At 46.6% G+C, this 72,089-nt stretch overlaps 1 protein-coding gene and 3 pseudogenes across 2 annotated transcripts; 3 read left to right on the top strand and 1 right to left on the bottom strand.

Annotated features, from left to right (window-relative positions):
• The first annotated feature begins 20,292 nt into the window (after window positions 1-20,292).
• LOC144114098 (man(5)GlcNAc(2)-PP-dolichol translocation protein RFT1 pseudogene) lies at window positions 20,293-21,384 on the top strand (annotated as a pseudogene).
• Window positions 21,385-37,307: 15,923 nt separating this feature from the next.
• LOC144136755 (uncharacterized) lies at window positions 37,308-38,603 on the bottom strand. Of its 2 annotated transcripts, XM_077669358.1 has the most exons (3): window positions 38,451-38,603; window positions 38,141-38,383; window positions 37,308-38,026 (listed from the first exon to the last, which is right to left on the bottom strand). In XM_077669358.1, exons 2-3 carry the CDS (start codon window positions 38,231-38,233, stop codon window positions 37,697-37,699), a joined length of 423 nt encoding a protein of 140 aa, XP_077525484.1. In that variant the 5' UTR covers window positions 38,234-38,383; window positions 38,451-38,603; the 3' UTR covers window positions 37,308-37,696. The 2 variants fall into 2 exon arrangements, with proteins under 2 accessions (XP_077525484.1, XP_077525475.1); XM_077669349.1 differs by lacking the exon at window positions 38,451-38,603 and having other exon boundaries at window positions 38,141-38,444.
• Window positions 38,604-55,670: 17,067 nt separating this feature from the next.
• On the top strand, window positions 55,671-58,013 carry LOC144114634 (man(5)GlcNAc(2)-PP-dolichol translocation protein RFT1 pseudogene; annotated as a pseudogene).
• Window positions 58,014-58,794: 781 nt separating this feature from the next.
• Window positions 58,795-61,831, top strand: LOC144114640 (man(5)GlcNAc(2)-PP-dolichol translocation protein RFT1 pseudogene; annotated as a pseudogene).
• The last annotated feature ends 10,258 nt before the right edge of the window (window positions 61,832-72,089 follow it).

The following is a 72,089-nucleotide window of genomic DNA, read 5'->3' on the forward strand; positions in this document are numbered from 1 at the left end:
TGACAGAGCTTGAAGGAATATATCTCTATATGGAGTCTGGGGGCTGAGCGCGACCCTGTAAAAGAAAGAGACCGAGGAGCTTATTTCTGACATGCCGCAGCGAAGATCGCGCATGTGCCAACTCACATGGAGCGGATGCTGTTCAGTGGCTGATCTCCGCCCTGGTCGACAACACTGGTGAGCATTCCTGCACGCCCATGGTTAAAGGGTCGTACTGGCTCACGCATCCGTGCAGGCACGAGGCTTGTCCTGAATCTTCAGTTACGCCCAGGCTAATATTCGAATCTCGATGCAGTGCGCGCACACCTCAGGTAAAAAGTACTTCCCGCTTAAAGTTGATTTCACCAGAAATTTTTGTGCCGTCTTGTTTTGTTTTCAGTTATTTTCTTTTTTTCTAAGCCAGAGTAGCACAAATGGCTGAATTTCTGAGGGAAACTCAGAAACGCGCTTATGGACTCGGAAGATGTAAAACTTGTGCTTGGCAATTCACGTCTTGTGATCAATGCAAAGCTTGAGCGGCGAAATTGCTTAAAAGGAAAAAAAAACGATTTGCGCATCAAGATGCTCGTTCATGGTTTTTGGGCTTCACCGTCCTAGAACGATTAAGGCTATGAGGGACGCCGTAGTGAAAGGCTCTGGATAATTTCGAACCCCTGGTGTTCTTTAACGTGCACTGACATCGCGCACAGCACACGGGTCTAACATTTCGCCTCCATCGATAAGCGACCGCCGAGGTTGGATCAATTCCGAGGACTGATTCACTTACGGGGGGAAAAATCATGAAGATGATTCGTTAAAATGTAGCCTGACATTTCATGAAGCAACAGAAGGTATCAACTTTTCAAAAAAATTGTCATATTCTGATCAAAATTTTGGGAAATCGTCCCGCAGCGCACAACGCAAAATTTCTATCACACCTATTGTAAGAGTATCAGAAACAAATGCGACTGGAAATGAGTCAAAACAGCGTCTGGAACCTTATACAAAAGAGCGTTAATTCAAAATGGCAGAAAAGGTCTAGGAAGCTAACCAGTAAGAATGCAGGACACAAGGACGGAGAAACAATAAGCTTTAAATGATAGGTGAAAAGCATGTTTAGCGGTTTCCCAGCGCGAAAATATGCACTTATCAACAAACCTGTCCTCAGAAACAAAACTGAAATTGGTTGTTGGGGAAAGGGAATGGCGCAGTATCTGTCACACATCTCGGCAATTTATTATAATTGGTTTTAGGGGAAAGGAAATGGCGCAGTATCTGTCTCATATATCGTTGGACACCTGAACCGCGCCGTAAGGGAAGGGTAAGGGAGGGAGTGAAAGAAGAAAGGAAGAGAGAGGTGGCGTAGTGGAGGGCTCGGGAATAATTTCGACCACCTGCGGATCTTTAACGTGCACTGACATCGCACAACACACGGGTGCCTTTGCGTTTCGCCTCCATTGAAACGCGGCCGCCGCGGTCGGGTTCGAACCCTGGTACTCCGGATCAGTAGCCGAGCGCCCTAACCACTTAGCTACCGCAGCGGGTCCTCACAAACAGCAGCTATTAAAAAGATTGCATCTCCGGAATATGAAGGTCGTGCCCTTGAACCTGAATTTTGCCAATAAAACCAGCACTAAACTCATGAAACCTGTTCACAGTTTACACAAGCGCATGCACTTCCAGTTTCATACGTCCAACCGCGCGTGCACAGGGTCGTGAAATTATACCCTCTCTCCAAGAAAAGTAGTGTCGTCGAAGCGGAAGGCGAACAGGCACCACCGTATCCCCAAACCTGCTCGTGCTCTGGCTATATTACATACAGCCTCCATATCGCGACTGTCGCGGTCTCCGTCAGCGAGCAAGCCTCGAACAGTTTCTCCGTGCGGGCAGCTCTGAGAATCCGGAACGCTTTGCTGATGCCAGCCCAGTTCAGTGTCTGCAAATTTGTGAGATAAAATATGCGCTGGTTCCCCATCCAGTTGAGCGGCCTCGCTGGTTAAAGCGGCTTATAGGTTTGTGGAGGCGGCTGCTAAACAAGGGACGAATCCTCATCGCTGTTCGCACGTTAAACACTTCGCGCCAGGATGGCAACAGCGATCTTGACAGCACAGCATGCCAGGAACCAAGGCGCCGGCTGATAGCACACCGTTTTAATGCACCGGCAGGATTTAGCATTGGGCGGCTTCCAAATCGCTGATGTCGGCCGTGACTTCAACAACGCTACATTTGAGGCGCACAATAACGCAAACACGGTGAGATTAAGCGGGCGGCGACCACGAGGCTTATAACCGAGACGGGCAAGCAGTGATCAGGTTTGGATTAGCATAGATGCACTTGGTGTAAATTTTAATTTTCACGGCGTCAAGACACCGAGCAACCGCTAGGGTGCGCCCAACTCTCGCCACATCTCCAACTTGAATGCTTGTTACAGAAAACAGTGTTCTGAGAGGAAACGATAAAAACAGGGGGAGGAAAGCGCGAGCTTCTTCCGTCCCGCGGCGAATTGAGAAACCTCCGCTGAAGCCGTAACGCCGTACACACCTCGTTGTGAACGTGAAGGAAGTAGGAATTGGCGCTACCGCTTGTAGTAAAGAACAAGATCTAACCTCAAGATTCTGAAAGGAAAAAATCTCTCGATCTCTCTCTCTCTCTCTCTCTCTCTCACACTCTGCATTCCTTTTGAATCTGACCCGCGCGGCCGTTGCAACCGCCACGCATCCTTTGGGTGTTTCGCGAACTCCGCCAGTCGCGTTATCTCGGGCGCTGTCCCCTTCTTTGAGGAGCCGGTCACAGACACTTTGGCGTCGTGTTATTTATTATTTCGGTGGTGCGACAATTACTGTAGTGTCTGGTTTTGTGCTCGTGAACTTCGAAACGTCGAAGAGTGGAGCGAGACTCGCACGGATACGACGAGAACCGATACCTCTGCTCGCTTTTTCGGTTGTTGTTGTTGTTAGTGGTTGTTTATTAATAAAATAACAGGGGAAGGAAAAGATGTTGCTAGCCGCGCCATCTGCCATCGAAACCTGAAGCTCCTGAGCTGCGACTAGCGGGAATAAAAGGACAGGGAGAGGGAAAGTACGCGGGGGGGAAAGATAGTGAGAAAGGATAGGAGTAGGGGCTGATATACACTATACATACAAGTACAGGATAGGAAATAAATGTGGGGTGCTGCGCCGCGCATGATAGGACTACTCGGTGCACGGGCGTGCAAACTGCTTGCTGGGGGGAACGGCCGGTCGCGGACCACGCGATGTCTTCCACGCCGGCACAGATTGGTTGCCCGCGACAGGCAGAACATCGCGCGCGACCATTGTCTGCGCGTGGGGGAATCGACGCTCGCAAACTCTTTCCCTTGTCCGTCGCGCGCCGGCCTTGGTATACCCCGCTCTTACCGTGTCCTACCACTAGAGAGAAAAAAGGAAAACATGGCAGAAACACACGCTCGCGGATCACAAGCAAACTTCAATTTCTCCTCACTGTCCCTTTAACTGCCACCTGCCAGGGTGGCAGGGTGAGCGCGCTGCATATGCGGAATGCACTCAACGTTACCCCCAGGCCGCGTCTACTTGCCCGATACACCACAGCTTCCTAACCAGTTTCAGCAGTATACTTAAACTGCAGCTAAATTTTATTTTTTACCCGCTGCGGTGGATCAATGGTTAAGGTGCTCGTCTACTGAGCCGGAGTACCTGGGTTCGAACCCGACCGCGGCGGCCACGTTTCGATGGAGGCGAAACGCAAATGCGCCCGTGTGCTGTGCGTTGTCAGTGCAATTTCGGAGACCACTACGGCGCCTCTTCTTTAACTCCCACTTTCCTCTGTTCTCTTACGGCGCGGTTCCGGTATCCACAGCAAGTATCAATCTACATGCCTGAACTATCGAACTCGAAGTTCGAAACTTCAGACAAAATTTGCAGACAAAATTTGAACCTCCGCGTCTTCGCGCCTTTCCCTCTCTCGCACGCCAAAACGGCGGCGCCACGGTGTAAGAATACCACCGTGGGCGGCGCTCCTCCGCCGGTCCCACTCATTCGGCCTCTCCCCTACCTGCGCCGGCTGCGTCGCGCGCGGAGTGGCCTCGGCCGCGGTTGCGCGCGACGACGTCTGCAAGAATTTGGCGCTGTGAACCAATGATAACCCCCGGCTGTTGACGTCATTAGCAAGACGTGACGTCATCTGCCAGGTTTTCGTGCGTAAGCCCGGCTCCGCGCGTCGTCGCGATGTGCGAAAGCGGGTATTTTTATAAATGTATTGTAAATTTTCCGTTCGCTTTTGAGGTCTCGTACGCGGCATGGACGCTGGGTGGCCTGTACTCTACATAGTGCAAGCATTTTAAAACCAAGCTCAAACACCCCTTTCTGTGGCCCTTTAAGGAAAAGACATTACGCATGTCTCACATATTTCGGTGGACACACGAACCGCGCCGTAAGGGAAGGAAAATGAAATTAAAATTGGTTTTAAGGAAAGGAAATGACCCATGTCTCGCATATCTCGGTGGACACCCGAACCACGCCGTAAGGGAATATTTCAGACGCGCGGAGCCGACAACTGCTACTGCTACAACACCGACGGCAATTCGACCGAACGAGCTGTATACGCTGTCGCGTAATAACTACAGAGGCTTAAAAGATGAGAAAAATGAATTTTAATTGAGCGCGTAGGCAAGAAAAAGGTTTTTAAGTCGCTCTTCATGTGTCCGAGTCGACAAAATCTCTCCTTCACAGTAACTTTTTCACACATGGTTACAATCTGAAGCTTAAATTTTTCCCGCAACTGTCGTGCTGCTTCCGAGTGCTGACACAGGCCGCATCGAGAACATAAAGACGCACATCAACTTGCTGTTCTTTCGAAAAACACTCCGGCAGTGAAGCATGTGTATCAAGGTTCCTCCATGCGCGCCAGCCACCTGGAAACCTTTTCGTGACTTGTTTCTACACGCTCTGGCAACTGCGGTCCTCTGGTTCCAGGACGCTCCTCACCACCGCCGATGGCTCTGTGGCTGCTCGGAGGCCGCCCTCTTGCTCTGCGCTGCCTCTTCGCTACGCGCTTGGCGACGCCACTGCTTGACGACGAACTGCTTCGTAAGAGGCGTCTCCTGTAAGCACTGCTCTCACTGCTTCGGTTGCTGCTTGTCCAACCGCTTCGCAAACGACGCTGTTTCGCAGCGGTATTGCAGCTTCCGCTGCCACCGCAACTGCTCTCTAACCAGCGTTGGTTCTCGGAGGCAGGTACGCCGGTGTCGTCCGACGAACCACTCGTCGACATTCGGACTGGCCTTCTTTTCTTTCCGCTGGAGGAAGGAACGTTGTGGTCATCGTGAAGCAGCGTCGTTGTCCTCGCGACGGACGACTTTTTCGCTGTGGCTTTCGACGGCAATGTACGCTTCAAAGGCCTACCTCTACCCTTCGGAGCCTGCTCCGGCCGACCACGACAAGAAGTCTTCCCCGAGGAGCACAAACGCTTTTTTTCCACTGTCGCCGCCTTACGTTTCCTTCTCAGTGTATTAGTGGCTGTCGCTGAGGCTTTACCTTCGGTTACGACTGGCTTGGGAGGTTCTGCCTTCACTCCAGGCCGGCGTCCAGGCGCGTCCGTTGCCGCCTGGAGATTGGATATCTTGCTGGCGAGCCTGGCGGACCTCCTCCGGGTCACGGGCGGTCCAGGCGACGTGTCGGCGACTTCACTACGTCGACGCTTCGCAGGAGGAGACGCTCCCGGCGTTTTCTTCGGTCTCATTTTTCAGTCTCACTCAGTCCGAACGAGGCCAACACGGTCACCGATACGTTGCGCTGCAGCCGGCATTAACAAGCTTCTATCGCAGCCACATTGCCGGCTGCTGATTTGGATTTGGATTTGCATACGTGGCTTTTCCTTTGTGTCGGGTGCCGAGTGGTGGCACTGATGTCGTTGTTGTCGCGACTGGCCAAGCAGAGAAGCGCACCTTTGCTTCCTTCTCTCTTCTCTTTTTCGACTAGCCAGCTAACTTCCGTCCATGAAAAGATTTATCTGAAAAACTCTCTGTGCCCCCCAATCCTTGGCCAATCCCCCGAGTGGGCAAGTGCCATTGTGTGAAAGTAACAACAACAACAGCAGCCTCGCTTCAGCGCCTCCGTGTTCGTCTCACGGTACCACTTTACTGTGCCTTTCATTTCCTTAATAATAACTGGTTTTTGGGGAAAGGAAATGGCGCAGTATCTGTCTCATATATCGTTGGGCAGGAACCGCGCCGTAAGGAAAGGGATAAGGAGGGAATGAAAGAAAGGAAGATAGATGTGCCGTAGTGAAGGGCTCCGGAATAATTTTGACCACCTAGGGATCTTTTACGTGCACTGACATCGCACAGCACGCGGGCGCCTTAGCGGATTTTCTCCATAAAAACGCAGCCGCCGCGGTCGCAAAAACCAATTTTTTTGGCTGTGGTTTCGCTCAGCTAATCCAGGATATACAAAGCGAAAGCTGTCGGCAATCATTGTGTTTGTTGGCGTTGACAACGTTCTAGACTCCGATTTTGAGGAAAGGAAGTTCGTGTAACTGGCTTCCTTGGTCAGCGGACACCTCAATCGCGCTTTGAGGTAAGGACGTACATGGCGGTGGTGAAAAAGATATGTGGGCTGCACGCATTAGCGCTGACAACGTTGTGGCCGACACGCATTACTGCAGCTATAGTGCCCAATAGAGCGCAGCGTTCATTGGGTGAGCAACCTTTCGCGATGAGCTATTAATTTAACTCCCACCTGCCGTACTACGATGGGCTCGCTGCCTATCCAGTGTGAGGAACGTACTCAACGTTACAGGTGCCAAGCCGTGTCTACTTACCCGATACACCACAGCTTTCGCTATGTAACCTGGTTCAGCAGTAGTTAAACCGCAGCTAATTTTACGCGACAGCGTATACAGCTCGTTCTGTCGAAAAGCCGTGGGCGTCGTATTAGCTCTGAACCTCTGGAAACTCTGCACCTGTATAGAATATGGGAAATGCAAACCAGTAAAGAATTGTCTTATGATAATTCAAGAGGCAGCGCCCTGACGATTGAACACACATGAACACGGATGACACCGGCATTCTTCGTAGACTTCATAACATAATCGGAAAAAAAGAACGCCTAAAATTAATATTCCCAGATCCACCCGGGGTAGTCTATACAGACTATAAAAAAATTTGCGTGACTTCTAAATTCCTCAAGAATTTCTAATCGTCTGTGAGAAGAAGGCGGCCGCCCTTGTTATAAGCCGAGATACAAAATCTGCTCACATGTGACTGCCTCAGTTCTGATTATCAAGTCAAAATTAAAGGCACTTCCTGCGGTGACACTTCAAACGTAATTTATTTGCTGGAGTGTTCTGTGTCCAATAACGATACAGAGGAAAACCGAAACCCCTTTTCGATTACGCTTCGACAACCACAAAGCTCACTGCGCTCCTCTCCACAACCTACCGCTATTTAAACACATCAGGATTCCCGGTCGCTCATTCGATAAATAAGACTCATTATTTTACGCTTATCTTATATACAAATTTGATGCTGTTTCTGCTGACTTAAACGACCGTCCCGGAGTTCTGTATTGTCTGCTACGGTAACAGTTATGCTTCCCACATGTGTGCTTTCGTCTAGGAATTCGCAATTTTTAATGTATCTTTCAGTGACATATACACGATTACCCGCGAGACTGATATCGCATCCAGTGCATGCTCTGTCTTGGTCTTGAGCCTATGAAAAAGTGGCATGTAAAGTGTAAATTGGCCAACATCTGCTCATTCGGCATCATTGCTTCGCCAGAAATTTGAGGAACAAGATGCTTGCCTACCTGAAGGATCCATTGTTGTCTACGTAGACGCAAGCATACAAGACTGCAAAGCAACAACATCTATCTACTGCCCGTGCAGACCTGCCCTGAATCAAACCTCTTGGTTTCAGCCTACGGAACCGCCTTCGTCCTTTTTTGCTGAGGTCGTTGCAGTTCAAGAAGCACTATGCTCTGTGGCCGACTTAACTATGCTCCCTGCGGCCCGCATTGTCATCCGCACTGACGCCCTTCAAGTTGTCCGGTTGCTACGACGTGTTAGCCGCTGTCCCACGATATGTCAGGACATCCACCGGCTCGCGGCACGCATCCCGCAGCCAGTACGTATTGAGTGGGTCCCACAGGATCTGCTGGCCTATCAAAGGCAGGCAGATTTAGCGACCCGCCTTGCGAATCCAAACTCACCACCGCCTCGGCTCCTTCATTTGGACAATTTTGCCCTCCTTTCATCAAGAAAGGAACTCCTCCGGCGCCGCACACGTGCTCTCATCCCTCCGTGTGTGGCAACCCTCCCCCGCGGTCTTACCCGTGCAGAGGAGGTTGCGCTTAGGAGTATCCGTGTCGGGGTTGCCCTCACACAAGACATCACTCGGAAGTGGCCTCAGTACCGAGAATTGTTTCCTCGGCCAGCGTGTCCGGTATGTAAACACGAGGAAATTGAGGCCGACATTCATCACTTACTGTGGGACTGCCCAGCTCTCAAGCCTACAAGGATCCGTCACCTGATGGTAGCAGGTCTTTCACCAAGCAACCCTTCTTCATACATTGCCTGGACGCAGGGACCGTACCATCGTTCTCTGCTGGACTTCATCAAATCAGCTAACCTTTTTCATTCATTTAGATCATTCATCACACCTTCACCCATCATTGATGCCCTGTGGCAATAAATTTCGCTTAAAAAAAGACGCCAAATATTGAAGCGCTCGAGTTCACTGCCTACGAGCACCGTGTCCTGAAGGACACCGCTAACCTTACGGTTTATTTATTTATTCTATTTACAAATGACTGCTGGCTTTATTGAGAAGACTTAAGGAGTGGTCCTCACTGTAACTTCGTTTTCCAGGATATGAACAAAATCAACGCAGTATACGTTACAAAAAACAACATTACACAGTGCGAGGACACCTCGCGTGAGAATTTCACGAAATAAGCACTAGAAATAAGTCGCCGCGGTGGCTCAGTGGTTAGGACGCTCGGCTACTGGTTCGGAGTTCCCGGGTTCGAACCCGACCGCGGCGGCTGCGTTTCCATGGAGGCGAAACGCTAAGGTGCCCGTGTACTGTGCGATGTCAGTGCACGTTAAAGATCCCCAGCTAGGTGGTCGAAATTATTTCGGAGCCTTCCACTACAGCACCTCTTTCTTCCTTTCTTCTTTCACTCCCTCCTTTATCCCTCCCCTTGCGGCGCAGTTCAGGTGTCCGCCGATATGTGAGGCTACGCCATTTCCTTTCCCCCCAAAATAATAATAATTAGTTTTTGGGGAACGGAGATGGCGCAGTATCTGTCTCATATACATATATCGTTGGAAACCTGAACCGCGCCGTAAAGGAAGGGATAAAGGAGGGAGCGAAAGAAGAAAGGAACAATGAGGTGCCGTAGTGGAGGGCTCCGGAATAATTTCGACCACCTGGGCATCTTTAACGTGCACTGACAACGCACAGCACACGGGCGCCTTAGCGTTTTTCCTCCATAAAAACACAGCCGCTGCGGTCGGGTTCGAACCCGGGAACTCCGGATCAGTAGCCAAGCGCTCTAACCACTGAGCCACCGCGGCAAAAACTAATTTTCATTTTTTCATTGGAAATAAATGATCTGATTACCCAAAATTATTATTATTAATATTATTTTAAGCAACGTAGTAAACAATGCCGCATTTAAGGTCTGTGCAATTTTTTTTGTTGGGAACATTTCATTCGCGTACAGTCCGCAAAAAAAAGAATTTTAATAAGTTTCATTGCGACGTGGGCACTCCTTCGCTTTTAATGAGTGGTAGGATGGTTTGGGGCGACCACCGGCAAGCTCGATGTGTTTGCCGCTGTCAATGCCTAGCCTATTGTGAACAGTCAAATACATAAAGTTTAGTCTTTCGTGGTATCTTCTGAGCTCCAAAGTAGTTTTATTTTTAAGAAAAATGATAGAAGACGTCTGCAATGTTCTCTTTACTGTACCGCCTTAGAATTTTGCTGATGAAACACTTGAATGAGGAATCCGTCGTGTTGGGTGAGGAGACCTTCCTCCTCCGCTGGTCAACGAGGTTCATTGTTGTTAGCGATAGAGGTACGTCCACGCCCATCCTACCGTGTTAGGAGGTTTGGCGAGCGTTGCTAATTGTTTCTTTTCTTGTATTCCACTTAAGCGGATAATGAAGCAGCTTTAAGACAGCTCGTGTAGAAACCACGGATTGTTCACTTAAATGTCATTTGTATATATGTGATGCCTGTACAATGATGGCTCATTGTGATGTCCTTGGAAACCAGGCCACTTGTATAAAGAGTCCTAGCTTAGCACTGTAGATAATTTCGGGAAAATAAAATTCTCTTAAAAGGTGTTGTGACTAGTTCCTGCGTGCCACAGTCAAAAGAATATTGTGTGTGGTTGTCCACACGCGACAGCGCACAAGATTGGAGCTAAAAGTATTAGGCAAAGTCAGCCGTGCTGTATGCATATGAGGACGGCCTCGAAAGAACACGTGCTCAAGAGTCCAAGCGGGCTTCTCGCTCGAGTAACCATCAGTACCTCGGGTAGAGCGGGGTGCGCTTGGGGACCTTCTTTCCGGATGCACTGCTTTTCCTTTCGCTGTGCAGTTCTTTGCACGTGGTGGATAATGCGCACGAAAACACGCGCACATGCACCCTCTCAAGCACAGCGCGGCATAGTTCATTTCTTAAAGGTATGTATTCGATTCCTGTGCGCTGTCGCACATGGGCTAGAGAATCCATATCCTAGATAACGTATTTCTACTGTATAACACTAGGCACAGAGAAAGAAATTAGTGCTATTTGCCGGGTGCTAACGCTGATGAATCTGGTTTGCAGCGACTACGCAACTCTGTTTGCGTACACAGCGTTGCAAGGTAAATGGTTTCGTTCGTTCCGGGCAACGACGCAAACTGACGAAAACCAGTAGCGAACGTGAGGGGTCATCCTTTGCTTTTTTCATACCATGTACACCCGAACTGCACGCTGTTCTATAATAATAATAATAATAATAATAATAATAATAATAATAATAATAATAATAATAATAATAATTGGTTTTAGGGGAGGGGAAATAGCGCTGTATCTGTCTCATATATCGTTGGACACCTGAACTGCGCCATAAGGGAAGGGATAAAGGAAGAGAGAGGTGCCGTAGTGGAGGCCTCCGGAATAATTTCGACCACCTGGGGATCTTTAACGTGCACTGACATCGCACAGCACACGGCCGCCTTAGCGTTTTGCCTCCATAATAACAAAGCCGCCGCGGTCGGGTTCGAACCCGGGAACTCCGGATCAGTAGCCGAGAGCCCTAACCACTGAGTCACCGCGGCGGGTCTTTTAAAAGTATTATTTTTTTAATTTTCTTTCCAATTTCTAATTTCCAAGGCCGCGCTGCTCAGCTCGGACCCAGAGGATCAACTCCGAGTCACGGAGCGGGCCGAAGAGGTCGCCGAACGACATCGTCGGTCGGCCACCTGGCGTCCGGCCTAGAAGAGCAGCCCACCGCGGGGAGGGGAACGTCACCCCAACCCGCGCCTAAGACCTCTTCTTTAATAAAGTTTACCCCCTCCTCCTTTCCAATTTTTCCCTAACCCCTGACACCGTCTTTCGGTGCTCTCAGCAAGCAACCAGGCCGAGCGTTTCTCGTGTCGACATGGGTTGCCTCTGCCATTATTCTCATAAAATATGGCAACATTCATTTGCACTACACTGAATTGCGCCATTGAAACCCATTTCGTCCGATTAACAATTCGATGCAATTTGCAGAATGCATTATTATTTATTATTGGAGGAACGGTTTCCGTGTAACCTTAACAAACATATAAACTGAATATGGCAGTTAAACCATCGCATGTTGTAGCGGTGGCTGTGAAAGCGTGCTGTAGCATAGCTAATACCTGCCAGCGACATCAGCATTGCAAACGACCAGTTTTGGGCCTGTTTATCTGTCTCTTATATCGTTATCAAGCTTATCACGTTATCCAGCTTACCTTATCAGAACAAGCATAATTGATTCCTTATTCTACGCCGCAAAAATATCGCGCCATCCTCGCCGCGTCCTCCATGCTGGCCACAGTGTGTGGATCTTCCTTCTTGGGTGGACACGCAGAGAGCGTCGCAAGAGTTTTTTTCCGCTTGTCCAGCGACATGGGTCGCTTCAGCATCCCGGATCTAGAAGTTAAGTGCCGTGTATTGGCCTTAACGGCCATGTGGGACCTTATCTCAGACGCAGCGTACCGAGGAAGAGCACTCACCGCATATTTGACGGGAACATCGCGTCGCTTCTTTGAGATCAAATTGGAAAGGCCTTGCGGCTGAAAAGTAGCCAGCTCTCTATACATATGTCGTGAGATCCTTACATTTTCTTGAAGGTGCACTTCCTGATTGTGATTTGAAAGAATTGTCCGCGAGTGAAACTTGCGAATATGCTGCTTTTCGCACCCTGAATGTAGACCGGCGCAGGAAAGTGAGCAAATGCGGAAACAATGAATCTTTGTCTCTCTCCCCGCTGATATATCCAATTTTACCTGACTTCGCGAATGGGAAGCGTTACCTACAGCTGACCGCCTTGCGGAGTGGGGCGTGGCGCCCTCCGCCTCATGTCCGCAATGCGGTCGAACTGAAACTCAGAACCATGCCGTTTTTTAATGCCCAGTCGCGCGCAATTCCTGGCACTTGGTAGCGCGCATGTTTTAGTAGTAAGTGGATTTTTATTAAAATAATAGTAAAAAGGAAGGAAAAGATTTTTGCTGGACCCGGCATCTGCCATCGACACTGAAGCCCCTGAGCTGCTGCAGCGGAAATAAAGGATAGCAGGCAGAATGGAGAAATGTGTGCGTGCGTGCGTGTGTGTGTTTTATGCCGCATTTCTTTGGGGTACTTGCCTGAATAATTAAGAAAAAGTCAGCTATTGGCATCGTCTGCGGCGACGACAAAACGAAACAGGCCGCTCTCAGCGATTCTATTGGTGGCGGCATCTCGGTGGTCGACCGTGGAGATCAGGCAAAGGAGGGGGTGTAGGGTCTGCGAGAGGTTTGAAGACTCTTTAGACGCTGCTTTATCAATGATCACACCTTAATTAGTATGAAAACTCCACCCCGATGATTACGGCCCGGAATGTACACTATGTGGCGAGATAGCCGCCGCGGTGGCTGAGTGGTTATGGCGCTCGGCTGCTAGCCCGAAAGACGCGGATTCGATCCCTACCGCGGCGGTCGAATTTCGATGGGGGCGAAATTCTGGAGGCCCGTGTGCTGTGCGATGTCAGTGCACGTGAAAGAACCCCAGGTGGTCGAAATTTCCGGAACCCTTCACTACGGCGTCTCTCATAGCCTGTGTCGCTTTGGGACGTTAAACATCCAAAACCCTAAACCCTAAACTATGTGGCGAAATAGCCACTTAATGATCACGTATTGTAGAACTGTAAAGAGGAGCGGCCACCGGATTCTCTAATACAAGTTCCTACTATTGAGCAATGGGGGGCCGCGTTGCTCAGCTCAGACATGGGCGTTCAAACCCGGGCCATTAAATGGGCTACTCAGGTCGCTATCAGTCATGTACTGACAGCCACCTAGCAAAAATCATCTGCATTTTGCCTTCCGACGAAATAAATAATTTGCAATCCAAATCAAGGATCACAAAAAACTTAACCTGGCCAAAACTGCACTAAGCTTGAATGAATGAATGAAGTTTGTTTCCGTCATTATGGGGCCGCACGGTTGGGGCGCAGCATTAGGAAGGGGTGCCTACTAGCCGGCTCTCAGCACCGGAGACCGCGGAGAGTGTTATAGTAAGCTGTCTCCGCCTGACGGATGATGAGTCTTTGCTTATCCGGGTCGTGGTTCCGGATCAGCTCTTCCCAATTGGCAAGGTCTGGGATGCTTTGGGATTTAGCTCCAGGAGAATCCTGACACTCCCAAATTAAGTGATTTTGCGAAGTCATCCTGTGGCAGCTACCGCAGAGCTCAGGCTCTCCAGTGTCTTCATCGAGTAGTATTGAGTACGGAAAGAATCTGTTGACTTGAAGCCTCCTCCAGGAGGCTTTGGATAGGAGAATTTAAGAGAACTTCTTGTTGGGCTAGTTGGTAATTGATCATTGTACTTTTAAGGCGGCAAACACACACACACACACGCACGCACGCACGCACGCACGCACACGCACACACACACACGCGCGCGCGCGCCTTTTTTTAAAATGAGAACGGAAGGCGCTCTGTCCCGTTCTCTTCCTGTGTGTGTGTGTGTGTGTGTGTTCGTTCTCGTGTGAGTGTGTGTGGTTTTGGCGCCTTAAAGGTATAATGGATAGGAGAAGACTCTCACTTGCACTAAGTTTGAAGACATTCATGGTACAGCATCTTCAACCCTCCCGCAGAACACCCCCCGTTTCTTCTGCCAAATCTCTAGGACCTAGGACCAAGAAACGAGATGGCGCAACCAGTGCACTCGCTGAAAAAGTGGCCTTTTTCGTTTCTTCATCGCCCCAGACGATGCGAATATCCGATTTTTCTTGTCGATTCAGGCAAGTACCCCAAATAAATCTGGTATAAAACAATTCTGCCTACCAAATGCCATTTTTGTGCGAAATTTCGCCTCGAACAATTCACCGGTTTACTTGTGAGGAGCATTATACGCGCTGCATATGCTCCCGCTGGAAGCATTTACAGGAACACTTATGTCATCGTACTACACTCTTACTGCCAGCGCCCTGTACGGTTTTCGTCGCTCCGGTGCGCTACGGGGACCACATGCTCCTCAGTATTCAAGGCTTATAGTAGGGTGGCTCATAAAGAAAATCAAGAACAATAAAATTGTCATTCGACAAGCCTCATGAAGCCAATCCGAGCTGCTGGCTGTCTGTTTGGCGCCAAAGGCTGCGTTCCAATACTCCCAAGTAGACGGCTACTTAGACGTCTAGCCTATAGTGTACTAGAATACTCTCTAGTGGCGCGAGCGGCGAGGCGCAGGCGAGTCGTTTTCTAACAGACGCCATGAGATGGCGCCACCGCAACTTTTCATAGGCGCAGGAATTCGCGTAGTTTTGAAAAGGTCGTCTGTCATCTTGCGTTTTTCATCTCATTTACTAATAAGAATCGCTCATTTATTACTTCTTGCTGTTCTCCGCCTGTCAGTTACAGTGACTAGGCTTGTTAATTATTGAAACGCGTCCGAAAACCACGTACCTAAGCAAGGATACAACATTCCTACTGTCGCGTCGTCTGCTAAACTCCTACTTGCAGAGTGATTTTTTAGCGCAAAACACCATCGCAGAATGACAAGCGGTCAGCATGACATACAGAGCAAATTATTTGCGCGACCACTGCTGTGGTTTGAAGATCAAGACCCGAAAGCAATGCCATTTAGTGTGTGTACTCACAGCCATTTATTGTCCACACACTTTCAGAAGTAAATTTCGTTTGAAACAGGTCAGCGCTAAAAAAGACAAACACGGCGAGAGAACGACGACACAAGGGATGAGCGCTACTAACAACTGGTTTTATTTTTCGCTTCAGGGAAAGTATTTAAAGCCTTGTCACATCATATCATGCACACAGCCAGGGGCGTCAACATTTTTTCTTATCAAAAAAGTTAAGATATATATCTCAACACAGCAAGCCACAAAGAGCCAGTAATCGACAGCGTGAATAACCGAAAAGGAAAAAGGAAGAAACAAACAGGACTAATAAAAATATAATCAGTTATTTTTTAAAGGCGTCTCAAGAAATGCCCGCTCCGCAGAGAACAACGTTATTGAGGCATCGCTCACACACTGATCTCGTTTTTTGTTTATGTGGAAAGCTTCCAGCAAGACTCTGGATGTTCTGCTTGCGCTTCTGCCTAGAACCTTAGCCCCGTTAAATCGTGGCACACATTCGCAATCCAGAACATGCGAAACTAGGTTCGCCAGCTTGTCTTTTACCCTCAAGTTTTTTGCATGTTCCCTTAAACGATCGTTAAGGCAACGCCCCGTCTGCTCGACATAGCACCTTCCGCAGGAAAGGGGGATCATATACACCACTCCTAGAGCACATCCGACATAGGCTACTTCATGTTTACTTTCCCTGAAGCGAAAATAAAACCAGTTGTTAGTAGCGCTCATCCCTTGTGTCGTCGTTCTCTCGCCGTGTTTGTCTTTTTTAGCGCTGACCTGTTTCAAACGAAATGCTTAACCAACTAGCCCAGCACCAAGTTTTGCTAAACTATATATCAGAAGTAAACCGTTTAAGCTAAATTTTATGCGGCATTTTGAGCTCATATATGGCTCAGAGAAGTCAATGGTCTTGTAAATATGATCGATTTACCGCTATGATGTGAGTTTTGGTGTTGTTTTTGATGTAGTAATAATTATAAAATTGATGTCACAGCTATGTACACATGAACACCATATGAAGCTTTTATTTACAACTGACTTCAGTGCAGAAATGATCAGAAAAAAATCTTGTTTGCAAAAATCCACAACTTCCCTGCCATTGCCTTGTTCAGCACCTACTCAATTTAAGGTGCTTTGACGCCTGCCGCTTGCTGTCGCTGGCTCGATTAATGCTCTTCGTGAAAAAATGCAGATGAGTAGTTAGGTAAAATGCAGTTATTTCTGCAGCTATGGTATGAGCGTGCTCAGGGCATCCAAGCTCAGTTTGCTGCTTTTGCTTAGCAAGGTCCAAAACATCAAGCACACTTTCAGAGTGCAGCTCTGAAAGGCTAAAGCAGGTTGTGAATGACTCTTCGAGGTCAGCCACAAATTTAAACAACTTGCTCGAAGGGTAAAGTAACCCACCATTGTCCTTTAAACGGACAAGCTCGGCCATCTTTGGTGTTTGGAAATCCAAGCACAACAGCCGGTTTCGAAGGCACTTTATGAGGTGAGGGAAGTCTGACATGAAGAAAAGTTGACGGTGCTCGTCTACAGGATGTGGTGCATTGCATTTAATGTGGTCCAAAGACGCCTTGATGCCCATTAATGTCCACATCCGTCGGTTCCAACTTGCTCCGTCTGATGTTACGAAGTCAACCTTCAGCCCTGCTTTTTCTGCCAAAATTATGGCTTCAATCATGATCTTCGTTAAGGTACTGCCGCAAATGTTCCCTCTTGTTGCAAATGCTGCAAGAATTTGGGTCCATTTTCCAACAAACGGTACGAAAACCAGAACCATTCCGTGATCGCATGGTGTGTGTTTGTCCTCAGTCGATGTAAACTTGCCGAGATCCACGAAACCATCTATGTGGCCAGCAGTTGTCACAGAAAGATGCTGAGAGAGCTTCATCTCATCGACAATAATTCCACCGTGGCGTGCATATTCATCCATTGTGGCCGTCTTTTCACTGATGACTTTGAAGATCTTTGGGCAGAAACCAAACCCTGTTCTGTAGGATTTCAAATATTTGCATAGAGTTGTTTTACTCGGGAGTGACAGTATCTTTTCCTTCCTCAGGTACTCATAAAGCCTGGCACTCTTCATTTTCATTATGAGGCACTCCAGGACCCATTCGTTAGAATACTGCATGCCTTTTGTGCTTTTTCTTGAAGCAGGTGATAGTTCCGTGATAGTTCCGTGAGGCTCTTGTCGTCCCTTCGCATGTTCCGCTCCCACTTCCCTCGCAACTCGTCGTCTCTTGGTGCGGCAAACAACGATGCTATAGGCGCGCCCGGGTAGCCGGTGCGGCAGCCTGGCGCAAAACAGTGGGAATCAGTTCTTCTTTTCGCCATAACTTCGTTAAATTCCCTGACACTGATGCTACATAGTTCCTGCTCACTGCTATCCCTACTTAACAGCAAGATACGAACGCTAAAGTAAAATTAACTGCGTGACAGTGCGCGCGCGAAGCGAGCTAAATCACACACCGCATTGCCATGTGCTGCCAACGCGCGCGCCGGAGGCTAGGAAAAGGCGCAGCAGCGCCCCTGGCGGCCGTCAGTGTCAACTCGCTTCAGCCGAGCTGGCCCCAGCAGCCACCGGTCGCGCCACTAGAAAGTATTCTAGTTCACTATAGTCTAGCCGGACAGCCGCCATCTTGGGACGCGTTCCATTTCTCGGCGAAGCAGTCTCATAAGACTGCTTCGCCGAAGTCCACATCGATGCAGGCTAACTTGCTGTCTAAAGATGGCGGAGCTGATGTACGCGGATGAGCGAGTCGGGCTCTTGCGGGCGTCGGACTGTACACGGAGTATAGGAAAGGAAAAACGTGAGTCATTACATTATGTTATTTGGTACGCAAACTAGTGGCTAATTAATCTTCGTGGACGTGCGATTCCTAGCAGTGAATCACGCAGGAGAAAATCGTGCAGTTGAGAGTTTTGCTACAGCAGCGGACGCTGTAGGCCTGTTTACGTGATCCGGCATCTGACGCATCTGACGATACCGGATCTTAATTAGCACCTTGATTTTAGAAAATACTCGTCGCTGTCGTTGGTTTCCTCGACGGGCGTTAAGACGGCTGGCGTGACGGTTAACAAATGTGTTCTGTTGCTGTATTAGTTGCATCAACTCTTTCGCGTGCATTCTTTTTTATCTTTACACTCTCACAACAAATACACCGGCATGTTGCGAATTGATTTTAGTCTTTGCAGGATTAAAGATCGCTGCTGTATTTAGGTCTCTCGCTGTCTCCGAGTGCCACGTACGGCAGACAGCAGGTTTAATGTCTCGTATGTGTTTTCCTGTTGCAGTGTATATTAGCCGTATCGCATTTCGCGCATATTGATTACAGTCTTTCGTATTCTTTCTTATGTTTACAGGACCGTCTGGACGAGCACGTTCGAGGAGCATGTACAGTTTAGCATCAATAATAAAAGAATAATCGCATATCTCTTTAGCGTCGTCTTCGGAGAGCGGCCCCGTCTGCTACAAGTAGACTGACCGATAGGCACATCCACCAGTCCGGTTTACGCGCGAAGTCATTGCAGAAGAAATGTGTAAACTTGTTGAAAACACGTTTTTAATTATCGTTATTGCTCAGTTTGTGAAAAATAGTAGTACAACTGTTCATAAGCTTTAGTTACATTATTATGCCGCGAGGCGGCGCGAGCAGTAGACAAGTTCCAATACATGGACATGTAGACTGCTTCCTAGACGTCACACTAGACGTCTTGTTAGACGTCTAGAGTATTGGAACGAAGCCCAGGGCTGCGTTGTCTACGAAGCTGGCGTTGAATTCCGTGTGAATTCCTTCTATTGTGTACGCGTCCTCTTCAGCTGGTTTTTCTACCTGGTACCATGCACCAACTGGTCCAGCAAGCTACTTTAAAATAAGATTTTCACCTTCTTATCAACTATGCTACAGATAATTAAGTCTTCATAAACAAGAACGCAAATGTAATCTACGATTGTCTTGCATCAGGGACCCGTACTTCATAAATGCGAGAGAGGGCGTTTGACATCTTCACATGGCATTCGCCTACGATCGCCTAGTAATTTAAAACAAAATTTGTTTCATGTTGTTCCGGTTTCGGTTTTTAACAGCTCTGTGCCATTAAAGTTGTGTTTAGGTCACGTAAGCCGCGCAAAAACTGCTATACAATCGCTGTTTATTCATTCATTGTTTTTACAGTTATTGAGACAGGCCGTATTTTGGGTGGTCGTAAAATAATATGACGAAGCAACGATTATATCGCAGTTTTCTTATGCATTGCGTGGTGGTGGTGGTAGTGGTTTATTTAAATACCATAAAAGGAAGGTAAAAGATTTTGCTAGCCCCGGCATCTGCCATCACGTGCGGCGGCACCTGAGCTGGGGCAGCGGAAAGAAGGATAGCAGGCAGGTGGGAGAAATGAAATAAAAGAGGTGAGGGGACAGAAGAAAGACATGGGGGGAGGTAAATAGTACACTACATAAAATAGATATACACTGCATAAAAACATTAAAAGTGAACACTGTGCATTGCGTGGCATAAACGAAACTTTGACGACACAATCCCGTTCAACTGTTGAAAACGAAACCGAAAGAGTAGAAGAGAGGCTTTTAAGTGTGAATAATTTTCTATTGCCAAGAAGAAAACGCGCACCCAAAATTTAGGTAGTTTTACTCCTTGCAACATCAATGTATTCATCCGTAGGTCTTCATCACTTTGTACTTTGTAATTAGGCCACTGAATACCATTTCAATTTTTCTACTTGTAAGCTACGTACGAGATCCCCTACATGATTCGTGGCTTAGAAAGCATGGAAGACACTGTTGAGAAAGCCGGGGTTGGCACAAGGAAGCGATCGCTGTATGAAAACTACATTTAAGCTGCTCCAGTAGTGGGCGCAACAAGCTGCCGCGACATACCGCGACACGCCTTCACTTTGCTAGCAGCAAACGCGTTTGCAGCTAACGACAATGGGCTCAATATGGCAGCGCCCAGGGATTGTTGACGTCGTTTACAGCTGCGCTTGCACGACAAGTTTTTTTTTTTTTGCCTCTGTGACATCAATTTTCGCATGCCTGGCTTTATCGGCATTCCATGCCTGTGAAGTTTGAACTGAGGAACCTTTTCTTGTTCCGGCGTTTGCAATATCTGCTCTCTATATTTATGCAACTTGAACACTTGCCTAGTGGAGCCACACAACGAAGGCTGGATGACGTGTTTGCGGCTTTTACTAATTTCTTTATTTATTTCGACACAGTGTTTGTTTCCTTTCTTGTGCCGAAAGACGATTGAATGATCAAGAGAAATGGCAGGGAGCAATCTGATGGCGAAGGCCACTAGAGCGGCCTCTTACAACATCGTACTGCAGCTGACTCTGCGTGTGTTAACCTTCGTGCTGAATGCATACATCTTGCGACACATCACCAAAGACCTGCTTGGAGTGATCAACGTTCGGCTGATGCTTCTGTACACGACTGTGCAATTCCTGAGCCGGAGCCTTTCCGACGATCATGTTTGAGTGACACGGATAACCAGAACTGGCCTGCAATCATCAACGTAACCTGGCTGTGCCTTCCTGTTTGCGTCTTTATCAGTGCCATGATGAGCTTTGTGTGGCTGTTCGTTTTGGAGCTGCCCGACCCTTCGGTTGCAAGTGGTTACGCAGTGGGTGTGCACTGTGTGTGCACTGTGTGGTTATCTCTGTCGTTATTGAAGTGCTCGCAGAACCGCTGTACGTTGTCAGTCAAGCATTTCACTACATAAAGCTCAAAGTGTTTTTTGTTGGCAGCGGCATTGCCTTACGATGCATTATAATGGCAGGACTTGTCGCATTCGATCCCGAGAATGCCGTTTGGGCTTATAGTATTGCCCAGTTAATATCGTCTGTGTATTACACGTGTGGTTCTTTTCGCCTATTTCACATTTGAATCTAGGCGGCTGCGCCAACTCACCAAAATCGATTCACAGGACTCTGGGCTTAATCAAGACGACCATGCGCTGCCTTTCACAACTGCGCTAGATATTATTCCCTTCATTGGTTGTAATGGTACACAACTTGACCATGATGTCACAAAACTGACCTGGAGTTTTATGAAGCAAACAGTCTTCAAACAGCTTTTGACAGAAGGTGAACGTTACATCATGACTGTTTTTAGCATTCTCTCATTTGCTGAACAGGGTGTGTATGACGTCGTCAACAATCTTGGATCTCTGACTGCACGTCTCGTCTTTCAGCCTGTTGAAGAAAGTAGCTACATTTTCTTTGCTCAAGTGGTACAACGTGATGTCCCACCTGATCGGCAAGATGTAGACAGTATTACACCGAGTGCATCAACCCTTAAGTACCTTCTTAAGCTGCTGACCCATATCGGTCTCATAATATTCACCTTTGGTCAAGCCTACTCCAGTCTCCTTCTGCATATATATGGTGGCAGTGCACTCAGTGGCAGCTTGGCACCCCTGTTACTTCGGTGGCACTGTGCGTACATTGTGTTAATTGCTATCAATGGAGTCACCGAGTGTTTTGTATTTGCCGCCATGAACAAAGAGCAGCTGGACCAACACAACCAGAGGCTCGCCCTTTTTTCAGTTCTTTTCCTTCTTGTTTCTTACCTTCTGACTTTCTTATTTGGAGCTGTCGGGTTCATTTTGGCCAACTGCTTCAACATGATTGCACGCATTGGCTATAGCATGTTCTTCATAACTGGTTACTATGCAAAAACACAGTATTGTCCATTACATGGCATGCTTCCCAGTGGAACTGTACTTGCTGCTTCGGTATTCAGTTATGTAGTGACCAAAGTTTCAGAAGCAGCTTTCTGCTGTGAGGCCGGATTTACTTATCTCTTATTTCATACTGCTGTAGGTGCCATGTGCTTGGGCACGCTTCTAACCGTCATTTACATGCAGGAGAAAGAACTGACCGCATTCCTCAAAACATGTTGGCGCGAGAAGAGCTTAGGAAAACAGCGTGAAAAGGTGCAGTAGTGAACCTGTTTTTTTATTTTGGCAACTCGTTTATACCGTCCCTCTATATTTGTGGTTAAATGTTTGTGAAACTCGGCGAATGCGTTAGTAATTTAAAGAGATGGGCTGCTTGTGTATGTTTTTATTCAGTGAGCCGAATAATTCACTGTTCCGAATTATTCTCGTGACATGCTATGCATGCAGTAAAATCTGTGAAACTTGCTGTTCCTGTTTTTCCACATCAGTGTTTACATTTTGTGAATAAGAGACTGCTGCTTTCCTGTCTATGTCTATAACAGGTTTTATGCCGACGTCCAAACTTGGTTGTCAGTTTATGAAGTCGAGAGTTGGACGAAAACTCGTCTGGTCGGGGACGATCATAATAAAACTTAAAAGGAGGACGCCGACCGAAAGTAAAAACAAAAAAAAACAAAAACAACAACAAAATGATGCTTCAGCATCATTTTTTTGTTTTTTTTACTTTTGGTCGGCGTCCTCCTTTTAAGTTGTATTTTCATTGTCAGTTTACAAGAAAATTATTACTTGTGGCATGATTTTGTGGCAGGCACTACAAAAATTAGTTATCTGTACTTAAGTAACTATGCTTGTCTTTTTCATAACAACCGCAGGTGATTATTGCATGCTTTTATTTGGCTTCCTTGAGAAAATATTTTCATTAGGCAACTTGGTATGGGCTTTATTGACCTAAATTATGTTTTTCAGGCGCTTCAGCAAAATGTTCAGTAAAATGGGTCGCATTTACACTATAAAGTGAACTGATGTAGACAAAACATCTAGTATAACTCGTATCGCACAGTAACTACAAATGGAAGACAAACACGTTTAAACGACAGTCCACTGCCACAGACGAGTGTAAAAGTATTTGCATATTGCGTTAGCTCTTTCCCTACGATGACAATAGCACTGGCAGGAATTTGTATTTTAAACTGCCAAAGCAAGTCAAGCCAGAGCCGATGCTTGTACCGCGCTCTGTAATCAGGCTACATGGCCTGGAGTCGTTATACAACACTTTACGATTAGGACTGTGAGCAATAGATCGCATTACTTTTGTTAATTTTGCTGGAAGAAACTTCAGATGCCTTGATTTTTTTTCACTTGCAACTTGTCACCATTTCTTGCACAGTTAAACCAGGCTTTGTCATCATCTCTTCTAAACTTTTCAGTAAGGCAGGCTGCCACTATGTTGCCAGTGGCACTGCTAAGAGTAGCACTGTTGTTAGCTAAGGCGGTTACTGGTATGTGTGATAAATATCAGTAGTTTTATTTCATTGATAGCATTTTTAAAACCAGCTTAGTGCTGTCAGCTGTAGTTTTAACAACACCTGCACATCTCAGGTAATGTCATGCTTATTATTTCCGCTATACATCACCTAGGTGGCACAGCCAACGTTTTATATCAAGACCAGAACCGAACTGTCGTACAGTGGCGTCACACGCCACAACCCGGCGCCGTCTTTATTCTGTTCTTCTACAAGCGGCCGCACTTGCACTACGCTTTTGGTGCGGCCAAAGGAGGGCACTATAGCACCTACAAATCCCGTAACTTGGCATATGCAATAATTAGTTGCCCAGCCCAGTATGGAAATCATAGGCCTGTTCAAATTGCTGTGCACATCTCTATAGAATTTTCTTCAATACTACTGCCATTAGGATGTCTAACTACCACCTTTTGAAAAGCAAGGACAAAGGTATTTATTACCTGATGCTTCTTTATTTAGAGAAAAAGGAAGAGTGCCCAGTTCTGTGGCAGCAGCAGATTTCCTTTGACTAAGCTTTGCCAAAGCTGTAGACGGCATTGATGGAACCTGGCTGCTTGCAGTATATTTTAATGTTAAGGAGTCGATGCCAATAGGTGTAGCAGCAGGCACCCTAATCGTTGAAGACATTCTCAGCGGCAGATTGTCCTAAAACTGGTCCAGGGATGTTGGCTTACAAAAAAGATATGGTAAAAAAATAAGGAACTGGAAGAATTAATTTGGCCAGAAGAGCAGTATTTCCCAACTCGTGCTTTTACAGCTGTTTACTACTCAAAGTTGCCCGTAAGTAAATACCCTGTACAAAAAAGTTTCTATCACTTGCAAATTGAATGTGTATTCAGGCTGTCTGCCACAAGTTCGACACTTTCCTTCCAGTCTGGAAGATTGTCACCATGTGCTCGAATTACATCGGTAGTAGACCATAAGATAGCGAAGTCCACAGCAAAGAAGAAAAAATAAAGTTTCTTCTGAAGGTGCAGGGAATCGAACCACTGACCTTCAGACAGTGAGGTGAGCACACAACCCATAGGCCACAAAAGTGCTTCAATTCTTGGTGAATAAAGGTGAACCTAGTGTATGCGTTTGCTTACGAGTGTATGCTAATGAGTAGGTGTGTCATTAGAAAGGAAGGAATCTTTAATTAACATCGAAGCACATGTCACAATGAGACAATACTTCTGCATTCAAGCACATAGACAGTCTGAAGTGCCCTCTAAAAAAAAATGTGCCAGTGCTATACTGCAGGGAGTAAAGGTACAGAGGGACACTGGCCAATAAGCTTAGCCTTTCTAGTGGAGAACCTTACACAAGCCTGGGGAAGAAGAGCTGCGTCGTGTTAATTCGTTTTTTTTCTCATGTCTCGGCAAGCATCTGCAGAGAGACGAAATTATTTTTTGCAATCCTCTTTGGAAATCCTGGCACCTTTTTTACATTTTATTGCAAATGAAAAACACAGTGACTGCTGAGTTGCACATGGGCTAGTCCACTTGTAAGCATAGTGCAGTACTAGCCTCGCATGAAAGCAACCTCAATACTAGGATTACCATTTCCTTCCAACTCGCACACAGAAATCAAATACCGTGTCTGGGTTTTCTTGAGGCGTTGGGAAAAATGCACGAGATGACCTTTTAATATTGGCCTTTGTGTCATTATGAGTGACCATCTCAACATGCCCAAAAAGTTGTGGGCCTAGTTATGGGCCTCTACTCACCCGTCATTTCTCGCAACTTCCGAGCACTTGCACTATGCAATGGATCAAAGGTTCAGAAATCAACATTCATGGGAAAGTTCAAGTTCAATGAACTGAGGAATCCTCAGTACTGGTATTGCACGACAGCAAAATGTCCAATGACGTGTTACTTTTTGTTTTCAATTAAGAAAAGAAGTATTCTAATCATGTTTTCACTTTTGTGCTCTTAATGATGAAATAGGTGAATATCTTCTTGGAAGAAGTGAAAAGTGCCAGCTGCCCTTCTGCTCTCCAACTGCCTTTTACTCGGACATGCAATGTCAGCAATCGGGCGGAATGTGTTCTGCCTCATTTTATCACTGGTCTTCTGAATTTTGACGAGAAAATTGCCCTTGGTAACCATAAAATCTTAACTGAAAACTTTGGATGGCAAGGAGCTCTGATTTGTCAACTAAATATGGGCTTTTGAGTACTCTTCGCTTGCTTTTCGCAGAATACTATGCGGCTCATGCAACATGTGGCCCCATGTGTGCACTGAAAGGTCTCTACGCTAGCACCAACCATGCTTATGCCTTCAAAAACAAACAAAAAGCAACCGTGCACATTGAAAGCCATTCAGAACTGCAAGGGCGCCCTGGCAAGCCCACGTGTCAAATCCACTTTAACACAGTACAAAACAGCATGATACTAGCCGCCGCGGTGGCTGAGTGGTTATGGCGCTCGGCTGCTGGCCCGAAAGATGCGGGTTCGATCCCGGCCGCGGCGGTCGAATTTCTATGGAGGTGAAATTCTACAGGCCCGTGGGCTGTGCGATGTCAGTGCACGAAAAAGAACCCCAGGTGGTCGAAATTTCTGGAGCCCTTCACTACGGTGTCTCTCATAGCCCGAGTCGCTTTGGGACGTTAAACCCCCATAAACCATAAACCATGAAACAGCATGATATGAACCTTCCATGCTGGAAGAAACAGCTGTTCCTTCACTGCCAGACCTTAGCTTACATAGGCTCAGTTGCTTTCTTTGAGTGACATGCTTCAGAAGTGCGAGTGGCTGAGAAGCTCTGTGCAGTGTATGGGCTAACTGTGTCTCTCCACTGTCATCAAGCGCTTGTGGGCTGCGCGATATTTTTTATTTCTTTTGCTAAATGCCCAAATTAATATCATCATGCACTTCCTTTCTCCTCTGCTATGGTTTCCTTCGCACAGAGCACAAAGCATAGACTTAAGGCCAATAGGCTTACAATATACTCTTGGTACATTTTCCATCTTCAACATAAGTTGCTCGTTTTCTTGTGATGAAGTGTAGCATTGATGCCTTTCCCATTGCCTTTCGTGTTGGTGGTCAGCACTGTAGTATATAGTTCATGAGGCTGAAGGACATGAGATGACACGAATCATGAAGTAAACTTTCTGAACTGAAGTAACTGGTTTATGAGGGTGGTTCAGAAAGTAAGGTAACAAGTCCTCCTTCAAAAAGAGTTTATTCAGGATATCAGAGATACACAAAGTTACTAATACACTGGTGCATATTACTTTTCTTCTTTTCCACGTGGTCACCATGGTTGTCAAAGCATTTGTTACATTGGTAAACCAATCTGTCGAAACTGGTATAAAAGAAATCACGGTCCACATCTAGGAGCCACTTAACAACAGCCCCCTGAACTTCGACATCAGTTCTGGTGTAACAACCAGTCAGATCCTTGTTTAATGGTCAGAAGAGATGAAAATTGTTTGTTGGAGATCAGGGCTGTATGGGAGGTGTGTCAGTAAAGTCCGTCAGACACGCCGTACCAAATAACGTGTAACCAAGGGCATATGTGGTCGGGTGCTGTCGTGCGACAACACACCTTTCTAAAGCAATCCCGGTTGTTTCCTCACCAATCCCCTAATTCCCACAATAATTGGCAGCATTCACGGTCTCTCCATGGGTGAGAAAATCAACCAGTAGCATGCTCTGAATGTCCCAAAAGACTTTGCCAACTTTCTTTGCAGATACCATCGTTTTGAACTTCTTATGGGAGGGATATGAGAGGCGTCTCCATAACATTGATGCTTTCTTCGCCTTAGCTGTCATATGATGCACCCACGTTTCATCCCCTGTAACAATACGGTGCAGGAATGGAACAATCTCCGCCTGATACCGCAGGTGGGGAGACAACCCCATTCAGCTGGCTTTATACTCATTTGAGAGTTGCCACGGTACCAAGAAAGAACACGTCTTCCAGTAGCCCAATGTATATTGCACGATATCTTCTACACTGCCTTCCCTGCAAGGGGGCATCTGCAGCATGCAGACATTAGGGAGTGGCGACACCACGGGTTCCTGAGCATCCGCAGGGACATCCCCGCAGGGGCATGATGGTGAACAGTGCATCCCCACAGACCCGAGCTCCCGCGCTTAGCCGTGCGTGGCATCGCTGTGTCCGGGGAAAAGGGGATCCTGGTGGTTGAGCCGATGCCGAGCGTTTGGACCTTTAAGGCCCCCTGGCGGATGCAACACGCCACTTTGGCCCCAGCTTCCTGTAGACCGCACCTCCGGCCTGACCTGACCGGGGGAAATCGGCAGTCGCCTTTTCCTATCGTTTCCTCCACCTATCACTTTTCTATCTCTTTCTTACAACTCTTCTGTCTCCTGCACTCTTCTTGGTTTTTCCACTTTTCATTGGTGGCTAGTTTTAACCTTGTGTGGCCAACCACCCTGAGTTGCGTCATATTTGGTTATAGTGGGGTGCACAGCTGGCGTGGGCAGAACTTGCTTGCAAGTACCTGCCCCATCCCCTCAATGGGCTCCTTGGTGGGTGACTGCACCATGGCAAAACAACAAATGTATTTTATGGCTACTTCATGCCTTTCTTCTGATCGCCCTCTCAAAAGAGGGTGCACCGACATGGCAGCAAGGTTCTTTGCAAAGAATGCCAATAACTTTCCAAGATTTCACGTGGTTCAATCCAACCATGAAGAAAAACTGCCAGACTCATTTCACCATTTCTCGTGACAAAAACTCAGACACAATAGGCCAGGGGTACAATGTAAAAAAATTAGTTAATGGGGACCTTCTACTCGAAGTTCTCTATAACCACCAGCATTAAAAACTGCAAGAAGTCACTTGCTATGGAAACATTCCTGTAATAATGAGCCCACACCAAACATTAAGTACAGTCAGTGGAGTCATTTCAGACGATGACATAAGATACTTGATTGAGGAGGAACTGTTGGAAGGCCTAAAGGAACAGAATGTCATGAACGTGTACAGGATTAAAATCAGACGAGATGATAAAAAAACCCAAACAAAACACATTGTCCTCACCTTCGCTTCAAGCACACTTCCAGATTCTGTAGAGGTCGGATACACCAAAAACAAGCTGAGACCATACATTCCAAACCCACGTCGATGCTACAAATGCCGGAAGTAAGCCACGGTTTGCAGACCTGCCGGGGCAAACAGACCTGTGCTCAATGTGCTTCGCACAACCATCACACTGAAAACTGGAATGTCGAACCCCACATTTGTATAAACTGTGAGGGCAGCCACCCGGCTTACGGTCATGCCCAGCCTGGAAAAAAGAAAAAGAAATTATTACACTCAAAGAAAACGTTTCGTTCAGAGAAGAGCAGAAACGACTCTTGTTGGGGCAGAACCCAACATACTCTGCTGTGGTGCAACAGGGCGCAGCATCACAGCATCCATCGGCACCTGAATAGCTCACGCACAGTAAGCCTGGAGCAGGGACACCCGTGCCCCTGGTGGCCGCAGCTAGTTCAGCGCAACCACCCACAAAACAGGCCACGCGGACCACCAGGTCTGCCGGTCCCAAGGCCCCTCCTCTCACGGAGAGCTCCAACATGAAAACAGCTGTGCGTTCAGCACGTTCGTCCAGTGTATCCGAGGATGCAATGAACACAGCTCTTGCCTTGCGCCCGCTGCAGCAGTGGCAAAACTGTCGAGCAAAAAGAAGGGAGTAATTCCTAATAACTGGTCCAAAAGACCCAGCAACCTAGGTTTTAAACATTATCCTCATCTAGTCTATAATCATGGCAATTCAAGTTCACTGGAACTGTCGTGGATTTTCACACAACTACACAGACGTAACAGATATTTTAAATTGATTCTCTCCGGTAGCACTGTCTCCGGGAGACTAACCTAGGACCACGGAAAAAAAATATTCTTAAAAAATATCAAGTCTTTCGCTGTGACCAGGAGAACTCAAGCAGGCTCTCTGGAGGCGCTGCTATTGTGGTCCAGGGCGGTTATGCAACTCGGAAAATCCACCTGAAAACCTCATTGGAGGCAGTTACAGTAACCGTACTTCACTTTAAAACCATAACAACATGTTCCATATACATTGAACCTCACCTAACCAACACATTTTTTGATTCAGAAAGAATTTTGATACAATTAACGGAGCCATATCTTTTAGTTGGGGATTTTAATGCTCACTCTTCGTTTTGGGGAAGTGAACAAACGGACGTCAGAGGCCGGATTCTAGAAGATGTTATTCTCTGCAACAATGTCTGCCTCCTGAACATGGGCAAACACACTTACTGCTCTCCAAGCAGTGGGAAAATGAGCTGCCTAGATTTAGCTCTGAGTTCAACTTGTGTTTTTAACGATTTTAAATGGGATGTCATTGAGAATCCATATCGCAGCGATCACTTCCCTGTACTAATCAGTTTAACATCTTCACCGGAAATAATCCTAACAAAAGTGCAACGTTGGAAACTTCATTTAGCAGACTGGCAACTTTTTAGAGCAGAAGCCACATTAGAAAAATTAGTTTTGGAAAATTTGAGCATTGATTAGATAAATGAAATGTTCACGAACTGTATAATAACTGCCGCACACTTAGCTATTCCTCAGTTGTCTGGAGTGGTTAGACAGAACCACAAGGTATGGTGGGCACAAAGTTGCAAGGAAGCACAAAAGCAATAAAATAAAGCTTGGGGTAAATTTCACAGGTACCCTACACACGAGAACCTCGTACGGTTTAAAAAGGCAAGAGTGAAAGCTCGGTATATCCGTCACAGTGCCAAGAAAGCCTCATGGCAAAGTTTTGCTTCATCTATAAGCTGTCAAACAACATAAAAAAAAATGTGGGAACAGGTTCGAAATTAAATGGCAACTTCTCACCGTCCATGATCCCTCTTTTGACAACACCTGGCGCACAAACAAGCATAAGGGAACAGGCAGACATTTTGGGGGAACACTTCGCTGCAGTTTCTAGTTCATCTCAGTATACGCAGTCATTCCTGAAATACAAAACTATTGCCGAAAAACAAAGGCTTCCAACAAGTGGAGGTGCAAACCGACAATACAACAATTTCATCACTCTGCAAAAAATACTGTACTGTCTGCCGGCAGAAAAACTGCTCCAGGACTCAACCAGATACCCTATCAAATGCCTGCCCATCTTTCCCAGCCGGCCATAGAGGCACTCCTGAATTTCTTCATTAAAATATTGATAGAAGGAAAAATACCTAAGGAGTGGAAGAAAGTCGTCATAGTGGCATTCCTGAAACCTGGATAAGCACCAACTTCCCCTTGTAGGTATAGGCTGATAGCCCTCACAAGCTGTCTTGCCAAATCTTTTGAAAGTGTCCATAATATTAGACTGACATTTGTCCTTGAATCGCGTGAACTTCTTGATACCCATCAATGTGGTTTTAAAAAGGCATGCTCAACTACTGACTGTCTAGTGCGCCTCAAAAACACAATGAGAGAAGCTTTTATACACAAACAGCACTGTCTTGCTGTTTTTTTCGACATGGAGAAAGCGTATGATACAACCTGGAGGTTTGGGATCCTCCGCGACCTAGGGGACCTAGGTGTCCATGGCAAGATGTTGAACTGCCTGAATGACTTCCATTCCGACCGCTCATTTCAAGTACGCCAAGCATCAACCCTTTCCAGGAGCTTCGTTGAAGAGAACGAGGTTCCTCAGGGGTGTATTTTAACCACAACATTGTTTATTATAAAAATGAATTTCATAAGTAAAATAATCCCAAAGTCCATCCTGTATTCAGTGTACACTGATGATCTTCAAATAGCCTGCACATCCTCAAACGTAGCAACATGCGAGAGACAAATACAGTTGACAGTGAATAAACTAGTGACATGGGCAGATCAGAATGATTTCCAGCTTTCCACACAGAAAACAGTAGCCATTCTTTTCTTGCTGAAACGAGGCATACAATCCGACCCATTCATACACCTGAACTAAACACAGGCATCCGTCAAAAATGAGCACAAATTTCTTGGGATAACCTTTGACAAAAAACTCACTTTCCTGCCTCTAATAAATGCACTGAAAAAGAAAGCCTCCGGATCCCTTAATATACTCAAAGTACTGTCACGTAAATGTTGGAGTGCTGACAGGACAAGTCTTTTAAAAATTTATTGCTTTGTGGTACACTCTACCTTAGATTACGGATATATAGTTTACGGGTCAGCGAGGCCTTCGTACCTGAAACAACTAGATCCAATACATACCTTAGATATGCGTCTTTCCTTTGGTGCTTACAGGACGTCGCCCATTATAGTCTTAATGTTGAAATCAACGAACCGTCACTTACAGACAGAAGAACCATGCTCACATGCTCGTACATTTTAAAAATATATTTGCTGCCCAAACACCTATGTTACCCCATGGTCACAAAGTGCCCATGTAGAACACTCTTTGACAACAAACCGCTAGCTATCAGGTCACTCCTCGTGCGTATTGAAGAGATTTGCCAAAACCTCGGCATATTAGATATATTACCTGACTTTGCTCGGAGATGAGATCCACTGCCTCCATGGTACAATTTTCCTGTAATCTGTGATCTTACTCTGATACAGTTATATAAAAAACAAACTCCACAACAACATATAGTACAAGAATTCTTTGCGCTCAAAGAAAAATACAGTAGCTTTACGCACTTTTATACAGATGGTTCAAGAACGGACATTTACGTAGGAAGCGCAGCGGCCCGAGGGAAGTCGGAGAAAACAGTACGGCTTCCACAGTGGGCATGCATCTTCTCTGCAGAACGTTACGCATTCTGTGTGGCCGTAGAAAAAATAGTAAACGAGAACCTCACCAACAGTATTATTTACAGACTCCCTCAGTATACTTACAGCTCTGCACTCTAGAAATGCAATCACTCCGATTCTTGGTGGCATCATACACAAGATAGTAACAGCCACAGCTTGAGGAAAAAACATAAAACTCTGCTGGGTTCCGAGTCATGTCGGAATAAAAGGCAACGAGAGGGCAGATTTCTGAGCTGCTAAAGCTCGTGGCAAGGAAATAAAAAAGTAATAATACCTTTTAAGAATTGCGTGAACTTAGTACAGCGTAAATTTAAAAAAAAATGGCAGTCATCTTGGAGCAATGAGGTAAATAAGAAGCTACGCTTGCTAAAGCCCGCTTTAGGCGAATTGAAGTCTTGTGTGCACCAGGAACGATTCAAGGAAGTGATGCTCTGCCGTCTCCGAATAGGCCACACACACCTTACGCACAACTTCCTCATAAGAAAAGAAGACAAGCCAGTTTGCGAGGAATGCGGAGGTGAACTTACCGTTAACCACATCTTATTATCTTGCGTGAAACTGCAAAGACTAAGCAAAAAACACTTTAATAAATGTTGCGTTTGTAATTTTTTGAGGCAGGATTTTTCGAAAGACCATAAATTCTGAGCAGCTGCTTTGCTAGTTTTTTAGTAGACCTCACCCACTTTCTCATGCCTAAAGAAAAAGGCTGAGGTTTTTATTTGATAGGTTCGGAGCCTCAGGATTCTTGCCCAGCCAAGGTTAGCCGCTGAGGTACCTGGTCTTCTTTAAGGCTTTTACAATTAGCCATTTCCAAATTTCTACTCCTCTGTTATTACTATACAGTACAATCTTTTAGGCCATCTGCACCATCGATAATATTTCACATTTCTAAACATTCTACAGGAAACTTATTCTATACCATGAGCTTCAAGCATGATGGCCTTGGCTGCCTATATACCATAAAACCCAACACAACACTACACGGCCAATGGAGATGTTGAGTTTGTGGGCAGTGTGCCTCACATAAATGCAATGACCATCTCAAAACAACCCTTCCACACGGCACATTGCCATTTGAGGTGGACGTGCTTGGTCACCCTGACTTATGCTCGTCTCACACATCTGTTCTCTTCATCAAAATCCTGGCACCAAAACTGCACTTGTTTTCTTGACATTACACTCGCTCCATAAACTTCCACTAGTCACTGATGAATTGCAACTGGGGACATTCTTTTTAAACACGAAAACCTTATTACACTTTGCACCTCAATCGCCAACCATGTATCAGTCAATGCCTCCATCTTATAACTTAATGAATGAATGAATGAATGAATGAATGAATGAATGAATGAATGAATGAATGAATGAATGAATGAATGAATGAATGAATGAAAAACATTGTTGGGAGATTTGGCCGGGGGATGTGTGGGAGGGATCTATAGTCGGGGGCTCCAGCTGCTGTCACTTCTGTCCGTGCTCATGCTACGAAGGCCCTTTGGGCTTCAAGTCTAAAGCTGGACTGGGCAGCCTCCCACCCCTCATTAGTTGCTACTGCGTCAGGTCGCCAGGTGAATTGCTTGGGCCGATCCACGCTATGTGATGCAGGCTTGCCTTCTCCCCACACACTTTGCATTTGGAGTTGTAGGAAACGGAGTTTATTAGGTTGAGACGGGCGGGTGAGTTGTCGGTTTCACCACCTAACCCCCTCTGCTTTGGAGAGCCCTTTGGCTGGGGGCAGATATTTTCTGTGAGAGAGTTTGCAATGTTGTAGCCTCTCCACATATGTTGCTACTTATTTCAAAGCGCAGTGGCACAACTACCTCAATCTACCAGATTTGATCGTGCCTTCTATCCACGCATAGAATTTAATTCACACAGGTGCTTGTTACCTTACTTTTTAACCATCCTCGTAGGTTGAAAGGGAAGTGACGAAGGGGGAGGGCATAATTATATTACTCATCTAGGAGGCAACTGCAAGGCAAAAAAATGAGAGCAAGTAGCAAGACTTCATGCAAGATTTTGCCATTCTCAAGAGGTATATGTTACTGATTGATTTTATTATAGTAATTTTATTTTTGTCATATAGAAGTACATGGCACTGGGAGCAAGTAGTAATCACTGTCACAAGTAACACACATAGGCAGAGGGGTAACCCCCTGTATATTAAGAAACACCATTGCAATTGTTGACACATGATATTAGTGTATTGCTTCTTTACTTGAAAAAAGCCACATAATTATGCACACTCTTTATTCACATGTTTATATCCTTTACTTTGTGTACCATAGTATGACCTGCCAGTTCTGTATACTGCATTTTTTGTGACAGCTGTACCGCTCACCTCCACGGTGCCTCAGAAATAGTAGGTATGTGAAATAAATAAACATGTCCGTTGGCAAAACGTAATGAGAACTACTTTCACAACAGCGCAATGACAATTGCAAACTGATATACATTAGCAAGGATTTTCACCTAATACATGTAGAGAATATACAAAGGCATTTACACATTGCATAATGTCACATACGTCGCCTTTTGAACAGCATAAGACAAATTATGTTGCCAATTAAATACATGTTTAAAGGTAAAGTTACAAAATTACATATCTCAGAATATCATTTCCTCAAGTGCAATATTTTTGTTTTATACTGTTCAGGAACACAGGAAGATATTTCGTAACATTATGCAGTGTTTGTTAGCTGTATGCTTTTTCGTAAATTTCATTTTTCGAAAGCTCACCAGCTCATATATATAACTCATGTATTGTAGTGTTTTTTTCTGAGTCTGCAATATGGTGACGAAAGGGAGGGCTGCTTCTCTCTTTGCTTGCAAGGATCCTCCAAAAATTATTGAATATTTTTGAACATGGATTTCATCCATGTATAAGTATTCCTTTCCGGTACGTTTCTCTTCGGCCTAATGCCTTTCAGTACCTTTAAATCATTGAATTCTACACAAGGTCTTTATGTATGTACTTTCTATTCAGCTCTGTAAAGGCTGGTGTGTATTATTTAGCTTAGGCAGATATGACATTCAAAGAAATATAACTTGCAACTCGCCAATCTGGCCATTTGATTAGGTGCCGGTAGCGGCGGTAATGTTACTGCAGCACGCTTTAGCCGTTTTTCACATCTGGTTAGGCGCACGCTACGCGCATGAGCTTCGATATATGTTTTGAGCTGGCTCCCAAATCGCTGCGCATTATGCAACCAGGCGCACGTGTAGACACAGTCGCACACCTTGGCGTCGATGCAAGCCGGGGCGGCAACATGTCTGAGCACGACTGCGTGTGACGACAACAATCAATAACGGCTTGTTTCTTCTGTGAGTTTCTATGCATCTCCCTGCATGGTAGAGCGACCATTAGACCGGAAGGCACGTGATGGCGCAACCTGCACCCTTGCTGTGATAGCTTGCTGTCTTGGTTTGCCGTCGCCACAGATGATGACGATTTCCAATTTATTAATGTGCAAGCGTTATATAACTCAGTTGTGTTCACAGATCTTGTCCGCGAAATGGGTCCTCACGATGACGTCAATCATGATGAATAAATGTTTAAAAGTTTAATGATCTACGATTTGTTGAGGTTTAACGACCCATGTGACTCAGGCTATGAGGGACGCCATAGTGAAGGGCTCCGGAAATTTCAGCCACCTGGAGTTCTTTAACGTGTAAGGACATCGCACAGTACACAGGCCGCTAGAATTTCGCCTCCATCGAAATTCGACTGCCGCGTCTGGGTCAGCAGCCATAACTACTGAGCCACCGTGGCGGCTGTAAAAGTTTAATGATAATAGTAATAGATTAATGGTGTTACATGCTGTGATGAAGAATGATATCGCATCGTTAATTAGTAAAATCAATTAAGAAGTTAATTACTGCAATTGAGATTATGATTTAATTAGTAAGATGAAAATGACAAATTGTAAAACGATGCCATCACTAATTAAGGGGAGTAATTGGTGGATAACGTGTCAAGGTGATGACGTCGCACAAAAAACCATGTGACATGATGACTTGTAATAAGTATGGCCGTTTTTTTACCTACACTCGCTACACTAGTGTAGCATGGGTCCATTTTTTTGCCAGTGTAGAAAAAGTGTAGCTCCGCCCACCTACACGGACTTATTTCTTTTACGCGTAGTGTAGCATGGTAACTACACTTTCTACACCGCTTTCTTTGGAGGTGTGATGTAAGCTAGCGGACAAAAAAAGAAGGCGCGAGTTTCACAACGCCTTTTTGTAGCTGTAAATGTCGCGAGCAGTTGCAGCGCAGCCTCGCAAATATGTGAAGTCTGTCTGCCTGGACGATGGCAGCGTTATGGCGGTGCACCTACGAGACGGACAGCGGCAACCTTACCTTCTACGAAGATAAAAACTGCTTACACGTCAGAATGTGCTTAATTTAGTCTGCCAAACGCTACTTCACGTTTAGGTAAGCCGCGTTCGTTCCGTACGTTGGTATCGGTGCTGAGCGACCCACGTGAAAAAATGTATTTTGGTTACATGGACATCCACGCATCTGTTTGTTAGTGCAAAGCTGCCTACGCTTACAGTATCATCTTTATCAGTATCAGACTTTCTGCATAAGAAGAGAGATTGTTCAGGCTAGTGGGTAATTCACACAAGGTTCCATAGTGCAAAGCAGGGACACGACAGAACACGAGCGCATTAAAGACATCCCCTTGATATTCTATTTGGCTTATGAGTTTTTATGGGGTTTAACGTCCCGAAGCGACTCAGGCTATGTGGGATGCCGTAGTAAAGGGCTCAGGGAATTTCGACCACCTCGGGGTCTTTAATGTGCACTGACATCGCACAGTACACGGGCTTCTAGAATTCGATCGCCACGGCCGAAATCGAACCCGCGTCTTTCGGGTCAGCAGCCGAACGCAATAAACCACTGTGCCACCGTGGTGGCTTGCCCTTGACATTCAGAGACTTCTTTCTGGACAAATCCTGTATTTATTCGAAAAACAGTGTTCCAGTAAATATCAGCAACAAATTGAAGAAAAATCGACGTCAATAAAATTACATCAAGAAATTAGGCGAAAATTTGAGCAATTCAGATAACGTTTAAACGATTAGACCGTAAGGAATGTGACGCGTCCGCAAATATTTTTGTTCTTGAAGAGCAGGTGGCCGCCAACCTTCAGCTTCAAGTACATAATCCGCCAGCGGCGCGGCTGGGCGCAGAAGCCGCCCTGAGCTCGAACGCCAGCGCTTGCCTCATCTTCTGAAGACGACGAAGTGCGGCTGAGCTCCTTCGCCTGTGCGGCTTCCTGCAGCCAACCCGCAAGCGACTCGGACGCAATGCTAGCCGTCGAATGCGACGGCCATATTACCACAGGAGACGCGGCTCGACGAAAGCAGGCACTGGTGGTACTTCCGGGGCGGACATAAAAGCATCAAGGTCTATCGCGCTGCAGAATCCTCGAGATCCAGGCGGAGGTCGACGAGGTGTTCCGCTTCTTCGGAGACCTGGAGGCAACCACGGGCACCGGATTCATCGACAGCTGGGTTTCTCGCAAGACGGCGGTCTCGAACAGCAGCATGGCCGGAAGCCAGAAGCACGAGGTGGCTACCTTCGCCGCGGTGGCGGTTCGGACGCCGCGGACGCAGGCGACGACCACGGCGTGCCAGGCTGCGACTGGGGCTATGACCGACCCGCTTGCCACGTTGACCAGCGCGGCCATTGACAGGTGCAGTCGCCTCGCACTGTTCGAGCATGGCGAGATGGTTGGTCTGCGCAAGACAGAAACAGTGTTTAGACGACTCGGCGGAGAGCACAACGTATTCCATTATGTCGATGAGATGAACGCAAGCCAGAACCGCGCGAAGAGTGCACGTAGAACGTACCTTGACCTCACTCCCTGGCTGCCCAGCTTGAAACATGACGGTGTGGTTCCACTGCTGTTGCAACTCCAAGCTGTAGGGGCGATGCGGCTTCATAGCCGAAGGGCAGACAGCAGCAGTTCTCAGTAGAACGCTGGCGTTCCGCGCTCGGGTACCACCGTGGGCTCGTGCGTCGTACGATGTTTCAAGAACGACTCCGCGCCAGTGGCAAGGGCCGACGTTGTCTGCGAGCGTCGCAGGTACCGCCTGTAATGGTTCAGCAGAGCCCTGGAACATCGTCGAGTTGCTTCGAGGTGGGGACTGCGAGACCTACCTTCGCCGGTATCTTGGAGCAGTGCAGCAGCAGTGACGTGGCTCTTGGGGCTCGAAAGCTGCGTCCAATTCGCAAGATGTTCGACGCGTGACTGGAGCTGAGGGTGATTCGATGACACGCACGCCGCGTGACATGTGCAGCGGCCGCACCTGATTGGCCAAAACGCCGGAAGCGGATGTGGTGCATTGTATGCTCAATACCACCTAGACTAGCTGTAAAGTTTACTAGGTGGTATTGGTATGCTGCGAAAAGAGTCGAAGTAACTGGATGGTGACGTCAAACCATGTAGTCGGAGCGGGGGGGGGGGGGGGCGCCTTTTTTGATGGAAATAAAACTTGTTTCAATCAATCAATCAATCAAGGAAGATTTAGAGTAGAGGCCGTCACGCATGGAGGAGAGAAAGCTCAGGAGATGCCCTCGCTATTCGAGCTGCACGCCAAAAAGTTTGCCGGAAGTCACGTGTTTTCGCAAGGACCACTGGGAGTCTTTAGCCGACGGCGCAGCCAATGGTAACGCTGGACGCAGCGGCGTCGTCTTTTACATTGGGGCCATTTTTTTTTTTTACCTACACTGGCTACACGAGTGTAGGTAGTTTGGCATGGTTTCATTTTTTTTTTTTGCCAGTGTAGAAAAAGTGTAGCTCCGCCCATCTACACGGACGCATTACTTTTACGCGTAGTGTAGCACGAGGACTACACGTTCCACACCTCTTTTTTTTGGAGGTGTAGGCTACCAGACGGGAAAAGAAGGTGCGCGTTTCAAACAAAATAATAATTGGTTTTTTTCTTGGGGGGGGGGGGGGGGCAAGGAAATGGCGCAGTATCTGTCCCGTATATCGTTGGACACCTGAACTGCGCCATTAAGGAAAGGGATAAAGGAGGGAGTGAAGGGAGAAAGAGGTGCTGTAGTGGAGGGCTCCGGAATAATTTCGACCACCGGGGGATCTTTAACGGGCACTGACATCGGACAGCACTCGCGCGTCTTAGCCTTTTTCCTCCATAAAAACGCAGCCGCCGCGGTCGGGTTCGAACCCGGGAACTCCAGATCAGTTGCCGAGCGCCTTAACCACTGAGCCACAGCGGCGGGTCGAAAACGCACGTGAAAATGTATTTTGCGTACATGGTTGTGTATACGTATCTATGTAAGTTAGTGCGAAACTCACTATAGGTTTACAGTACCGTCTTTCACGTCTGTGTATAAATACGGCGGCGCCTCAAAGTGGTCGGTCAGGCCGCTGTCTGAGAGCGAAGGGACAGCCATCGAAAGTCGCACCCCATTTTCCGCTGATCGCCGGTTTCAACGCGACGCAGAACGCTGTTCTCCTAGTCACGGCTGAAGCATGGATGCTTTGTATTTCGCACGAGGAACTCGTCGCCGACCCTTCATCCGATGGTGCACTTACTGTGCAAGTAGCGACAGCTGCAGGGCAGACGATACAAGCTTGTGTGTTGCGGTCCATTTGAGACAAAACAAAAATGTCCTTTCCATTTCTCTACCGTAATGAACGCAACGGAAAAATGTTTTGCCATATATATTTCTTCATTTATTTTTATAATATATTATGACTCAAAAATTCAGAGGTTGTCGTCTGAGAGAAGAAAGGAAGAGAGAGGTGCCGTAGTGGAGGTCTGCGGAAATTAATTGCGACTACCTGGCAATCTTTAACGTGCATTGACATTGCACAGCACACGGGTGCCTTAGCGTTTCGTCTCCATCTAAACGCGGCCGCCGCGTGTCGGGTTCGAAGGCGAAGCGCAAAAAAAAAGCCACCCGTGTGGTATTGATTGTAAAACATTTTATTCGCCGGGAAGAGCTTGGCAAGAGGTCGCGTTAAGTGGTCGAGAGTACATAGCCCTCGACGACTTTGTCAGCCCACTCCACCGCCAAAACTTGCGTTCTGGGGTCAGAGCTAGCCAGCACGGTCTCCCACCGCTCGAGAGAAGGAGCTGTAACTAGATCACCCGGAGGTGGCTCTATTTTGCAGTCCCACAGGATGTGATCGTAGGTAGCACGTTGGCCACAGTGTTTGCAGTTTGGGTTGTAAAGATCTGGATAAATGTGCGCGAGGAGTGATGGGGTGCGTATCGATCTCGTCTGTAGACGACGCCACGTAACCTCTTGTTCTTTAGTAAGTCTTTTGTCTGGAGGGGGGAAAATTCTCCTCTCTAGTTTAAAATGATTGGTGAGATCATGATATGTGATCATTGAGTCCTTCGTGAAATTCAGGGAGCCAGACTCATCCACTGCCCGGTCGACGAATCCTCGGGCTTTATTGTGGGCTGCCTCGTTCCCCGGATTCCCCGAATGGGCTGGGACCCATATCAATTCGGAATAATTTGGTGAGAATTTGGTTGCGTTAAGGATTCTAAGGGAGGTGTTTGTAATTCGCCCTTTAGCGAAATTATTGATACCCATTTTGGAATCGCTGAGGATGATGCTCCCTTGGGTATGTGCTAGGGCGAGGGCTATAGCCGCCTCTTCTGCCGTTTCAGAGGATTTCGTTTTGATTGTCGCCGAGACGATGTGGTCACCATTCTCGTTCACAACCACAACTGCAAAGGCATTGGTATTTTCGTATTCTGCCGCATCTACATAAAGTGTTGCAGCGCACTGTCTGTATTTCTTATGTAAGGCTTTGGCTCGTGCTTGTCTTCTACCCTCATGGTGTAAGGGGTGCATGTTTTTGGGGAGTGGTTTGATTAGTAGGGCCGTCCTATAGGCGCGGGGTAAGTCTACTTTAGCATCGTTATTCGTAGGTTGAAAGTTAATTCCGAGCCTGGTAAGAATACTCCTGCCAGTTCTGGAATTGGCTAATCGCGCTGTTTGAGCCATTAAATGGGCTTCTTTCAGTTCATTGTAGGTGTTATGTATTCCTAACCTCATAAGCCTTTCGGTTGAGGCATTTAGTGGGAGTCCTAACGCAGCCTTATAGGCCTGCCGTATCATGCTATCCAATTTGTCCTTTTCTGCTTTCGAAAATTTCAGATAAGGGGTGGCATAGAGTATCCTACTCAGCGCAAAGGCCTGCACTAGGCGGCATAAATCTCTTTCCCTCACCCCTTGTCTGCGGTTAGCTATGCGGCGGAGTAATCGCGCCGTCGCTTCTACCGTGCGTTTTAGCTTAGTGAGTGTGTCAGTATTTTTTCCATTTGTTTGTAAATACAACCCCAGTATTCTCATGGTCTGTACCTCTTTGACAGATCGTCCATTAACATAGACGTTTATTTGCGGGGGGGATGTCGTGGTACGCCTACCTCTTTGTTTACGACGGATCACGAAGAGTTCAGATTTTTGCTCAGAACAAGTGAGGCCGGAATCCCATGCGCATGCCTCGATGATGTCCACTGCTGCTTGGAGTGTGTCTTCTATGTAGCCTTCGCATCCTTTGGTTACCCAAAGTGTGATGTCATCTGCATAGAACGTGTGATGTAGGTCTGGTATTTGTGCCAGTTTGGGGGGAATTTTGATGAGGGAGAGGTTAAAAAGGAAAGGGGACAGGACGGAGCCCTGTGGTGTTCCTTTACTTCTTAGTTTGATTGGGGCAGACTCTATTGTTCCGACCGTTATCACTGCTGTTCTGTTAGTGAGGAAGGATCGGATGTAGTTGTACGTCCTTTCTCCGGGGTTGATTTCTGACAAGTTTGTCAAGATGGCTTTGTGGGTGACGTTGTCGAAAGCTTTAACAAGGTCTAAACCCAATATTGCTTTCGTTCCTGTTCCCTCGTCAGCTTCAATTATGTCCTTGTTAAGCTGCAAGAGAATGTCCTGGGTAGATAGTTGGGCCCTGAATCCTAACATTGTTTCAGGTAGGAGGTTCATGTCCTCCGCATAGTTTTGGAGCCTATTGAGGATGACATGCTCCATGAGTTTGCCTAGGCATGATGTTAATGAAATTGGGCGTAGATTCTCAGTGCTGAGTTTCTTACCCGCTTTAGGAATAAAAGTGATTTTCGCGTGTTTCCACTCTGGTGGTATGTTGCTTGCATGCCAGTATTTGTCAGAAACTACGCAAAACTACGCCAGCGACTACGCAAAAAGATCGCTGAAATCGAGAGGCGAATCGAGGAACATACACTTACTCTCCAAACACAACAATGGAACCAAATATGTGAAAGCGTCAATGGACAGCTCGGAAATAAGAAGACATGGCATCTTCTAAGACACCTGCTCGATCCAGAACAAACACGTCCCGTGCAACAAAGTCAACTGTACAGACTCATACATAAATATGAGGGTACAACTGAAGACCTAATCAAAGAGCTAGCAGAACGTTATCTAAACACGGATGATAGTACCACACAACCAGACTACCGGGGGACTCCTAATCCAAATTTAGACGCAGACATCACAGACGCAGAGGTCTGGTACGCAATTGGAAAACTGCGGACAACATCTGCGGACAACATCTGCGGCAGGACCAGACAAAGTAACAAATAAGACTCTCAGGAACTTAGACGCAACGTCGATAGCGGCGGTTACAGACCTTATGAACAAATACCCGTGTGGTAGACATCACACCAGGGCCCTCCACCATGGCATCTATTTTTCTCGTTATTCTTTCATTCCCAGCTTCCTCCCGTTCCTCACGGCGCGGTTGAGGTGTCCAGAGAGAAGCGAAGCAGTTACTGCGCCTTTCATATAAAAATTGGTTTTTGAGGAAAAGAAATGACGCAGTAACTACCTCACATATTTCGGTAACACACCTGAACCACGCCTTGAGGGAAGGGATAAAGGAGGGAGTCAAAGAAGAAAGGAAGAGGTGTCGTAGTGGAGGCCTCCGGAATAATTTCTACCACCTGGGGATCTTTAAACTTCACTGACATCGCACAGCTCACGGGTGGCTTTTGTGTTTCGTCTCCATCGAAACGCGGCCTCCGCGGTCGGGTTCAAATCAGGGTACTCCTTTCATTTCCTCAAAATCAATTTTTTGTAGCGTTTTGATTGGAGCTACACCGTTATATCTGGAAGTTAAGTTTTATGTACACATTTGCACTGGTGCTCGTCCCTCTGTACAAATTCTGCGCTGAAAAAAACTCAATGGAGCATTTCTGACTCCTCTGAAAATTTCGAGAACTACATTCAGACAGTTCTGCGTATAATTTTAACGTTTAGGCTCTCCTTTGCATTCGGGTGCAGTCACAGAAATATCTGATCTATGCAAGGCAAGGCTATGCAACAATCTTGCTAAAATTGCGCTGTCGGTCCGCCGCAGTGGCTCAGTGGCTATGGCACTAGGCTCTTGACCCGAAAGACGCGGGTTCGATCCCGGCCGCGGAGGTCGCTTTTCGATGGCGGCGAAATGCTAGAGGCCCATGTAATGTGCGATGTAAGTGCACGTTAAAGGACCAAAGCGATCGAATTTCCGGAGCCCTCCACTACGGCGTTCCTCATAGCCCAAGTCGCTTTGGGACTTTAAACCTCATAAAGCCGTAAACCGGCCTGAGGACAGCGGATCGGCATTGCGCGGGAATCCGCTGGGCACGCCTAGCATGACGCTGTCTTCACAAGTCAAGGATTTCGCCCTGATGATAATTAACGGACTCTTCATGTCGGGGCGAAACCTCACATCGTCGTGCAGCGTCTTCTGGAGGACAGGATTTCACCTGAGGGTAATGGACATGGCGGGCAGGGAGAACGTGACCTTTTCATCCCGTCATGCAGCGTCTTCAGGAGGCCAGGTTTTCGCCCCGAAAACATCAGACTCGTTGTGTCCGGGGAAGGTTACCTCCTGTTATCGGCAGCCAGCGCCTTTCGGAGGCCATGGAGGTTTCCGCACTGAGGACAACCTGCAGAGTCGGCGTGCCGGGGGAAGCTGACCTCCTCGCCTCGTCGTCACGCGTCTTCCGAAGGTTTTGATTTCAGTTAAAAGACAACTGACTCGGCGTGCTATGGCTAGCTGACCTCTTCGTCTAGAAATCTGATGACTTCCAGAGCCCATCTTGAAAACGGCACCTTCTGAGTGCCGGATGATAAGGACCTTTTGAATTTGAGTCCGGTGCGGCCCCCTACTCCTCATTCGTAAAAACGGAGCTTTAGTTCCTCGCCTCATGACAGTTGGTTCCTTTCGCTGGTCAGCTCCTGCTGATACAGTGCAGCAGGGCCATACTGTCTTCGGTAGGCAGATAAACCTGGCCGCTGAACTTGCCCAAAAGAATGGACAGACGAGCCGGCAACCCAAAGTAGTCCACGGCCGCCGGCTGTGCTCGTCGCGTGGACAAGCGCCAAGAAAATTGCTATTGTTACCGCACGGGCCCGCGTTCCGCTGTGAGTTCTTCATGCGCTGCGGGACCCATTGGGAAAAGGATTAGTGGCGAGGACTCCATACTTCTTGGACTAAGGTGCACGTCAGGTTAGTGTGCTGTGTCGTCCTCATGTATGTAGCTGATTGATTACCAAATGGCAATATGAAAATTTCTTTAAACATATCACATAGACAATAAATAAAAACGATTGCAATTCATATGTGTGAGTTTTTATGAGATGCCGACCTTATCTGCAAGGCCGTCTTTCTCAAGGACCATACGACCAGAATTCTAAGCTTCGGGAAATGTCAGCACATACCTGACCTTTTGCAAATAGCCAGTACATAAGCGTGGGGCAGTACACATTATACTGTTATATGTGGACCATGATTATCGTCTGCCTTTTCCCCCGCTAAGAAAAGTGCACAAACTCCATAATGTTTAAAAGTGACTTTTGAGACCAGCCTTTAAAAGAACGTAAATTTTGGGCCCTGAAAGTCATTGGAATTTTCCTTCAGGTCACTATAAACCGAGTTCAGTCTTGTTTTCAGACAGATGACTGTCCTAGTTTGGTGCGAATGAGATAACGGAATAAATGCAGGTAACTTCACGTTCGTGACGCTGCTCTCGATGCGTCCTTTCAGGTTCGTCCCTAAGCCGCGGGCAGGCTTCTGCTCCTATGCCACAGTAATCATCTCCTTTCTTCCTATGTTTTGCGACACAGCCAGGCTGCTTCAGCTTAAAATACTTCTCAGCGCGTTGTCAGATGAGGCGTTCCAGGAAAATCCAAAATGATGAAGCCCGTTTTATTCACATGGGTTCTGATTGAACTCACTTCAATGAGAGGAAAAATTAAATGAATCCATGCCCAGAGCAATGCAGAAATTGGGTTTAAGAAATCTGCTCGGGATGAAGATACAGGCGAAACTGTGTTTAATCCGAGAACGAAGAGCCTTGCTTGTCAAGAAAAACAAGAGCAGCGACGCCAGGGAGGTCCCAGCACATAACATATGACTCGTCCAAAGTAGCATATCTGCGCGATTCTAACGAAATGAATGAATAATAATAATAATAATAATTGGTTTTTGGCGAAAGGAATTGGCGCAGTATCTGTCTCACATATCGTTGGACACCTGAACCACGCCGTAAGGGAATCGATAAAGGAGGGAGTAAAAGAACAAAGAGGTGCCCGTAGTGGAGGACTCCGGAATAATTTCGACCACCTGGGGATCCTTAACGTGCACTGACATCATAAAGCACACGGGCGCCTTAGCGTTTTGCCTCCATAAAAACACAGCCGCCACGGTTGGGTTCGAACCCAGGAACTCCGGATCAGTAGCCGAGCGCCCTAACCCCTGTTATTAATTATTATTAATTGGTTTTGGGGGAAAGGAAATGGCGCAGTATTTGTCTCATATATCGTTGGACACCTGAACCGCGCCGTAAAGGAAGGGATAAGGGAGCGAGTGAAATAAGAAAGGAAGAGAAAGGTTCACGTTCACCGCGCACCAATTCTCTCGGTGCTTGTGGGGGCTGGTGTGAGCGGGCGCCTTTTGCGATACGTTCATGGGTTCCTGAGCGGGCGCACCATGCGCGTACGGGTAGGGAGTAAGCTCTCCAAGCCTCGCCCGGTGGACATGGGCGTGCCGCAGGGCTCTGTCCTATCACCTTTTCTGTTTAATGTGGCCATGTCGGTGGTGCCGGCCTCCCTCCCCACGAGCGGCCGACACCATGTGTACATGTCCATATATGCAGACGACATAGCTCTGTGGTGCCGGGGATTACCGGGCGAGGCGTTCCGCGTGCGGGGGTGCCTTCAGGGAGCCCTGACCGCAATCGATGCCAGCTTGCGCGGCCTTGGTCTGTCGTTGAGCGCGGACAAATCGGTGGCCATGGCCTGCGTTTCGCGCTCGCGCGCGCACCTTACCCCACTGTTACTGGACGGGACTCCGATTCCTTGGCGTAAATCGGTGCGGTACCTTGGCCTGGACATCGACTGGCGCCTTTCCTTCCGCCCCGCGGCGACCAAGACCTGTCTGCAGATGAAGAGGATCACCGCCGCCGTGCACAAGCTCACCGCTCGAGGCTAGGCCATCTCCCAGCAAGCCGCGCTGCTGCTATACAATGCCGCAGCTTTGGGGGCGGTGCTCTATCCGCTGCCGCTCGTCACGGTGCGCAAGCCGTGCTGGAAGAAACTCGAGCTTCAGCACCGCAAGTCCCTGCGCGTGTGCCTAGGCCTGCCCAAAAACTCTCAGTGCGCCGCAACGTTGGCCGAGGCATGAGCGCGGACACTTGAGCTCCAAGCAGCGCGCAGGGCATTGAATCACATCGACCGGCTTCACCGCGCACCGGACGGCGGCTCGCTGCTGCAGCGTATGCGCTCGCACCCGCGCTCACGAATGGGCGCGGCGCTGCTCGAGTATGAGCAATTGACCCAAAGCCCACCCCCCTACGTCTCCTGCGCGCCCTGGCCTGCTTCCTCGGAGGTACAGCGAGAGATCGTCGGCATTGCGGGAAAGCGGAGCACACCCCTCTGTGCTGTGCAGCAGCTGGCCAGAGCCGTCATACACGAGGAGCTCCAGGACCATCTCCTCGTGTACACCGACGGCTCAGTGGCCCGCGACAGCTGCTCCCTTGCTGCGGCGGCCACAATCCCCGCCCTGCGACTGCAAAGCCAGCAACACGCAGCCTTCCTGGGCTCCTCCACCACGGCGGAGTTGATGGGGATCCGGCTCGGGCTAGACCTGCTGCTCACCCTCGGCCCTCCGCCGCCCAGGAGTGCTCTGCTGTGTGACACCCGCGCCGCCCTCAGCCGCCTGCAATCTAACGGCCGCGGTACCCCACTAGTGCGGGAAATTCGTTCGCGCGTCGAGTGCCTCGCGCAGAGAGGTTATGCCGTGCGTGCACAGTGGGTGCCCGGTCACTGCGGCATCGCAGGCAACGAAGAAGCTGACGACCTCGCGACCGCTGCACACCAACTACCTGCCAGCGATCTGCCCCTTGCGCTTGAGGACGTGCGTGCGGCCATCCACGACCATCTCCGAAAGCAGCACCCCGACCCACGCATCGCGGGAGGTGAGCGCATCGACAGTGTCACCGGCTGTCGCGCACTTACACGGTCACAACGTGCAATGATCCTCCGCACGCGCATTGGCTGCGTGTGGCCCGGGGAATGACGGGTGCGTCACGGAATCGCGACGAGTGATGTGTGTGACGGATGCGGTGCAGTGGAAACACTGGAACACCTGCTCCTTCACTGTACCGCGTTCGCCGATGCTCGTCGCGACATGCTCGCGGCCTATAGGGCGCAGGGCATACTACCAGACTCCATCAAGACGCTATTGTGGCCGCAGGGCAGTGCGCGCACTCGTGAGCGAACTTTGGTGAGCCTCTGTGCATTCCTAGAACACACGGGCTTGACGTCCCGTCTGTTCTCCGTCAGGTAGTTACAAGCAGTGACCGAACGCTCCGCGAGTTCTACCTTGAACGATTAATAACTGGACAACACACTCCAGTTGTAACCAACACAGTGCTGTGCGCGTGTGTGATTTATTTCCTCTAAAATGAACTACTCACGCGCACAACCTGGACACATTTCTTATTGTGTAAATAGTTTGTACATATTACTTCTCCACCTAGCCTCTCTTCCTGTCCCTTCACCTCTTTCATTTCATTTCTCCATTCTGCCTGCTATCCTTTATTTCCGCTGCCCCAGCTCAGGTGCTTCAGTATCGATGGCAGATGCCGGGGCTAACAAAATCTTTTCCTTCCTTTTTACTATTATTTTTTAATGAAACCACTACCACCGCAGTTGGGTTCGAACCCAGGAACTGCGGATCAGTAGCCGAGCGCCCTAACCACTGAAAATTGGTTTTTGGGGAGAGGAAATGGCGCAGTATCTGTCTCGGTGGACATCCAGTCCGCGCCGTAACGGAACGAGCTCCTGTTTTCAGTTTAAATAGGCGCTCAAATTTGCTTGCAAGTCAGAGTCAGAATAATAATAATTGGTTTGTGGGGAAACGAAATGGCCCAGTATGTGTCTCATATATCGTTGGACACCTGAGCCGCACCGTAAGGGAAGGGATAAAGGAGGGAGTGAAAGAAGAATCTGACTCTAATACTGATCTAGAGTCCCCGGGTTCGAACCCGACCGCGGCGGCTACGTTTTTATGGAGATAAAACGCCAAGGCGCCCTGTACTGTGCGATGTCAGTGCACGTTGAATATTCCCAGGTGGTCGAAATTATTCCGGAGCCCTCCACTGCGGCACCTCTTTCTTCCTTTCTTCTTTCATTCCCTCCTTTATCCCTTCCCTTACAGCGCGGTTAAGGTGTCCAACAATATATGAAACAGATGCTGCGCCATTTTCTTTCCCCCAAACCAATTATTATTATTATTATTATTATTATTATTATTATTATTATTATTATTATTATTATTATTATTATTATTATTATTATTATTATTCCCTGTGCTTGAAGACTCGCTTGCGGGGTACATCAAGGAATAGCGAATTAGCCAGGTGCCCTTCTCTTCAGATGCAATCAAGGCGAAGGCTCTTTAGCTAGCGAGGCAGCGCAATATTCCAAGGTACTGCTTCAAAGTCAGCGGGAGCTATAGATCACCAAATTTACGAAGAGGAAGGGCTTTTATCTGGGACGGCAAAAGAACATTTGCCAATGACTCCCGAAAGCCTACGACGAAAAATCGATCGCTTTTGAGCGGCTCGTGATCTTCGCCATTCGCATGATTACACTATAAGTAACATCGGGAACGCCGATCAAACACCATATTCGATATGCCGTCGAGCTATACGGCGGAGTCGACAGGCGCCAAGCAGGTGAGAATACTCACGCGAGGGAATGAAAAAAGAATCGGTGTCTACCATGCTCCGTTGCACAGCAGACGGGAACAAGTTGAGTCCATATTTGATCAGAGGAAAATGGTACCGGTGGACACACTAACATTCCCTGGCAATGTTGTTGCCCGCGTACGCCCTAAGTGGTGGACGGACACCGATCTTATATGATCGACTGGATCGACTCAGTGTGGAAGAGGCCTGGCGCTATCCTTGGCGTGCGCGCTATGCCAGTGCTTCATCATCATCATCATCACCATCATATAGTTTTCTTTAAAGGTTCGAATGGGGCATTACATAAAGGGGGGAAACAAATGATAACGGGTCACAAAGGTAGAACAAAAATATAAATGGCAAGTACAAATAAACACAGTAAACGCATTGAAATTAACCAGGCAATAAATAGGTAAATAAAAAGGCTTTCTACAGGAATTGAGGAGAGAAATAAGCAATCAATAAGTGTTAAAATTTTACTTAGTTGGTTTCATTGGCAATACTGCCAGGGAGTACATTCCACTCGGATATAACAGTTGTATGGCAAAACGGAATTATTGAAAGCGTTAGTGGTACCATGAATACTCCGAAGACTGTTGCAATTAAACAAACGTCGGGAGGATCTCAAGGGGCGCATAATAAGGCTCTCACGTAATTGCGGGAAATTATGATAAAGTTTGGGAAATAGGCAAATTCTTGCTATCTCACGCCGTGATGACAGGGGAGTTAGACCAATGGAAGATTTGATATTAGTAATGCTCAGCCGAGAATCATATTTGGATGTTATGAAACGAGCAGCTCGGTTTTGGACTGCTTCTAACGCCTGGATTAGGTATTCTTGATGGGAGTTCGAAATAGTCGATGCATATTCAAGTTTGGTAAGGATGAATGTTTCATATGTGATTAGTCTAACCGTGGGCGGAGAAAATGTGAGAGGTCGTCTGATTAAACCTATTGATTTGCAAAACACGTGCAGCAAGTGACTTGGTGTGCTTTGACCAGTTCAGATTATTTGTTATTTCGACGCCAAGATACCTGTAAGATTCAACTTGCGATAGCACTGTCGTGTTTAGCGAAAATGAGTAGAGCAAGAAAGATCGTTTCCGGGACACGTGCATAAACTTACATTCAGTCACATTCAACTTCATGAGCCAGGTAAAGCACCAGTTTTGGATTAAGTTTAAGTTGTCCTGCAGCAGAGACTGATCACTATTAGTGCAAATACGACGGTAGAGAACACAATCATGTGCGAAAAGACGAATGGATTACATAATTCCAGCAGTTAGGTTATTAATAAAGATTAAAAACAGAAGCGGGCCAAGAACTGATCACTGAGGGACTCCAGAGGTAACATTTGTAGCGGCGGAAGGATGACTATCAATGACGGTGTACTGCGAACGATTAGTTAAAAAACTGTGAATCCATGATAATACTAGTGGCTCCGCGAACAGGCAGGAAAGTTTGGTCATGAGGCGCTGGTGGGGAACGTGGTCAAAAGCCTTAGAAGAATAGAGGTAAATTATGTCTGTTTGAAATGATGAGTCTAGGTTTGAGTGGAGGTACGTCAGTCGTGAATTCGAAAAGCTGTGTTTCGCATGAATAACCAGAAAGAAATCCGTGTTGGTTAGAGAAGAAAGAGAAATTATTATCTAGGTGCGTTGCAATGTGAGAGTAAATTTTATGTTCGATTAACTTGCATGCAATGCCCGTTAGCGAGATAGGTCGATAATTGCATGGATCGGAGCGGTTCCCTGCTTTAAAGGTCGGTACAACTCTGCTTAACTTCCACTCGCACGGGAATTTAGCTAGATATTAGTTTGGTACCTTTAAGAATCTTGGCAGCTATGTTGTCGGGCCCAGGGGCACTGGATACCTTTAGGTTATCTATTAATTTGCGTATTCCATCAACTGAGATATCATCTGGCGGCATTTGACTTTTTTATATGCCATACAACTGAGCGCGTAAAGGAAAAGCTTGCGGTCTGGCACATCGAGTTCTTGATACTACTTCTTAACGGTATGACGTCCCAAGTTCAGCATCGCGGTATCTGTTTAAGTAAACCGATCAGTGATCGCGTACGCACAGCGAACAACTGGGTTGTAATCTTGCAGACATTCACCCCGATACTTCACATCGATACTGCCCATGCTTGGTGTTTCGTCGTTTGATTGGTTCATGGGGGTTTAACGTTCCAAAGCGACTCAGGCTATGAGAGACGCCGTAGTGAAGGTCTCCGGGAATTTCGACCACCTGGGGTTCCTTAACGTGCACTGACATCGCACAGTACACGGGCCTCTAGAATTTCGCCTCCATCGAAAATCGACCGCCGCGGCCGGGATCGAACCCGCGCCTTTCGGGCCAGCAGCCGAGCGCCATAACCACTCTGTCACCGCGGCGACTAGGTGGTGTTTCGTCATGTACAGGTGAACAACACTATCTAAAATAGAGCCTCACCGTACGCTCGTGTCATGCACGCCATTTTCAGAGCTTAGCGTGCGTGGCACTTGCATTACGTTAAAATATCGTTCCGAAAACAGGGGCGCCCTTCGATGCAGGACCCGTAACTTTGGACTGGGTTCGTCGTTCCTGCCGTTTTCAGTACGTTCACTAGCCTTAATGTCACGCCGGGCTTTCGCTTCGTCTCATCTCGCCTATAACAAAAATGTATGAGCGATAAATTTGGATTATGCTTTGTTTAGAGTGACAATTCTGCAGCTTCCTGGCTTAAAAAACCGTCAAATTGCCGACAATATAGTCTCTTTTTTAACTACTAGGTGGCGCTACTATATTAATCTTATCATTGCGTCTCCGCTTGCATGGGCTGAATTAAATGTGCGAATTGAGTAACGTCCCGCAGAATACTTGAGCTTCGCCCACGTAAGTGTGCACACGCTTATGGTACGTAGACAGGGATGATTTATACAGTATCGTGCGTTTTTATCGTAAAGAATTGCAAAAATTTCTCCGCCTCAACCACTGGCTTATTTGCGGTGAAACTGCACACAGAGCTTGTGTATTATGGTAACTTTTGTATCGTAGCAACTTTGGCAACGGTACGTACCGAGTTGAGCCGTGCATGATGCGAAAACGTAATCGTCTACGTAGAGATCGGCGAACCAAAACCCGCAGACGACGTTTTTTCGCCGTCCAGGCGGCGCCTGGCGGCGACGACACGGGCACCTCCCCCTTGGAGACGACGCGGCGACCCAACGCAGCCGGCCGCCTCCTGCCCAACGCAGCCGGCCGCCTCCTCATCGGCGACATGCCCTCTCCCACCCGGCGGCCGCGGCGGCTGAACGCGCGCGGCCGGAACATTTGACTTGTAAATAGTGTATATATGCCCTCACCCCTATCTCTTTCCTGCTATCCCCTCACCTCTTTTGTTTCACTTCTTCAAACTGCCTGCTATCCTATATTTCCGCTACCCCAGCTCAGGTGCCGCCGTTTAGTGATGGCAGATGCCGGGGTGAGCAAACATCTTTTACCTTCCTTTTTGTTATTTTAAATAAATAATCACTATATATTTTCGCCGAGGGGCGCCAGTTCCGCCATCTGTTTTTGGCAGTGGAAAGCGTTACTACAAGGCCGCCGAGACGGACGTTGCAAACAATATACTTGGAAAAGTAAAGCTTGTTAAATCAGTTGTTGTGATAATTTTTTCCCGCTCAATTAGCCGAAAATGTTATGAGCGCTTCTGTTGAAGCAGACGAAACGGCCGAAATGGCATATTCAAAGGGCCGTGCTTCTTGCAACGCTCGCCTCGGCGGCCTTGTCGTGACGCTTTCGACTGCCGAAAACAGATGACGTCACTGCGCCGTTAAGCGAAAAAACGACGTCTGCGTTTTTTGTTTCCCCGCCGCGGTGGCTCAGTGGTTAGGGCGCTCGACTACTGATCCGGAGTTCCCGGGTTCGAACCCGACCGCGGCGGCTGCGTTTTTATGGAGGAAAAACGCTAACGCGCCCGTGTGCTGTGCGATGTCAGTGCACGTTAAAGATCCCCAGGTGGTCGAAATTATTCCGGAGCCCTCCACTATGGCACCTCCTTCTTCCTTTCTTCTTTCACCCCCTCCTTTATCCCTTCCCTTACGGCGCGGTTCAGGTGTCCAACGATATATGAGACAGATACTGCGCCATTTCCTTTCCCCAAAAACCAATTATCAATTATCGTTATCGTTTTTTGTTTCGCCGATCACTACGTAGACAATTGGTTTTTTGGGGAAAGGAAATGGCGCAGTATCTGTCTCATATATCGTTGGACACCTGAACTGCGCCGTAAGGGAAGGGATAAGGGAGTGAGTGAAAGAGGAAAGGAAGAAGGAGATGCCGTAGTGGAGGGCTCCGGAATAATTTCGCCCACCTGGGGATCTTTAACGTGCACTGACATCGCACAGCACACGGGCGCCTTAGCGTTTTTCCTCCATAAAAACGCAGCCGCCGCGGTCGGGCTCGAACCCGGGAACTCCGGATCAGTAGTCGAGCGCCCTAACCACTGAGCCAACGCGGCGGGTCGATCACTACGTAGACGATTACGTTTTCGCATCATGCACGGCTCAACTAAGTACGTACCGTTGTCATACTTGCTATGATACAAAAGTTACCATAATACGCAAGCTCTGTGTGCAATTTCATCGCAAATGAGCCAGCGTTTGAGGCGGGGAAACTTTTGAAAGTCTTCGCGATAAAAACGCACAATACTGTACTTTTCTAGCCTTATTTGTGCACGCCACAAGCAGACGACACGCAAACGACGAAGCGCTGAAGAACACGTTTAACGCACTCAATGGCTGAAGAGTCTTCCTACCTTCCATGTAAGGAACTCACGAGACCCAGCAGAAAACCAGCAGAAGAGAACGCGTACTCAATAGAAGGAATTCACACGGACGACGCTGGTGTTGAATTCCGTGTGAATTCCTTCTATTGTGTACGCGTCCTCTTCCGCTGGTTTTTCTACCTGGTTCCATGCACCAACTGGTCCAGCAAGCTGCGCTTCTCCAATTCGGAACTTAAGAGATATTTCCTTTAAAATAAGATTTTCCTCTTCTTATCAACTATGCTACAGATAAGTCTTCATAAACGAGAACGCAAATGTAATCTACGATTGTCTGGCATCAGGGAGCTGTACTTCATAAATGCGAAAGAGGGCGTTTGACATCATCACATGGCATTCGCCTACGATCGCCTAGTAATTTAAAACAAAAATTGTTTCATGTTGTTTCGGTTTCGGTTTTTAACAGAGCTGTAACATAAAAGTTTTGTTTACGTCTCGTAAGCCGCCAAAAAACTGCTATACAATCGCCGTTTATTCAATTATTGTTATTGCAGTTGTTGAGACAGGCTGGATTTGGGTTGTAGTAAAATAATATGACGAAGCAACGATTATATCGCAGTTGTCTTATGCTTAGCGTGGCCTAAACGAAACTTTGACGACACATTCAACGTTCAGCTGTAAAAAACCGAAACCGATACAATTGGAAAGCGGCTTATGAGTGTGAATGAGTTTTTATTGCCAAGAAAAAAACGTGCGTCCAAATTTTAGGTGTTTCACTCCTTCGAACATCAATGTCTTCATCCCTATAAAAAAATCACTTTGAAGTTAGGCCACTGAATTCCATTTTAATTTTTCTACTTGTAAGCTATGTGTGGGATCCCGTACATGATTAGTGTCTTAGAAAGCATGGAAGATTCTGAGAAAGCCAGGGTTGGCACAAGGAACCGATCGGTTGCTGAGAACTACATTTAAGCTGTTCCAGTAGTGGGCGCAACAACCTGGCGCGATACGCCTTCATTTGCTAGCAGCAAACGCGTTTGCAGCTAAAGACAATGTGATCAATATGGCAGCGCCCTAGGATTGTTGACGTCGTTTACAGCTGCGCTTGCACGGCAAGTTTTTTTGCCTCTGTGACATCAATTTTCACATGCCTGGCTTTATCGGCATTCCATGCCTGTGAAGTTTCAACTGAGGAACCTTTTCTTGTTACGGCGTTTGCAATATCTGCTCCATATACTCAAGTAACACTGTAGCTGGGCTAGTTGGTGGATAGTTCTATGTGCAAACGTTAGCGCAAAATAAGGCTGTGTCTTATTTTGCGCTAACGTTTGTACATAGAAATCTGCTCTATATATTTATGCAACTTCAGTTGAACACTTGCCTAGTGGAGCCACACAACGAAGGCTGGATGACGTGTTTGCGGCTTTTACTAATTTCTTTACTTATTTCGACACAGTGTTTGTTTCCTTTCTTGTGCCGAAAGACGATTGAATGATCAAGAGAAATGGCAGGGAGCAATCTGATGGCGAAGGCCACTAGAGCGGCCTCTTACAACATCGTACTGCAGCTGACTCTGCGTGTGTTAACCTTCGTGCTGAATGCATACATCTTGCGACACATCACCAAAGACCTGCTTGGAGTGATCAACGTTCGGCTGATGCTTCTGTACACGACTGTGCAATTCCTGAGCCGGAGCCTTTCCGACGATCATGTTTGAGTGACACGGATAACCAGAACTGGCCTGCAATCATCAACGTAACCTGGCTGTGCCTTCCTGTTTGCGTCTTTATCAGTGCCATGATGAGCTTTGTGTGGCTGTTCGTTTTGGAGCTGCCCGACCCTTCGGTTGCAAGTGGTTACGCAGTGGGTGTGCACTGTGTGTGCACTGTGTGGTTATCTCTGTCGTTATTGAAGTGCTCGCAGAACCGCTGTACGTTGTCAGTCAAGCATTTCACTACATAAAGTTCAAAGTGTTTTTTGCTGGCAGCGGCATTGCCTTACGATGCATTATAATGGCAGGACTCGTCGCATTCGATCCCGAGAATGCCGTTTGGGCTTATAGTATTGTCCAGTTAACATCGTCTGTGTATTACACTGTGGCTCTTTTCTCCTATTTCACATTCGAATCTAGGCGGCTGCGCCAACTCACCAAAAGCGATTTACAGCACTCTGGGTTTAATCAAGACGACCATGCGCTGCCTTTCACAACAGCGCTAGATATTATTCCATTCATTTGTTGTAATGGTACACAACTTGACCATGATGTCACAACACTGACCTGGAGTTTTATGAAGCGAACAGTCTTCAAACAGCTTTTGACAGAAGGTGAACGTTACATCATGACTGTTTTTAGCATTCTCTCATTTGCTGAACAGGGTGTGTATGACGTCGTCAACAATCTTGGATCTTTGAATGCACGTCTCGTCTTCCAGCCTGTTGAAGAAAGTAGCTACATTTTCTTTGCTCAAGTGGTACAGCGTGATGTCCCACCTGATCGGCGAGATGTAGACAGTATTACACTGAGTGCATCAACCCTTAAGTACCTTCTTAAGCTGCTGACCCATATCGGTCTCATAATATTCACCTTTGGTATGGTGGCTAGAGGGGGAGGTGAGAGCATCGGCGGCCGTGGAGCGAAGCAGGCAATCATGCCAGCAGCGGCGGCACTGCTGTCGTCACTTAGATCGCTTCGCTCACGGCGGGACGCGGGGAGCGGCTGCAATGCTCGCTGCCGAGCGCATGCATCCGCGGGTTTTGCAGAAAGAAAAGTTATATAAATATAGTCACTCCAAAATGAGCGGTTGACGATGACTCTTTAAATCTATTCACGGTAAATTGAGGTGAAACGACGTACTGTACGGTGGCTAGTATGGGCTACGTGCGCCGTTGCAGACGACCGCCGATAACAGCATAGGGGAGCGTTTGTATTTCGTCTCTACCCATAGGCAGCCGCCGCGGCGAGGATCGAACTCGCAACATCGTTATTAGCAGTGAGACGCTGACGTTTCTAATTAGCTGTCGAGTGGGGCTCACTGCCCTTAGATCACACGCGCCAGAGTGGATCCGAAATGTTCTGTCGAACATGTGCTAATTAATGCTTTTTATCACCTACTGTTATGACCAGCTTGCTCCCAGTAGTATGGTCGATTCTAATCAAAGTCAAGCGCAATTTAGCACGTTATGTTTGAGGCTTCAAAGCTTTCCGAAAAAAAAAAAGAAAACATCGCATTTAGGCAGAAAAGAGTTTATTTTAGTTTCGGAAACATGCGGCAAACCACGTGAGGATTTTGCAAACAAGCAACAGATACTCATAAAATAAGATTATAAGCTCAAGTAACACGTCGCATCTTGAGGAAGTGCATCCTCTGTCTCCTTGCCTGCATTGCCCGGTTTTGAGCTTTAACAAGGAAGTGCAGCCTTGTTAGTGTATAAAACTTAATTAGACTGTTTGTCACATCTTCCCTGTGTTGAGGGCAGCCGACAAAGTTTAGGCTGTTTCGTGTCAGGCAAGAGATCAGATCAAGGTAGCTGTTTGCTTTTAGCTTGTTGTGACTAAAACAATAAGTGAACGAGTCTTCAACCTTCGCAACAAAGGCTTGGAGGTCTTCAGAGGGGTAAAGTAATCCACCCCTGTCAACTTCCTTCGTGAGGCAGGCTTCTTTAGGTGCCTCACACCCAGCAGGGAGCAGCAGTGCTCTTGAGCACTCTTCACATTTTGTCTTGCTAAGCATCTTGCGGGCAACATAGCCAGTGACATAATAAGTTATTCTTGAGTCACTTCTGGCAGTAGCTGTTGAAGTGTGGTCAGAAATCATATCGCATGAATTAAGGAGTTCATGTACCTCATTAAGGCATCCAATGTCCATCAGCTGATCAAGCTTTGACTGGGCTTCCTTTGAATTTTTGGATTTCCCTAAGAGGCTTTTGATTACGGCTGGTGACACATTTCCGTTGCCTGGTGCTTTTGCTAAACTGCAAAAAGAGAGACAGTTTTCTGAAAGCAGGAATTGGGTGGGGGTCGGGTGGTCGTTACTTCCAGACATTTGTCTTAAAATGCCAAAAATATTTTCTAGCGGGTCTTGGCTCAAACGTGCCGTTAGCAAATATTTATAACCCAACTTTCATGTGATATAGTCAAGGATTGATATTGTACTGCTTAATGTGACACGTAGCCCCTCTGCAGTTCCTTGACTGATAAAGCCTAGCTTTACTTCTGCTTCCCAAGCATTTTGGTAGCGAAGAAAATTCTCCACCTCACCAAGAGCTTGCGATTTTGGACGCATAGCATCGCGGCTCCACCTTGATGTCATTGCAGAGATGAGCTTAGACATCCTACGTATAAACGATACTGTTGGTTCACTGCAGCCTTTGCCACACATACTTTCAATGTCATTTTTGTATGCCGACAGCCCCCTTAGGACCTCATCACTGAAAAAAGTGAAGGCATAATTTACTTTCATTTTTTCGAACCCATTGGGTTCTATGACCGCCTTTGTCACGTGAGGCATTGCTTGTAGTCTCACAACATTTCTGTTGTTGCACTTCCACGCCTCTTTCACCACATCGGGCCTCACTCTTCCTTCTGGTATCTGAAGGCCAGTCTTCACAACGCTGTTTCTGACACATTTCACCAAGTGCGGAAAATCCGACAGGAAATGTAGGCTTCTACTGTCATCTACTGGGTGCTTGACTTTGCACACAGTTTTTTTCTGGCTTCCTTTGATGCCGAACTGCCTCCACATACTTCGGTTCCACGAAGCACCATCTGTTGTCACAAAATTAACAAACAGGCCAGCTTTCTCAGCAGCTAATGTTGCATCCAAAATAATCTTTGAAAGGATATCAGCCTTCACGTTGCTGCGAGAACCAAATACTCCCAGTATTTGCTGGAACTGGCCGGAAAATGGCTGAAAAAGTACGACTAAGCCATGATCACATCTCTCCATGGTTTGGTCTGGAGAAGTGTAGGCCCCCAAATCAACGAAGCCCTCAATTAACCCACTGCTGGTGACCTTCAGATTCTCAGAGAGCTTCATCTCATCTATCAGGATTCCTCCGTGCCTCTCATATTCATCCATAGTTTTGGTTTTCTCCAAAACTGCGGCAAGCACATTTTCATTGAATCCAAAGCTGCTTTTATAGTTCTTCATGTATTTAAGCAAGCAGCTCTTGCTAGGAAGCACCATTATTTTGTGCCTCCGAATATGCTCATAGAGCTTCGGGCTTTTGAGCCACATCAAAATACACTCAAGTATCCACTGTTGGCTGTAGCGCATGCCTTGGGTCCCCTTCCTATTTGATGCTTTGAAGCATGCTCGCACTTGTTCTTGCTGCTTTTCAGGCAGTCCAGTGAGCCTGTCTTCGATTTTTGATGACGAAATGGCAGCATTTTCGTCTTTCATCCTTGAAAGAACTCCCTCTAGGCTACCCACCTTTCCCCTTTCACGCCGTAACTGCTGGTCACGTCTCATCAGCTTTTTTGCAGCGTTGAAGGCAGGGGTCACTTTTGCGTTCCTTCTTTTATACGATGCCTGATTCAAAAGCAGCTTCCTCAGGTATCTGCACTGAATGCACGCCCTTTCATCCAGCGATGCGCCTGAGCAGGTTTTGCTGTGGACATTATTCCCGTGCATTCTGTACTTTGCTTGAGACAAGCTTTGATATTTTTCCTCCACAAGGTTTTTCTCAAAACCGCAGCATGCGTTCATGTTATCTACTGAGTAAAGCAGCTTTTCTACAGACTCGGCATCTGGCAGGTCCTCTTTTTTCAAGCACACACCTTGCACAAATACTGAACAGTGGTAATGAGTGTCCTCTGCAGAACATAACACCAGCTTCTTGAAGCACGCACCTTCTCTAGCCTGCGCGAAAACGCTAAATGCCACAGTCCTCGGGGCTCCTTCGAGATGACTTTTGGACCAGTACTTGCTGTGTAGCTTCTCGCTAAGTAGGTAGTCCAGTTTGTCCAGGGAGCATTTATCGTAGTCTACTGCGTCGTCCGCTGTTGCGTCGCTGGTGCCTTCGTCACTTGACAAAGCCATGTCACGCTGCGCGCCGTCGTCTACCTTCCTTTTTTTCCCCACTACCTCTCCTCTTGACGTCCTTGACAGACGCTTTTGCGGGAGCTTCTTTGATAAGTAATGAGGCGTGTTGGGAAAGATTGTAGGTACAGCATCTTCGCTGAGACACGGTCGGCCACGGGGAATCTTGACAACACCACCATTCACGATATGCGTATAGTCCCGCACGATAAATCTCGGTTCAAAGTGCAACTCACACAGCACTGAAGTTTTCTCGAGAGGTCTGTCCGCTCGTGGAATTGCTCGCTGCCACGCCTTGAACCTTTCTTCATCAATTGGTGCACTGAAAACTGATGCTTTCTTGTCTTTCTTCCTCGAGGAAACGTACCCACTCGCGCATCCCGGTGCAAAGCAATGAGTCTGGCGCTTCGAAGGCCTATCCATCGTCGATCATGTCATGACAACAATTCAACGTTAACAAGAACAGTAACGACAGAAATCCAGGAACACGTCTTCGAGCAAGCTGGCACAACACACGACCGAGATTCTTCCGCTGCTCGCAGTGCTGCTGCTGAAAACAGGCAAAACAGGCATCTAACAAGCCACACGAGCGCCACCTGTCGCTAGGATGAACTACTGCGTCGGCGGGCGCAATGCGCCGCCCACCGCGTTGCTCTCACCTCCCCGTCTAGCCACCATACCTTTGGTCAAGCCTACTCAATACTCCTCCTGCATATATATGGTGGCAGTGCTCTCAGTGGCAGCTTGGCGCCCCTGTTACTTCGGTGGCACTGTGCGTACATTGTGTTAATTGCTATCAATGGAGTCACCGAGTGTTTTGTATTTGCCGCCATGAACAAAGAGCAGCTGGACCAACACAACCGGAGGGTCACCCTTTATTCAGTTCTTTTCCTTCTTGTTTATTACCTTCTGACTTCCTTATTTGGAGGTGTCGGGTTCATTTTGGCCAACTGCTTCAACATTATTGCATGTATTGGCTATAGCATGTTCCTCATAACTGGTTACTATGCAAAAACACAGTATTGCCCATTACATGGCATGCTTCCCAGTAGAACTGTACTTGGTGCTTCGGTATTCAGTTATGTAGTGACCAAAGTTTCAGAAGCAGCTTTCTGCTGTGAGGCCGGATTTACTTATCTCATTTCATACTGCTGTAGGTGCCATGTGCTTGGCCACGCTTCTAGCCATCATTTACATGCAGGAGAAACAACTGACCGCTTTCCTCAAAACATGTTGGCGCGAGAAGAGCTTAGAAAAACAGCTTGAAAAGGTGCAGTAATGAACCTGTTTTATTATTTTGGCAACTCGTTTATATCATCTCTCTTTAATTGTGGTGAAATGTATGTGAAACTGGGCGAATGCGTTAGTAATTTAAAGAGAGGGCTGCTAGAGTATGTTTTTATTCAGTGAGCCGAATAATTCACTGTTCCGAATTATTCTCGTGACATGCTATGCATGCAGTAAAATTTGTGAAACTTGCTGTTTGTGTTTTTCCACATCAGTGTTTACATTTTGTGAATAAGTGAGTGCTGCTATTCCTATCTATATCTATAACAGGTTTTATGCCTCGTCCGAGCTTCATTGTCATTTTACAACAAAATTATTACTTGCGGCATGATTTTGTGGCAGGTACTACAAAAATTATTTTTCTGTACTTAAGTAACTATGCTTGTCTTTTTCATAACAACCACAAGTAATTTTTGCATGCTTTCATTTGGTTTCCATGAGAAAATATTTTCATTAGGTAACTTGGTATGGGTTTTATTGATCTAAAATATGTTTTTCAGGCGCTTCAGCAAAATGTTCAGCAAAATGGGTTGCATTCACACAATAAAGTGAACTGATGTAGACAAAACAGCTAGTATAACTCGTATCGCACAGTAACTACAAATGGAAGACAAACACATTTAAACGACAGTCTGCTACCAGAAACGAGTGTAAAAGTATTCGCATATTGCTTTAGATCTTTCCCTACAATGACAATAGCACTGGCAGGAATTTGTATTTTAAACGGGCAAAGCAAGTCAAGCCAGAGCCAATGGTTGTACCGCACTCTGTAATCAGGCTACATGGCCTGGAGTCGTTATACAACACTTTACGATTAGGACTGAGAGCAGTAGATCGCATTATTTTTGTTAATTTTGCTAGAAGAAACTTCAGATGCCTTGATTTTTTTCACTTGCAACTTGTCACCATTTCTTGCACAGTAAGGCAGGCTGCCGCTATGTTGCCAGTGGCACTGCTTAGAGTAGCACTGTTGTTGGCAAAGGCAGTTACTGGTATGTGTGATAAATATCAGTAGATTTATTTCATTGATAGCATTTCTAAAACCAGCTTAGTGCTCTCAGCTGTAGTTTTAACAAAATCTGCTCATCTCAGGTAATGTCATGCCTATTATTTCGACTACGCATCACCTAGGCGGCGCAGCCACCATTTTGTATCAAGACCAGAACCGAACTGTCGTACAGTGGCGTCACAAGTCACAACCCGGCGCCGTCTTTATTCTGTTCTTCTACATGCGGCCGCACTTTCACCACGCTTTTGGTGCGGCCAAAGGAGGGCACTATAGCACATACAAATCTCGTAACTTGGCATATGCAATAATTAGTTGCCCAGCGCAGTATAGAATTCATAGGCCTGTTCAAATTGCTTTGCATATCTCTATATAATTTTCTTCAATACTACTGCCATTAGGATGTCTAACTACCGCCTTTTGAAAAGCAAGGACAAAGGTATTTATTACCTGATGCTTCTTTATTTAGAGAAAAAGGAAGAGTGGCCAGTTCTGTGGCAGCAGCAGATTTTCTATGACTAAGCTTTGCCAAAGCTGTAGACGGCATTGATGGAACCTGGATGCTTGCAGTATATTTTAATGTTAAGGAGTCGTTGCCAATAGATGTAGCAGCAGGCACCCTAATCGTTGAAGACATTCTCAGCGGCAGAGGGTGCTAAAACTGGTCCAGGGATGTTGGCTTACAAAAAAGATAAGGTAAAAAAACAAGGAACTGCAAAAAATATTTTGACCAGGAGACCAGAAATTCCGAACTCGTGCTTTTACAGCTGTTTAGTACTCAATAGTTGCCCATAATTAAATACCCCGTACAAAAAACTTTCTATGACTGGCAAATTGAATATGTATTTAGGCTGTCTGCCACAAGTTCGAAACCTTCCTCCCAGTCTGGAAAATTGTCACCTTGTTCTCGCCTGACATCGGCAGTAGAGCATAGGATAGTGAAGTCTACAGCAAAGAAGAAAAAATAAAGTTACTTCTGGTGTAGGGAATCGAACCACTGACCTTCAGACTGTGAGGTGAGCATGCAACCCATAGGCCACAAAACTGCTTCAATTCTTGGAGAATAAAGGTGAACCTAGTGTATGCGATTCCTTACGAGTGTATGCTAATGAGTAGGTGTGTCATTAGAAAGGAAGCAATCTTTAATGAACATCGAAGCAGATGTCACGATGACTCAATACTTTTTCATTCAAGCACGTAGGCAGTCTTAAGTGCCCTCTAAAAAAAAATGTGCCAGTGCTATACTGCAGGGAGTAAAGGTGCAGAGGGACACTGGCCAATAGCTTAGCCTTTGTATTGGGGAACCTTACACAAGGCTGGGGAAGAAGAGCTGCATCATGTTAATTCGTTTTTTTTCTCATGTCTCGGCAAGCATCTGCAGAGAGACGAAATTATTTTTTGCAATCCTCTTTAGAAATCCTGGCACCTTTTTTACTTTTTTATTGCAAATGGAAAACACAGTAACTGCTGAATTGCACATGGGCTAGTCTACTTGTAAGCATAGTGCAGTACTAGCCTCGCATGAAATCAACCTCAATACTAGCATTACCATTTCCTTCTAACTCGTACACAGAATTCAAGTACCATTGCTGGGTTTTCTTGAGTCATTTGGAAAAATGCACGAGATGACCTTTTAATATTGACCTTTGTGTCATTATGAGTGATGTTCACGATGAGAAAGAAGTGCTTTGAAGTGACCGTCTCAACATGCCCAAAAAGTTGTGGGCCTAGTTATGGGCCTCTACTCACCTGTCATTTCTCGCAACTTCCGAGCACTTGCACTATGCAATGGATCAAAGGTTCAGAAGTCAACATCCATGGGAAAGTTCAAGTTCAATGAACTGACGAATATTCACTACTGGTATTGCATGATAGCAGAATATCCAATGACATGTTACTTTTTTTTTTTTTTCAAATAGGAAAAGGAAGTATTCCAACCATGTTTTCATTTTTGTGCTCTTAATGATGAAATAGGTGAAGATCTTCTTAGAAGAAGTGAAAAGTGCCAGCTGCCCTTCTGCTTTCCAACTGCCTTTTACTCGGATATGCAATGTCAGTTAGCAATCGGCTAGAATGTGTTCTGCCTCATTTTATCACTGGTCTTCTGAATTTTGACGAGAAAATTGCCCTTGGTAACTATAAAATCTTAACTGAAAACTTTGGATGGCAAGGAGCTCTGATTTGTCAACTAAATATGGCCTTTTGAGTACTCTTCGCTTGCTTCTCGCAGAATACTATGTGGCTCATGCAACATGTGGCCCCATGTGTGCACTGAAAGGTCTCTACGCTAGCACCAACCATGCTTAAGCCTTCAAAAACAAACAAAAAGTAACCGTGCACATTGAAAGCCATTCAGAACTGGAAGGGCGCCGTGAGAAGCCCACGTGTCAGATCCACTTTAACACAGTACAATACAGCATGATATGAACCTTCCATGCTGGAAGAAACAGCTGTTCCTTCACTGGCAGACCTTGGCTTACATAGGCTCAGTTGCTTTCTTTGAGTGACATGCTTCAGAAGTGCGAATTGCTGAGAAGCCCTATGCAGCGTATGGGCTAACTGTGCCTTTCCACTGTCATCAAGCGCTTGTGGGCTGCACGATATCATTTTTATTTCTTTTACCAAATGCCCAAATTAATATCATCATGCACTTCCTTTCTCCTCTGCTATGGTTTCCTTTGCACAAAGCATATACTTAAGGCCAATAGGCTTACAATATACTCTTGGTACATTTTCCATCTTGAACATAAGCTGCTCGTTTTCTTGTGATGAAGTGTAGCATTGATGCCTTTCCAATTGCCTTTCATGTTGGTGGTCAGCACTGTAGTATATAGTTCAGGAGGCTGAAGGACATGAGATGACACGAATCATGAAGTAAACTTTCTGAACTGAAGTAACTGGTTTATGAGGGTGGTTCAGAAAGTAAGGTAACAAGTCCTCCTTCAAAAAGAGTTTATTCAGGATATCAGAGATACACAAAGTTACTAATACACTGGTGCGTATTACTTTTCTTCTTTTCCACATGGTCACCATGGTTGTCAAAGTATTTGTTCCATTGGTAAACCAATCTGTCGAAACTGGTATAAAAGAAATCACAGTCCACATCTAGGAGCCACTTAACAACAGCCCCCTGAACTTCGGCATCAGTTCTGGTGTAGCAACCAGTCAGATCCTAGTTTAATCGTCAGAAGAGATGAAAATTGTTTGTTGCGATATCCGTTCTGTATGGGAGGTGTTTCAGTAAAGTCCGTCAGACACGCCGTACCAAATAATGTGTAACCAAGGGCATATGTGGTCGGGCGCTGTCGTACAACAACACTACACCTTTCTAAAGCAATCCCGGTTGTTTCCTCCCCAATCCCCTAATCCCGACAATAATAGGCAGCATTCACGGTCTCTCCATTTGAGAGAAAATCAACCAGTAGCATGCTCTGAATGTCCCAAAAGACTTTGGCAACTTTCTTTGCGGATATCATCGTTTTGAACTTCTTATGGGAGGGATATGAGAGGCGTCTCCATGACATTGATGCTTGCTTCACATTAGCTGTCATATGATGCACCCACTTTTCATCCCCTGTAACAATACGGTGCAGAAATGGAACAATCTCCGCCTGATACCGTTTTAAGTGCTGGAGGGACAACCCCAGTCAGCTGGCTTTAAACTTCAGCTGAGAGTTGCCACGGTACCCTAAGAGAACACGTATTCCAGTAGCCCAATGTATTGTGCACGATATCTACTACACTGCCTTTCCCGCAAGGGGCCATCTGCAGCATGCAGACATTGGTGAGTGGCGACACCACGGGTTCCTGAGCATCCGCAGGGACATCCCCGCAGGGGGATGATGGTGAACAGTGCATCGCCACGGACCCGAGCACCCGCGCTTAGCCGTGCGTGGCATCGCTGTGCCGGGGAGAAGGGGATCCTGGTGGTTGAGCCGATGCCGAGCGTTTGGACCTTCAAGGTCCTTGGTGGAGGCAGCACACCACTTTCGCACGAGCTTCGTGTAGACCGCACCTCGGGCCTGACCTGACCGGAGAAAATCGGCAGTCGCCTTTTCCTATCGTTTCCTCCACCTATCACTTTTCTATCTCTTCCTTGCAACTCTTCTGTCTCCTCCTCTCTTCTAGGTTTTTTCACTTTTCATTGGTGGCTAGTTTTAACCTTCTGTGGCCAACCACCCTGAGTTGCGTCATATTTGGTTATAGTGGGGTGCACAGCTGGCGTTGGCAGGACTCTCTTGCAAGTACCTGCCCCATCCCCTCATTGGGCTCCTTGGTGGGTGACTGCACCATGGCCAAACAACAAATGTATTTTAAGGCTACTTCATGCCTTTCTTCTGATCGCCCTCTCAAAAGAGGCTGCACCGACATGACAGCAATGTTCTTTGCAAAGAATGCCAATAACTTTCCAAGATTTTATGTGATTCACTCCAACCATGAAGAACACACTGCCAGACTCATTTCACCATTTCTTGTGACAAAATCTCTCAGACACGATTGACCAGGGGTACAATGTAACAAAATCAGCTAATGGGGACCTTCTGCTCGAAGTTCTCTATAACCACCAGCATGAAAAACTGCAAGAAGTCACTTGCTTTGGAGACATTCTTGTACTAATCAGCCCACAGCAATCACTAAGTACAGTCCGTGGAGTCATTTCAGACGATGACCTAAGATACTTGATTGAGGAGGCACTGTTGGAAGGCCTAAAGGAACAGAATGTCATGAACATGTACAGGATTAAAATCAGACGAGATGGTAAAGAAACCCAAACAAAGCACATTGTCCTCACCTTCGGTTCAAGCACACTTCCAGATTCTATAGAGGTCGGATACACCGAAATCAAGCTGAGACAATACATTCCAAACCCACGTCGATGCTACAAATGCCGGAAGTATGGCCACGGTTCGCAGACCTGCTGGGGCAAACAGACCTGTGCTCAATGTGCTTCGCACAACCATCACACTGAAAACTGGAATGTCGAACCCCACCTTTGTATAAACTGTGAGGGCAGCCACCCGGCTTACTCACGGTCATGCCGAGCCTGGAAAAAAGAAAAAAATTATTACACTCAAAGAAAACGTATCATTCATAGAAGTGCAGAAACGACTCTTGTTGGGGCAGAACCCAACATACTCTGCTGTGGTGCAACAGGGCGCAGCATCACAGAAGCCATCGGCACCTGCTTAGCTCACGCACAGTAAGCCTGGAGCAGGGACACCCGTGCCCCTGGCGGCCGCAGCTAGTTCAGCGCAACCACCCACAAAACAGGCCACGTGGACCACCAGGTCTGCCGGTCCCAAGGCCCCTCCTCTCACGGAGAGGTCCAACATGAAAACAGCTGTGCGTTCAGCACGTTCGTCCAGTGTATCCGAGGATGCGATGGACACAGCTCTTGCCTTTCCCCCGCTGCAGCAGTGGCAAAGCTCTGTCGAGCAAAAAGAAGGGAGTAATTCCCAATAACTGGTCCAAAAGACCCACCAACCTAGGTTTTAAACATTATCCCCATCTAGTCTATAATCATGGCAATTCAAGTTCACTGGAACTGTCGTGAATTTTTGCACAACTACACAGACGTAACAGATATTTTAAATTCATTCTCTCCGGTAGCACTGTGTCTCGGTAGACTAACCTAGGACACAGAAAAAAAATGTTCTTAAAAAGTATCAAGTCTTTCGCTGTGACCGGGAGAACTCAAGCAGGCTGTCTGGAGGCGCTGTTATTGTGGTCCAGGGGGTTTATGGAACTCGAAAAAATCGACCTGAAAACCTCATTTGAATCAGTTACGGTAACCGTACTTCATTTTAAAACCATAACAACATGTTCCATATACATTGAACCTCACCTAACCATCACAGTTCATGATTTAGAAAGAATTTTAATACAACTACCGGAGCCATATCTTTTAGTTGGGGATTTCAATGCTCACTTTTCGTTTCGGGGGGAAGTGAACAAACAGACGTCAGAGGCCGGATTCTAGAAGATTTTATTCTCAGCAACAATGTCTGCCTCCTGAACATTGGCAAACACACTTACTGCTCTCCAGGCAGTGGGAAAATGAGCTGCCTGGATTTATCTTTTAGTTCACCTTGTGTTTTTAACGATTTTAAATGGGATGTCATTGAGAACCCATATGGCAGCGATCACTTCCCTGTACTAATCAGTTTAACATCTTCACTGGAAATAATCCCAACAGAACTGCAACGTTGGAAACTTCATTTTGCAGACTGGCAACTTTTTTAGACCAGAAGCCGCATTATAATAAATAGTTTTAGAAAATTTGAGCATTGATTAGATAAATGAAATGTTCACGAACTGTATCACAACTGCCGCACACTTAGCTATTCCTCAGTCATCTGGAGTGGTTAGACAGAACCACAAGGTATGGTGGGCACAAGATTGCAAGGAAGCATAAAAGCAAGAAAATAAAGCTTGAGGTAAATTTCACAGGTACCCTACACGTGAGAACCTCATATGGTTTAAAAAGGCAGGAGTGAAAGCTCGATATGTCCGTCGCAATGCCGAGAAAGCCTCATGGCAAAGTTATATTTCATCTATAAGCTGTCAAACAAAAAAAAAGATGTAGGAACAGGTTCGGAAATTATATGGCAACTTCTCACCATTCATGATCCCTCTTTTGACAACACCTGGCACACAAACAAGCATAAGGGAACAGGCACACATCCTGGGCGAACACCCCGCTGCAGTTTCTAGTTCATCTCACTATGTGCAGTCTTTCCTGAAATAGAAATCTATTGCTGAAAAACAAAGGCTTCCAACAAGTGGAGGTGGAAACCGACAATAAAACAATTTAATCACTCTGCAAAAAATACTGTACTGTCTGCCAGCAAAAAAACTTCTCCAGGACCCAACCAGATACACTATCAAATGCCTGCCCATCTTTCCCAGCCGGCCATAGAGGCACTCTTGAATTTCTTTAATAAAATATTCATAGAAGAAAAAATACCTAAGGAGTGGAAGAAAGCCGTCATAGTGACATTCCTGAAACCTGGAAAAGCACCAACTTCCCCTTGTAGGTATAGGCCGATAGCCCTCACAAGCTATCTCGCCAAATCTTTTGAAAGTGTCCTTAATATTAGTCTGACATTTGTCCTTGAATCGCGTGAACTTCCTGATACCCATCAATGTGGTTTTAAAAAGGCATGCTCAACAACTGACGATCTAGTGCAACTCAAGAACACAATAAGAGAAGCTTTTATACACAAACAGCACTGTCTTGCTTTTTTTTTCGACATGGAGAAAGCGTATGATACAACCTGGAGGTTTGGGATCCTCCGCGACCTAGGGGACCTAGGTGTCCATGGCAGGATGTTGAACTGCCTGAATGACTTCCTTTCCGACCGCTCATTTCAAGTACGCCCAGCATCAACCCTGTCCAGGAGCATCGTTCAAGGGAACGAGGTTTTTCAGGGGTGTATTTTAACCTCAACATTGTTTATTGTAAAAATGAATTTCATAAGTAAAATAATCCCAAAGGTCATCCTGTATTCAGTGTACATTGATGATCTTCAAATAGCCTGCACATCCTCAGACGTAGCAATATGTGAGAGACAAATACAGTTGACAATGAATAAACTAGTGACATGGGCAGATCAGAACAATTTCCAGCTTTCCACGCAGAAAGCAGTAGCCATTCTTTTCTTGCTGAATCGAGGCATACAAGCCGACCCATTCATACACCTGAACGGAACACAGGTACCCGTCAAAAATGAGCACAAATTTCTTGGGATCACCTTTGACAGAAAACTCACTTTCCTGCCTCAAATAAACGCCCTGAAAAAGAAAGCCTCCGGATCACTTAGTATACTCAAAGTACTGTCACGTAAACATTGGGGTGCTGACAGGACATGTCTTTTACAAATTTATTACTCCGTGGTACGCTCTACCTTAGATTATGGATATATAGTTTATGGGTCAGCGAGGCCTTCATACCTGAAACAACTAGATCGAATACATAATTTTGGTTTGTGTCTTTCCTCTGGTGCTTACAGGACGTCGCCCATAAATAGTCTTTATGTAGAAATCAACGAACCGTCACTTACAGACAGAAGAACCATGCTCACATGCTCATACATTTTAAAAAATCTAATCGCTGCCCAAACAGCTATGTTACCCCATGGTCACAAAGTGCCCATCTAGAACACTATTTAACAACAAACCGCTAGCTATCAGGTCACTCCTCATGCGTTTTGAAGTGATTTCCCAAAACCTCGGCATATTATTACCTGACTTTGCTCGGAGATGAGATCCACTGCCTCCATGGTACAATTTTCCTGTAATCTGTGATCTTACTCTTATACATTTATATAAAAACAATCTTGACAACAACATATAGTACAAGAATTCTTTGCATTAAAAGAAAAATACAGTAGTTTTAGGCACTTTTATACAGATGGTTAAAAAACGGACATTTACGTAGGAACGGCAGTGGTTCGAGGGAAGTCTGAGAAAACAGTACGGCTTCCACAGTGCGCATCCATCTTCTCTGCAGAACGTTACGCATTCTGTGTGGCCGTAGAAAAAATATTAAACGAGAACCTCACCAACAGTATTATTTACAGACTCCCTCAGAATACTTACAGCTCTGCACTCTAGAAATGCAATCACTCCGATTCTTGGTGGTATCATACACAAGATAGTAACAGCCACAGCTCGAGGACAAAACATAAAACTCTGCTGGGTTCCGAGTCATGTCGGAATAAAAGGCAACGAGAGGGCAGATTTCTGAGCTGCTGAAGCTCGTAGGGAGGAAATAAAAAAGTAATTATACGTTTTAAGAATTGCTTGAACTTAGTACAGCGTAAATTATTAAAAAAATCGCAGTCATCTTGGAGCAATGAGGTAAATAAGAAGCTACGCTTGCTAAAGCCCGCTTTAGGCGAATTGAAGTGTTGTGTGCACCAGGAACGATTCAAGGAAGTGATTCTCTGCCGTCTCCGAATAGGCCACACACACCTTGCGCACAACTCCCTCTTAAGAAAAGAAGACAAGCCAGTTTGCGAGGAATGCGGAGGTGAACTTGCCGTTAACCATATCTTATTATCGTGTGTGAAACTGCAAAGTAAGAAAAAACACTTTAATCAATTTTACGTTTGTAATTTTTGAGAGGGAGGATTTTTTGGAAGACCTTAAATTCTGACCAGCTCCTTTGCTTGTTTTTTAGTAGACCTCACCCACTTTCTCATGCCTAAAGAAAAAGGCTGAGGTTTTTATTTGCTGGGTTCGGAGCCTCAGGATTCTTGCCCAGCCAAGGATGGCCGCTGAGGCTACCTGGTCTTCTTTAAGGCTTTTACAATTAGCCATTTCCAAATTTCTCTCCTCTGTTATTACTAGACAGTACAATCTTTTAGGCCATCTGCACCATCGATAATATTTCACATTTCTAAACATTCTACTGGAAACTTATTCTATACCATGAGCTT

The sequence above is a fragment of the Amblyomma americanum genome, chromosome 1, assembly GCF_052857255.1.
Source record: "Amblyomma americanum isolate KBUSLIRL-KWMA chromosome 1, ASM5285725v1, whole genome shotgun sequence".
Lineage (NCBI taxonomy): Eukaryota > Metazoa > Arthropoda > Arachnida > Ixodida > Ixodidae > Amblyomma > Amblyomma americanum.

Excerpts from the sequence above, each read along its gene's own strand:
- LOC144136755 (XM_077669349.1), bottom strand. The coding sequence starts at position 38,413 with ATGTTCCAGGGCTCTGCTGAACCATTACAGGCGGTACCTGCGACGCTC. Across the intron at positions 38,027-38,140 it reads AGCCAGGGAGTGAGGTCAAG|ACCAACCATCTCGCCATGCT; the intron begins GTACGTTCTACG and ends TGTCTTGCGCAG.